Source organism: Botryllus schlosseri, chromosome 12, assembly GCF_051294905.1.
Source record: "Botryllus schlosseri isolate E-star chromosome 12, Bs_hap1, whole genome shotgun sequence".
In the NCBI taxonomy this organism is placed as follows: domain Eukaryota; kingdom Metazoa; phylum Chordata; class Ascidiacea; order Stolidobranchia; family Styelidae; genus Botryllus; species Botryllus schlosseri.
In genome coordinates, this window is record NC_137247.1 from 18,688,342 (window position 1) to 18,742,600 (window position 54,259).

A 54,259-nucleotide genomic window follows, 5' to 3' on the forward strand; every position below is an offset into this window, starting at 1 on the left:
ACGGCAAAGTTTACTGAAAATAGATCAACCCCAACCGATCTTACTTTGGAGCAGGTCTCAATTGGGAGTCGAGTGGAAAAATGATATGCTGTATCTTTTGTGACTTTGTAAATATAGTGTCCTCTTTGTCGTATCTGAAAATACGGTTTTGGTAACCCCATTGTATATTAAGTTTTCATTTTTTTTCCGTCATATCTTGGCCCCGGTTAACTTTAAAACAATTCGACAATATAAATATAGCCGAAAAAATAAAATTTTCCAAAAATTGAAAAAATGGGCAAAGCTATACCAGGGGTTCTCAACTTCCCTTGTATAACGGGCCGCATTTTAACAGCAAAAAACGCTGCGGGTCGCAGAACATTATTACCATGAATTTGTGGGCTATTATTAAATTTAGGCTACAGTAGCATATTTATGAGTCGTATACGGGCATTTAGTACCTTTTTATGCATTCTAAGGCAATAATGGACAGCGTTCGTATATTTGCGGCTGCTGTTTTTCGGGAGAATATGTTTCTCCCAGCGGCACAAGTAAAAGAGCGTGCAATGCATTCGTTGCCAATTCGGCATATGCACCTTTAAACTGACCCATCCACAATATAACCTAACTGTATGTCTCAATGCGTGAGCGAGAAAATTTAAAATTACGGTAACTTTTTCGTGACAGAGGCCATTATCACTCTGAGCTCTCAGTGGTGTGGGAAGGGGTCATTTCTGAGCAAACCAATCAACCATTCTCCTTTCCTTCCATGGATGGAGCCTTGCACCAATAGTTACAGAAGTCAGCTTGGTCAAGTTGATGATTTACGCTGGTCCCCTCCCCACGTTTGCCCTGCCAGTATTTCCTCTGCAAATATGTCCACTGTGATAAAATGCACCCAGATAATTAGCTATGCAATGTCTGTGGATTCGGTGGATTTGTCCAATGCTAGGTGGCTAAAGTGAGTCTATACGCGGCAAAGTGTTTCAGAACATGTGGTTAAAGAGCGACTGACATTGCTGTTACTCTTCTGGTCACGGTTGAATCAGACAACTGTAAATTCGTAATTTGTCAGGTGATGTTGTCCTTGCTGCTAAGATTCGGAAATAGTGAATAGTCGCACGGCATGTTAAAGTTTCATTGAAATGACCCCTTCTCTTGCATATTTCTTGGGTTTCGCGATACACACCAAGCCATTTCGAATGATGCGTCTGTAACATCGTCGGCAGTTTTAACAACGCCGCTGAATATGGATTTCAGGCTTTACACCTAGGTGGTAACGTTTTCTAAGATCAGGTGATATAAATAACTATACAGAAGAAACTGTCGTGGTATCATTTTAAGCTTCTACGCTTCGTTACAACAACTGTTCCTCGACAAACATGACACATCGGTTCTCCATTATATCTGAGAAAGCAAACCCAGTTTTCGCTGTATAATTTCCCGTTCCTTGTTCTTGTTTCTGTTCAATTGAACAGAAGCCATTCGCGATGAGTGAAACACTCTTTAAAAATGTACTACACTACAGCGGGAATCTCTTGGAACAATTAAGAGTCCATAGCTGAATACCGATTCAAAACAATAACAATCAACTAGCTCGAGCATATATCAAGAAACTAAAACACAACAAAGAATGAGTAGTCAATTACAATTACAAATACAGTTAATATGCAACAATACAGTGCCAGTAGTAATTGCATTCATATTGAAAGACGTCGCGGGCCGCAAAATAACCGTCTGAGAACCCCTGAGCTATATTTTGATTCCACCGCGACGATATGCGGATTTTTCGGATTCTTGGGCGAGATTCCTCTGATTGGGACGGATTGCGGGGGAGATAGTGTAGTGTAGTGTAGTTACGATAAGCGCCCACCAATCTGACGGACCGGGTCGATTCCCGCCGGACGTTTGTCTGGGCTCCTCTTCCCGCTGCCGTTCTTACGAGGACAAAAAAGCCCAGTAAAAGACCCGACAAAAGAAAGCACTCACAAGGAATGGAAAGAACTAGTAGAAAGGGCCGCGGCTTAAAAATGATCAATATCGAAAAGAACTGTGACATCGAGCACTCTAGGCCGAGGTGGATGTTAGAGTAAAGGATAGCTACTGGTGCGTGTCGTTCGACATCCTCCTATCTGTTCATGACATCGCATTGTACATTGTGTGTGACTTGTTCAGATGGAAAATATAACCCAATGATGTTGTTGCTCAGATACTTGAGTGGTGGATCACTGGTGTGATGAGATGAGTGGTATTTTGCATAGCCTTTATAAAGGCTATGGCATATTGACCATTTTCTAGCTAGCTAGCGTCACCATGCGGTAATTGGGGATGTTGTTTTCGATATTTTGCTCCCTTTCGAATGCAGCATTGCATGATACAAATCCTGACGTCGATTGGTACCGTATTGCAGATTTGTGATTGTCGATTACCTACCTGCATCTGCGTCAGCCTTCTGAAGAAAACCGTGACTAGAACACATCTCGTTGCAGATGCTTTGTTCAACCACTGCGCATCGAGTTGCTTGCATAAAATCTCTGCAATCTGTATGCTGCGGCTTGAAAATCCCTCAGCGCCACGATTCTACCTCAGGAAAAAACGACTGGGATTTTCGAGAGAGAGCTATTGCAGCCTACAAGAATCGTCTGAATCTTATCTCGGAACGTTTCAACCAGGCGAACGAAAAGTATGAACAATTTGTTGGACTGTCGGACGTGCAGGAAGCACAGAAGAAAGTGAAGAAGGTAGGCCTAGGCCTCTACGTAATATCACTGTATTTCTCTATATTGCTCAAAATCTTGATGTCGAATCGTAAATACGGATGTACCTAGAGAGTTCTGAGATCTGAAAATGAAGGGGCTTCTAAAGGTCCATAATTTTTCCGCACAAATCCTGATACGGTAATTGCTTGAGTGGTTTTGTTTAGTTGAGGCTTCATTGCAAGGGTTCCCAATCTTTTTTACCTCGTGACCCCCTTTGAATAATCAATGACCCCATTTTTAAACCTTCATCTTTCCTGGTTTCATCGACTGATTAGAACTGTTGAACATAAAACGCATCAGTGGCTTGCACTATGCACACTCCCTTGTCATCTAGATACGGTATGTAATGTGTAGGCTATATAATTTTGTTAGTAGGCCTAGTATCAGCATCACAAGACTGTTTTGATATGATGAAATTGTTAATAAACTGATACTCGTATTAAATATCTATTTTATTTTATTTTATTGACTAGACTTGATGATAAAATTGTTCATGCCCCCTCCCCTAGAGCCACAGAGGATCGAAAATGTCCACAGAGGACGCCCAAATGTCCTCCTTTTTGGCAATTCGTCCTCGTTTATAGCTTTGACAGCCATTGTATAAGCACAACGAAAAACTCCCTAAATGATGCGAAATCTGGAATCTTGACATTCCAGTTTAAGACAAGTTGTAAAATGATGTACAATGGTATTTTTGTAAAGATATTAAAATTACCATTTTTCTCGTCCGATATTATAAATTTTGTGACTTGTAAAAAGTGTCATCTTTTTGGGTTTTTAAAATATGGTAGCCTAACCTTACTATGCATGCTCCCCTTGCTTGAACTGTTAAAGTGGACGACCTTTTAGGGTGGAGCCCAATTCTTCTCCTCAACTAAGTACTGCTTAAATGCGAATCTCCACTCAACTAAAAATCGATTGGTACTCAGCGTTGAGTGCGCGCCAATTCTCTCTACTCAGTTAAGTATCGATTTCCAGACGTCGTTTTCCGAGATAGCGTTGCCAGATTTTTTTTCGCCTTCGACCGGACACGCGTGAACGATTTTGTCATGACAACACGACGCCATCTTCCTTATTTCGTCACTGACCTACAAAGTAGACGCAGTTCTCACTGATTTATCTAAATGCAATGAACAGCCTCAGTTGATCCACACTCTTTGAAGATGACCCAATAGAACTATATAAATCCTTGAAGATACCCGGAACGTTCCTGTGCCCCACAGAAGTATATTTGCAAGACAGACAAACCCATTCGAAATTTATAAAGATAAGTTTCACAGCAGGCGAACACGTAAGTGCGGGCCTGAAAGAACAAAAGAATGCATCTATATCGTGAAAATAAATTGAAAAATTAACAGATTTTCAGGATTTCTTTCCAATTGAAGCTCCTCTTTGAACCATTCACTTTGTCCCTCTACCATTCAACTTCCCGATATAGCCAGACCCACCCGACATTTTCTCCCTTAAATATTCAGTATTTCTTATTTCCAATAGCTTATTGCTGCTATCGTCTAAATTGGCTTGAAGGTATAGCGACTCCATCCCAAACCTGATATTACCAGGAACTCTATCTGCTGACTTTCATGCTGGGGGTCTGTTTAAGATGCTTCATCTATTTAATTGTGGGAAGAGCATGCGTAATAATAACAATCATCGTTAAGTTATATTTTTCATCTGAACAAGTCACACAAAATGTAGAATGCGATAAGACACAATGCGATGTAATGAACAGATTGGAGGATATCGAACGACACGCAGTTGCGATCTTTTTTTATACTGACATCCACCTCGGCCTAGAGTGCCCGATGTCACTAGTTCTTTTCGATGTTGATCTTTTTGAAGAAACTGCCCTTTCAAGTTCTTTCCATTCCTTGTGAGTGCTTTCTCTTTGTCGGGTCTTTTTCTGGGCTTTTTTTTTTGTAGCCGTAAGAACGGCGACGGCGGGGGTCCGGGGGATGCTGGCGCATTGAGACTGCAGAAGTTACCATTCCGGTATACCGAGATGCCGTACGACAAGAAGTCGAAAGGGTACAGAAGATAATTACAAGTACAATTATAAGCACAACATCCGTCCAAGCGCCACTGATTTCATTCGCTCAGCAGAACCTCATATCACGAAATAGTGAACCTATATTAGTTATATACGACAGTACCGGTACTACGGTATTTGGCGGGTATTTGGCCCCAGCCTGCAGTTGGCTGCTCGACCGTGAAAATTGACACTTAAGTCTGATGGTGCGCTGACTTAGATTTGAGTGCCGATCTGGACGCATTTGAGTGTGAGTATACTTTTTGGCGTGAGTTGAGTAATGAAATCGTTGCTGAGTAGAGAATCGCTGCTCAGCAGAGAAATTGGACTCCACCCTTATTCTCAATGCAGTATTTGAAAACATATGACTATGACAATTGAAGACTATACATCAAGAACTCTGCACCCTTTCATCTAAAATTGTATTCATTTTCTGTGGTCGCTAACACACATCTTGCAATTTCAAAAGAAGCCAATTCTGCTCAACTGGTAAAAGTATGCGCCCCTCGACCAAATATGCCTTTGGAAACGCTTACTTTTGCACTTTAAGAACAGCATTTTTTTACTTGTATTTGAAGTACCGTGGTTTCGACTTTTCTTGGAAATTTCTACTTGAGTAGCTACGTTGACTACTTTTACTGCCTCTGTATGTAGACTACTATGCTAATTCTTGGCGATATCTTTCATTTCCATCCGTTTCTACTTTTTCAGGCGGAAGCAGTTTTTCTCGATGCCAGAAGTCGAGAGCGTGCAATCTTGCGAGACATGACCTGCACGCGGGAAAAACTGAAGCATGTGAGGGAAAGACTTAGTCACGTGGATTACTCCAATCCCATGTATCTTCAATTGGCCACGGAGCAACACGAGCTTGTGACGCAAGAAGATAAGTACGAAACCAACACAAATTTGTGACTTTAGGAAAAGTTTGAAAAGGAGTGGAATTTGCTTGGGGGAAGTTGTGTCAACAAATTTGTGGGTGTGATCTGTAGCAGAGCACTCGGATAGATTTCATCTAATGACTTTCAAATCTAATTGCAAACATTGTTCAGTTGCCTAGTAAGCAGTTTTTGGATAGGATGATTTGAATCGTTTTTGATTTGCTGGGTAGTTTGTCACATAATATCAATGTCACAGAATATGGTTGTGAGCCCAACACTGGCTGTGTGTCATAGGGTAAAGGGTGTTTTTATGACGGATTTGGTAGGTTGCAGTAAGGGATGTCGATTGGGGGTACTGGTCCTCTCATTTTTCTTTGTTCAAGTCTCTTGTTTGCGTACTTTTTCAACTGTATGTTTTGTGAATTGGCTATAGCATATCTTGGCAACTGCTGCTCGAAGAAAAATACTGGAAATTGAATTGATTACACCCATGGTGGTGAGCAATGTTCCCTCTAAGCTGCACACATGCGCAATTGCGCTTTGCTGACACGGTCTCTGCGCACGGAAAATCCAAGTTGCGCATACAAAATCCGAAGTGATGACCTGTTTTTTTATTCGTTACGCACTGTTGTCTAAGGCACTGTGCAGTGAGTTGGTGACTGCGCGCAGACTCGTCAGAAATTAGAGGGAACATTGGTGGTGAGTTCCACTCAGTCGTACGCAACTTTCCGAGCATGTAGTCTAAACCTAACTGTCAGTCGCCACTGTGTAATGAGCATAATTCGATTCAAAATTTCACATCCAATTCACTCCCCTAATCCGCTTAAAATGGAAGTAGAAAACTGACTCCCACACGGCCAAATAAATGTGTAAATTCTGGAGCTACTCCGTTAATTAGCCAGGATGGCAGTGTAAGGGTTGTAACCAAGTCACAAGTGTATTTGACTTTGACACTTTCGACTTATGTCCAGTCGAGTCATTTTCCAATCATCACCAAGAAAAGTCTGAGTCCATGTCAAGAAGCAACTGGTCGAGTCCGAGTCATAGTGTTAAGACTCGAGTCCTAGTTTTTACTGTTGAGTATCGCGTATCTAAGCCCGGTTCAACTCACTTGGGTGATATCGAAGGCCTCGGATTCATAATGCAGATAATACAGATTCTGGCCCTACTTTTCCATTATATCCCTGATATCGAATAAGTCATAAAGCATGTGTTGAGTCGATGCACAAATTGACTTGAGTCGAGTCATTTTCCATTTTTAAGAAAGTCGTGTCGACAAAAAAAAATAGTGACCCGAGTCATTACACTACAACCCTGGCCTGTGCAACAAAGATTCAATGCATCTATACTGGTGCGAAATTTGAAACAGTTGCACGGTACGTTACTGGACGGACAATTTTTTTCTCTGTCGCAGGCAAAAGAGAGAGCTGGAGGAAGCCGAAGAAAATGAGAGAGACTCCTTTTCGAGCTTATCGTACGCGATGCGCGAAAGTTACGAGCAAGAGCGTGCCAGAGTAGAGAGAACGAAAAATTGGTCGATCATCGGCACAATGGTCGGCACCATCATCGGTAAAAATAATTTTCTTTCGAAGCCGTTTTCAGTCTAGACAGAAAGAGAGAGAGTTTACTTGGTTCAACTTTGAATACAGAAAACTTACATAGAACAATCATGCAGTCGGGCATAGTGATGTGAGTACTTGAATCCAAATCAAGGCTCGATTGGATCATTTTGATGATTTAAGTCAAGTAGTGAGACCCGCTGATTTTGATTACCGGAATTATTCACTCCTTATTATTTTGTCGTCGCGATACATTCTTGCCACTGCCTTGAAACCTCGTTACGAGGTAGCATATGAGAGCATACTTTATAGTAGAACACAAATTCGTTTGTCAGGATTGCAGTGTGTTGTAAATGGCATAATTCGCGCGGTTGGGGTGTGCACTGTACACTTTGTCGGTTGTTGTTTCTGCAATCTCAAGAGGGCTTGCCGACTGCTGGCGACATGAAAATTCGCGATACATTACCATTTTAATTTTCATTGTGCATATCTTTCAGGTATGGTCGGATCAATTTACATGAATCGCGTTCGTACCAAAGACTTGATACAGACTGTGAAAGAAACTTCAGAAAAGACGGATGTCTCGTCGAAGATTGAGACGGTGGGCATTTGTTGTCAATTTCGTGTTGTTCTGATTTGAGAGAGCGTAATTTTGGCAGTTTTTAGACGATGCAAAACATATCTTTTTGTGTATGGTCTCGTGGGCATATTTTATAGGTAATGTAGTCGCAATCAGTTGTCAGTTGTTCAATTTATTTTTCAGTTATATGCCTGCCTAGGGTTACCATATGTCCTCCTTTAGGAGGATTTGTCCTCCTTTTTAAGGAAATTGAAAATGTCCTCCAAGGATGCCTAAATGTCTGCCTTTTTGGCAATTCGCCCTTCCTTACAGATAGCATAATGGACAGGGTCAACTGAAAATCGGCATAAATGACGTTAAATGGTAATTAGGACGTTCGAGCAGGTCATTCAGGGTTCAAGTGAAAATGATGACCTTTTCTTTTATTTTTAGTCAACACCAGAAAATTTACGAAAAAAGTGGGTAATTCGAGAGTCGAAACAAAGTGATGAGCTTTTTTTTTTAGTCAACTCAACAAGATTTCCAGTAATTATAACAAAATCTGCTGTTTTCAATTTTGGTCAACTAACTTTTATGATTTGGTGAAAGTGTCTTCCTTTCCCGATTCCCAAATATGGTACCGGTATCCCTAGTTATACCACACTGAACACTTACACTGCCATAAGCCGGGTGCCTATCCCCAGCTGTTTCTAGATGACTGTTAGACTGCAAGATATATTTCATATCTCCGTACGTTCCCATGAAATAAAATTGTTTGTCACAATCACAACTAGGTCGAGTGTTGGGATTACTCGGTATGCTTTTTCGTATGACTTAGTTGACGCAAGTCACTCTCAAGGGTTCGAGAGTGCTTAAAGTGCGACCCAAAAATCAATTTCTCTTGAACTCTCGCGACCCAAGCAATTTGTGAGCATGTAATTCCGTGATGTAAGCTAGTAAGATAAGCGACTGCTATGTTGTCACACCCAATGGTGCTTACCTTGTCACATAAACCCAACAAGTATGACCAATCAAACACTGTTGAACTTTGACTGGACTATTGAACACGATGGTAACGCAGCGTTGATAGTTAAACTATCCGACATTTATCTGGGTACTCCAGCCAACAACTGACATCTTTCTTCAACATTGATTTTGTATATTTTCTAGATGGCGACCGCTACAGAAGAGAAGCAAAGCGCCATTGCGTCTGCCATAAACACATTGTCAGAACACATATCCGACATGAGCAACGCGTTGCAAGTTCAAAACATGGAGGTACTATCCGGCTTCGTCAACGATCCGTATAAAAGCAGCCTGCCTTTGCAAGGATCACCTAAACAACAAGCCGCAAATAGTGACAACAATCACAACCACGCAATGCTACAAGCCTTAAACGAAGAGATAGATCAATATAACAATGCTCTGCTGTCTCTTAGTAACGCAGTTGCCTCTTTGGCAAACACTGGAACTGTCTCTAGTAAGAAAGACCATAACGGCCTCGATGAATGTCTTGATAAGGTACTGGAAAACGTGTCCGAGACCAATTCAAAACTAGACGATATAATCGCGTCCGCTAATAAGATTAACGTGAAAGGAATTTTGAACAGACTTCAATCGATAGAGGAACGTTTAGAACCGTCAGCCCCGGGCGCGATATCGACTCCTACTGCGGACATAACTGAATTAGACGATTTAACAGATACAACGCCTAGGTGGCGGACTGGGTTAAAAGACTTTGCGATATGGGGATCCGTGTTGTATTGCGTTTATTTGATAATCTCGGTATGAATATATCATGCAATCTGCGACTACCTTATTTGCCGAGTTTGGGTGGTATCATGTAGTGCAGGGTGGCAAGGTGTATCTTAGTGCTATTACTCGCATGTTAGCACAGGTGGTCAGTAACAAAGTACTACTACGTTACCTTTTTTGGAGTACTCAAGTAGGTTTTCTTACTTAATTTGATATACTTAGACTGAATCCATCTCATCTTTTCTAGACTGTTTTCGAGACACAACTACATAGGATTTTGCAAGGTATAAACTGGTTTTGGGATAGTTTTTCATCACTATTAGGAGAGAAATTGTCGTGGCAACTTAGCAATATAGCCCCCACATCATGGAAACCAGGGAGCCGGTTCCTTTCACCTCCATTTTCCACTATACAGCAGTTTTCCTCTAGCATTTCAGGAAAACAAGACATTAGATTAAAATTAGAGCATAGAAACATGTCACAAATTCAGATTACCGGCATTTTCTTTTAATTAGTCTATGTAGACAACTAGAATAATCTAGTTGTCCAAGTCTGGTTGTGGCAGGAAGGGAATCCAATGTTGACTTTAGCTGATAACCACCGCACTGGAAAAGCAAAATGAAAAATATACTGCTTGGATAAATTTTGTGGTAGAATGACTTAGTCCTTCATGATATCATCAGTCGGTATACTGGTAGTCAATACATTCCCTTGAGAAAACAAATTGCTCACATACTCAGTTCTGACCCTTAACGGTAAATTCTATCGGAACAAAGATATTGTGTGATTGTATTTAAGACGGTAGTACTGCAGTTGGTGACTGTGTACAGTGGCATGATTCGGTGTGAAAATGAATGCATTGTATATTAGAAATGATTCATGATACGACGCAGGAATTGTTGGTTTGCGGATAATCAAAGTTTTCGTCGCTTTCCATCTTGGGAATGCCGTCCAAAACCTGAAGTTGCGGCAGCTTGGAGAACACACTGAAAATAACAGTAATGGTGATGAGAATAATTCAAAATGTGGTAAGTAAATATGACCCATTGAAATGGTTTTTGAGCTGGCTTCAGCTGAACAAAGAGAATATTAATTAAGCATTTCACAGTGGGTACTAAGCACTCAAGCAGGTTTGTAATGACTCGAGTCGTGATTTTTTGGAGACTTGACTTGTACTCGAGTCATTTCACATGGCTCGGACCAAGTAAAAGACTCGGACGACGAAGCCCGACATTTCGTTGCAGTTTCGAAGAATTTTCACTGTATCATATTATTGATATTTCGTCTATTAGTGTTGGTACTTGGAAATGCGATCAGAAACTGTTAAAAGGCAGGGAAATTAGTATATCACTAAGCAGATTTGCAAAGAGTGGGTTTAACAAGACATTAACTCAACAGTCAAGACAATGACTTGGACTCGGACTCAAGTCGTAACACTCGGACTTGACACGTTGGTGAATTGAAAATGACTCGACTTGATTCGAGTCAAAACTATAAAAGTGAAATAGACTTGTGAATCGGAACCTAGTGACTTGGTTACAACCCTGGCACTAAGTATGGGCGATACTGTTATTTTTGAAATATGCACATCAGGTAAACTTCTGAAATAAATAAAAAAATGGGCGATTTGATAAGTCAGTACCAGTATGCTAACAGCAAGCGGTAATATTCATACTCACTGAGCTCTGTAGTCAAAGGTGTACGAAACAGGATTTCTGACTAGATCGAGAGTCTTGAGTCTTTTAAACCGTTCCAGTCCATCTACGCTGCTTATGTCATTTTCTGTCATGTTGAGATGTTCAAGTTTGGACGCTTTTGGTAGGTCCTGCGGATTGATATATAGAATGAATCTTTGAGGCTGTTACCTTTTATTGTTGAAGTGTGGAAATACGGACGCGGACATGCGACCCATTTAGACTATAGCCTAATGCCGGAAAAACTAATCTGAAATGATCATTGCTGCAGTGAACAAATTACATAATAACACCCCACAGCTGTAGAGGTCACCAATTGGTTTTGAGTCGAAAGGGTGAGAGAGATCAGATTTATTGTTGCCTGCACCATCGAGATGCTTTGACGATGGAGGTGCGATACCATCTATAAGCAAGGTCATCTAGTCTGCACCAATAATGTTTTCTCCTCCATGCTATCCCTGGATGCTGACCGTCTAACAAGATAGTCGCGGATACTAGGTTTTGAGTCTTTGGTCTGACCTGGCCGGGGATTGGTGCAGAATTGGGTTTTCCTGGAAGATTTTTCATTGAAAATTTTGATCAGATATGGATTTGAACAGCTTTTTGGAGGTACAGAACTTCAATACACGGTTGAATAGTATATTCATATTGCAATGAACCCGAATATTTCCGGCTGACATTCAATCAATCAGGTTTATAAATATTTTCATCGTTTCAAAACATCACAAGACTGCGATACAATGAAAAAATAGGAAGGTGTCAAAACAACTTGGAGTAGCCATTAAGATCAGACACCCACCTCGTCAGGGGTAGCAACTAGTAGAGAATTAAAAGGAACATCGTATATCAACAATCATATCACAAAATATAACGTCACCAGCATGAAATGTCGAATGCGATAGCGTTCAGTGTACTATTTTTAGATGATACACAAACTCTTTTTGTTGACACAGCCTTGGCTGGTGTATTTTGATAAAAGTCGCTCCAAGGCACACCAGTGAAAGTGTGAACGACCCTTACCCCCTTGTCATCTCCATAATTTCTCACACATGTGGAATTATCTAACAAGTGTTTGCCAATTGCAGAATTTATGGCCTTTGACTGTTCCGCATTAATTTTGAGCAGATGGATTCATATTGTTTTTGAGGCTGGACTTGGATTACCACGGCGATTATAGAAACTTTTTAATATTTGACTTTTGACTAAATTTCAGTCATTATTGGGTTTGGACTTGGATTCAGACATGATTCGAAGTATTTGAACTTGTATCTCATATTCGGAAAAGGATTTGCATTAAAATTCCGATTATTTCTGTTCCATGAGAGATTAAGTCATATCTTTTTAATATTGCAACATGTAATAAAGCCATTTTAGCTACTGACAGCACCGTAACACACCATACGGTAGGGTAACCATACGTCATCCTTTAGGGGGATTTGTCCACCTTTTTCAGGAAATCGAAAATGTCCTTCGAGGACGCCGAAATATCCTCATTTTTGGTAATTCGTCCTCCTTTATAGCTTTGACAGCCAATGGAAAGGAAAGGCACAACTATAAAACCCAAAAAATGATTCGAAATCTGGAATCTGGACGGTCGAGCAGTCTGTTGGGTGTCAAACTGGAAAAATGATCTCGTTGTTCCTTAGACACGACAATAATCTTCAGTGAAAATTTTCAAATTGCTCATTTCTAGACCGAAATTTCAACTTTTGTGATTTGAAAAAAGTGTGCTCTTTTCTGGTTCTCAAAATATGGTAACCCATACGGTATGTACAGTTGATCATGATCACTCATGCAAAACAGCTCAAGTTCTCATGTATATCAGAATTCAACAAAAACTCATCAAAAACTTACGTTGAACGTAGAGACATGGTTGGAGGTCATATTTAGATTCCGACAGACGGGAAGCGAAACGCTGCTAATGTCGCGAAGCTCATTGCACCCGATATGTAGTTCTTCGCAGGACTTCAATACTTTGAGTACTTTCATGAAGTCGTGACGTTGATAATCGTCGCCGAGGTTTTGGTACGATAGGTTGACGAGCTGGTGGAAGAATATAATATAATAATTTATAGAGCGTCAAATATAACAATACATCATTACTACTCAAGAGGCGATAAAATATAAAAGTAAACGATATGTAGCCTATACGAGACGGAGTGCATAGTTTTAGGGCAGGGGCGGGCAACTTCTCCAGTCGGCGGGCAGGATATGGGAAAATGAAGTACTTCGCGGGCCAGATTACTGACTCGACAAATTAATCGCGTATTTAAGGAATGAATCGTATTTAATGTAAACTTTAAGTTAAAAGCATAGAGACCAGAAACAGTATTAAATGAATTTATCAACGTGATGTACTTCAATAGCTGTGCAGCTTTGTCTTGTTGATGATAATGGTCAAAAATGTACATAGACCCGCGGGCCACATTATCATGTAAGACCCGAAAGAGTCTGCTCGCCGCTCAAGATCCCGTCTCGGGCCGGATCCGGCCCGTATGTTGCCCGCCCCTGTTGTAGGGCAAAATCAATACTACTGAAGTTGACGTTTTACAGCTTCCACAGTGGTGATAATTCCGATTGATAAAACAGTTCTTCGTCATTGGGGACACACAGTTTCAGTAGACCTACTTGAAAAATCAAAATTTTACGGATCAACCTGAATCATTGCAATCAATAACCGAATCGGAGTACGAGCATCATTGTACCCATTCCTAGTCGTTCCCGATTATATCTACAGCTGTGCTTCCAAACTTTTTGTATGCTTGTATTATTTCGACCATTTTTACTGAGATCACATACATTTCATTGTATTGACGAAAGTGCTGAAAGCCACTATTTTAACTTGATCACAAGTTAATAGTAACGAGATCAGTTTGGCACAAATTGTATGATGTGAAGGCAAGATGTGGTATGCTGATTTGGTATGGAATTTTTTGAAAACTGGACAAGCACCAACGCCCGATACAGCAAATCGCGCCAGGCGTGGGAATTTTTTTCAGGGATTTGTTGTATTTGTTCGTAAAAGTTCGTGCAGTTGTTATATAATGAGCTTTGCGACTATTGCGAGCTTTTGGGTGTACATGGATCTCTCCTGGATTGACTCGCGGTTGCAGAAAGGTGACCATCGCTGCATGTCTGAAAAATTTCAACCACGGGCCATAGCCGAGTATACGAAGCGGGCAATTGAACATACAGATTGTTTGTGCCATTAGGACATTACTACATGGACGATTCTCAGTAAATGGGACCATGAAACCCAACGTGTAACTTGGATACAAAGCAAGTTAGAAATCTTGATCTAAATTTATTTTTTCAATTCATAAATTTGTCGGTTTGATGAAGTTACTCGCTTACCACTAGAGATGCTCCCGCGTACCACAATTTGGGAACCACTGATATACTGAGACACATATCGGCAAGATATCAGGCTCTATAGTTACCGTTGCTTCTTTCCAGTTTTCGTGACTGTCTCGGTAGTTTTTTCTTTTCCACCATTTCCCTGATTTATGTTTCTTCTCAGAAGCACTTTCTACATCACTGTCACTGCTCGAGGATGAATCGCTGTCAGAACTCCTGTCGCTTTGGCTTGGACCTTTACACCATGTTAAAGCACAGATTACTGAGGGCATAACCAGGGTTGTAATGACTCAAGTCCCAATTTTTGGTTCACCCGACTTGACTCGAGTGATTTTCTTAAAGATGGAAAATGACTCGACTCGAGTAAATTTGTGTATTGACTCGACTTGTATTCAAATCATTGCGCATGACTTGACACATTGTACATGACAGATTTAAGTCTCGTATATCACGACCGATAATTCAAAGATGGGCAACTAGAAGAGAATTAACAATAGACGAGAACAGACGATTACCCCTGACGAGTGTCAGTCGAAATTATTCGGGTTCCTTTCAATAGGAATATACTATTCAACTGATTCAAAACGTATGACATTAAAAAGATTCCAATCAATTTCGAAGTAGTAAATTGCATTGCCTATCCCCAGGCGTAACGTAATTTTATACCTTTCCGAACTCTGGGATTCTTCAGCTCCTTTGCGTGGATTTCGTTGTCTTTTAATTCGTGCCAAACATCGTACTTGCAGTGTGCACTTGGAAGCTAAAAAGAATGAAGAGTCAGTAAGATATCAAGTAGGCCTACTACCTGTTGTAATTATACTGTTATTTAAGAGGGTTAGTTGGTAGGGGATTTGATATCGATAGTAGACCTACTCTTTGCTAACATCAATATAAGTAATACTTCCAAGTTTGGCGTATATGAACTTTGTCACATTCCTTTGAATCATTGCAGGAGCATAATCTATATTCAAATTGTAACTGTAACAAAAAGTTACAAAAATGATAATGACCTATTTTCTAAATTATGACACATACATTTGAAGACTGTGTTCTGTATTTGTTGTAATGCTAATTTTTATTATTCGATTCACTCCGCAGTCTGTACTGGATTAACATAGCAAAAAATCGGTTCAAGCACTGCCATGCACGAACATGTCTGCTGAGGAGATACAAGTATATGATCACTGACAACAATTGAATTATGAGAATGTGGTTGAAGTAGAAGCGATACATTTAGATGCATAAAACTAATATACATTGCTCTTGGACATAATCAGGAAGAATTTACCTCCGAATGGTTTATGAATGGCGCTGATCCTTTCCTGGTTTGCGAGACTATAATTGCTGGTACTGTCGCCACACCTCTGCAGTAATAAGCACATTGACACACTAATTGAAGCAGTACTTTAATAAAAGTCACTTACCCACCAGAAGCCATTTCGATTTTCTTCGTGAGTAACTTAATCAAATTCAACTCTAGTCATCGAACGACCGAAGACAATGGTGATTCCTTGTTGTTTGTCAACACAGAAACGAGGATTGGCGTCTATTGTCGCTACTGCCAACCAAATCATGCATGACGTCTTTTATTGACGTCATGCATGTCATTGAGTCCTTGCCTAATGCCATTCACATAGTAACATGCAACGAATGATTTTACCAACCTATAAATATTAAGTATTTTTACCTAATAATCTTCAAATGAAAATCCTGTGTTGCAAGATGAATAGTTCGCTTAGCAGTCACCAGTGTTGGGATGACATCGAGTCAATTTTTTCGTAGGACTTGACTTCATCATCATCATCATCATCATCATCATCATCATCATCATCATCATCGGTTTATTAGCAGTTTTATCAGTTCAATACACCACAAAAATGCGATACAATGAATACACAGGAAGATGTCGAAGCGACTTGGATTTGTCTATCGAATCAGACACCCACCTTGGCCTAGGCGATGTAAAGTGGAGGCATGCACACTGAATAAAAGTAAAGAAGGCAGTATGGAAAAAGAAAGCGACAAGAATAGGGCGGCATGTCATGGGAAGCGAGATCGATAGGTCAGTCGTGGTCCGGTAATCTTGAGGATGGACTGTATATTCAGTTAATTGCTTGTATTTGTTACTTGACTTGACTCGACGTAGGTTAGTATCTATACTTTATTTTTGTTAAGCGACGCTTGCAGTTCTTCTGAAATTCACCCTCCCTTGACCGAGTGTTATTGGTCGAAACTTTTTAAAATTCAACAATTTTCTTTTCTAGAGCTTTCAGAATTCGAAATTACAATGAAATGTTGATATTGGCCGTCTGATTCTGGAGTCATATGACTTGGTTCGAGTCATGCGCAATGACTCGAGTCCAAGTCGAGTCAATACAAAGATTGACTCGAGTCGAGTCAGGGTTGTAATGACTCGAGTCATGACTCGACTCGAGTCACGATTTAGCGAGTTAAGTCGAGCCTTCAGAAAATCGTGACTCGAGTCGGACTCGAATCGAGTCATGACATCATCATCATCATTGGTTTATTAGCAATTTTATCAGTTCAATACACCACAAAAATGCGATACAATGAATAGACAGGAAGATGTCGAAGCGACTTGGATTTGTCTATCGAATCAGACACCAGAGATGAGCGGATTTGAAATTTCTATGTCCTATTCCAATCCAAATCCTAACCTTCAAATCCAAATCCTAATCCTAATCCATAACTTTTTCATATTCAAGTCCATATCCAATCCTAATCCGATTCCAACTGGAAATTCAGAAAAAATACTGATTTATGCAATGGAGGGATTCGAAAATTTTCTTTCACAACCAACGATTCACTTGATTCAAGATAACTTAGTAACCATAAGTACATTATTAACTGATCTGAATAAAGTTTGTCGCGATTCGCCGCACGACATTTCAATCTCACAGAAAATAGGTAAATCCAATCCAAATCCTAATCCGTTGTGAAAAAAATGTCTAATCCAAATCCAATCCAAATCCGACAAAATTTCACAAATCCTGTTTTTTCAAAACCTAATCCTAATCCATGCTCATCTCTGTCAGACACCCACCTTGGCCTAGACCAGTGGTTCCCAACGTGGGCGATATCGCCCCCCAGGGGGCGATTTGGCGATCTAGGGGGGCGAAAATGACGAAGGGGGCGACAGGGGGGCGAAAATGGACAAAGGGGGCGACGGGGGGCGAAAATAGCGAAGGGGGCGATAGGGGGGCGATGACGCGTAAAACGGCTGACCTTTTTTTTTTTTTTTTTTTTTAGTCTTCCACCTAGCAATGCGGAGCGAAAAAACGTTATTTTCAGCTCTGAGCGGAGAAAGATGACCTTTTTTTTTTTTTTTTTAGTCAACCCGCCGGTGATTACAGTCTGTATGCCCAATTATCGGTGCACAAAATTTGGGGGGCGATGATCGGTGTTGACCTTGAAAAGGGGGCGATGGGTCGAAAAAGGTTGGGAACCACTGGCCTAGACGATGTAAAATGGAGGCATGCACACTGAATGAAAGTAAAGAAGACAGTATAGAAAAAGAAAGCGACAAGAATAGGGCGGCATGTCATGGGAAGCGAGATCGATAGGTCTGTCGTGGTCCGGTAATCTTGAGGATGGACTGTAATGACTCGAGTTATTACAACCCTGCTATATCATTGGCAAAATCTAATTGTAGTTTCGAAAAGTAGAAGTTCTTTATTACTCGCCCGCTCTCTATAGACGTCGTTTATGAGGTGACGAAATTCGAAATTAAGGGTAACTAGCTTGTAGGAGGACTGCGATTATTCGTTCTTCATGTTGGAGTTACGACGAGTTCATTCAACCACCTCTCTATAGCGTAAGCGTAACGTGCACTGTGGATATGAAGCATGCACTGCCGGTCATTCCTAGGATAGCAACTAAATTTCAACAACTCCAAATCGTCCCTGTGGATTCAAAGTAGCTTATGTCCTGCCCACTGTACAGATTTTGAAGAAATCTACTTGATGCAAATTAAGTTTTCCTTCTATTTCGTCCACATTATGACCACGATTAACTTTGAAGAAGTGTGATAACCATGAACAATGAACATTGAACATGGCCAAATAGTACAAAAGTCTGCTTCTATTTTGACTTGAATGTGGACACTGGACAATGGACATGCTGGTCTGGCGTGACTGAATCGGTAATCATGCTGGCAGATATATTGATTTAACTATCGAATGTGAGATACGATAAACTTTGATAATTGATATGTTTCGAAGATCCAACATGCAACAAGGATCTTTCATTGCACTCATTGCACTGAAATGAGATTCTCTCAAATATCTGTTCGTTTGTAGTCTCAAATCAGCCACAACCCGACGTGTTCTTCCCTGCGTCATTTTGTTTGGAACATTTGATACAAGGTACTGCTGGGTTTCGCTGCGAGCAGTTTTTGTACCAGAAATTAGAGCTGTCTCGCTCATCGCAAAATCGCTCAGTGCTAGAAATGGAGCAGGACGTGAACGGAAGACGGAGTTACAGCAATGGACAACCGAGCGAAATGTCCATGGAAGCGTACGTTTCAACTGTTGGCTCGAACGTGAATCCTTCGTACGACAGCGTCCGTGATATCCAAGGTGAATACGATGATGATGATGATCGCGCGGAGCGAAAGGGATGGTGGGGCGGTTTGAAGAAAGGTGTACGCGGGCTTTGGGGGACCAGGCACACGGAAGATACAAGCAATGACAGGGAGCTTTATATCCGCACCACGCTACGCGAGTTGATCATATATTTCTTCTTTCTGGTCACTCTGTGCATTCTAACGTTCGGAATGACAAGCTCCACTCATTTCTATTACACCAAAGTCATGCAGGAGCTATTTCTCGACACCCAGTTCAACGATGTCACCAATAATTTTCGCGGAATAACCACCATGCAAGATTTTTGGCGATTCACGGAAGGCCCGCTCATGAATGGATTGTATTGGGAGAAGTGGTATAACAATCAGAATGTTTCGGAGGAAGATTTGGGTTATATTTACTACGAGAACAAGCTCCTCGGTGTACCGAGAATGCGGCAATTAAAAATAATTAACGGATCCTGTCAAGTGCACCCTGATTTTCAAAACGAAATTACTGCATGCTACGATTCATACAATACCGATAAAGAGGACAAAGCCCCGTTTGGTAGAATGAACGGGACAGCTTGGATATATCAGACCACTGAAGAGTTAGATGGGTCGTCTCACTGGGGCTTGCTTGACGTCACTTATTCTGGAGCTGGGTACGTTCAAGATCTTTTGGCGTCGAAAGCTGGGTCAGCCGCTATTATCGAAGATTTGAAGGCAAACTTATGGTTGGACCGCGGAACACGCGTCGTCTTCATTGATTTCACGGTGTACAACGCGAATATCAATCTCTTTTGCGTGATACGTCTTGTGGTCGAGTTTCCAGCGACTGGTGGAGCTTTGCCATCATGGCAGTTTCGTACGGTGAAGCTGATTCGGTACGTTTCCAATTACGATTACTTCTTGCTAGCCTGTGAAATATTGTATGTCGCTTTCATTGTGTATTACATCATCGAGGAAGTCTTGGAGATAAGACGACACAAATGCAAGTATTTCAAGAGTTTTTGGAATTGTCTGGATATTATCGTGATACTGCTGTCGTTAGTCGCGTTTGCTTTTAACGTGTACCGCACAATCAAAGTCGACGAGCTTTTGAACGGCCTGCTCAATAATCCGCTGGTGTACCCTGATTTTGAGTACCTCGGTTTTTGGCAAATGCAGTACAACAACATGGTCGCTGTCGTTGTGTTTTTTGCTTGGATTAAAATTTTCAAGTACATCAGTTTCAACCGCACCATGACCCAGCTACAGTCGACTTTGTCTCGATGCTCGAAAGACATCGCGGGATTTGCCGTTATGTTCTTTATCATTTTTTTCGCATACGCGCAACTCGGATACCTCGTGTTTGGCACGCAAGTGAAAGACTTCAGCACTTTCGAAGAGAGTATTTACACCCAATTTCGTATTGTACTCGGAGATTTTGACTTCCATGAGCTTGAGTCTGCGAACCGTGTGCTCGGACCTATCTTTTTCCTGACTTATGTCTTCTTTGTGTTCTTCGTCTTGTTGAACATGTTCCTGGCTATCATAAACGACACATATTCTGAAGTGAAAGCTGAAATTTCGATGCAAAAAAGCGAATTCGAGATCACTGACTACATCAAACGCGGCTACAACAAAGTCCTTGAAAAACTATCGCTGAAGAAAGACCGCATACGCGACATACAAGACGCTATACAGTCCGCGGATTTAAACCACGACCGACAACTAGACTGGGAAGAATGGAGATTGGATCTGAAAATGCGTGGTATCCCAGACGCCGAAATCGAGGCCGTATTCGCGAAATACGATCAAGACGGAGACATGGTGCTTAACGAGGAGGAACAAAAACGACTTCACGCTGATTTGGAAAAAGAGAGAGCTCATTTGACCAACGAGTTAGACGCGATCGAACGAGAGAAAACAGCAGCCGGGACATCTCCTGGGCACCGTCCTTCGTCGGCCAGATCGAAAGTGTCCCACGTAAGCTGTGTCGAATCCGGGGCAGACAGTGACGATGATGATGATTATGAAGATGGGCATCGTGTCGATTCGAAAAACCTCGTGTCCCAAAACGACTTTCAGATACTGTCCCGTCGTGTGGACCGAATGGAGCACAGCATCGGGTCTATCGTGTCGAAAATTGACGCGGTCATTGTGAAATTGGAAGCTATGGAGCGTGCGAAACTAAAAAGGAGAGAAAACATGGGGAAACTACTTGACAACATTAATGATGACAGGCCCGATAAGAGTTCCGGAATGGAAAGATATGTGAAAGAAGAATTGGATCAGATTATCTCGGAGGGCGCGTCCACTAGCGAAGACCGTCATTCGGCCCCGCGGCCTGCGTCTGGGCGGTCCACGGTGTCCGCCGGACGTAGCTTGCATCTCGGCCTTGGGTCGAACGATTCTAGCCGGGCTTGAGTGTCGTGGCGGTACGTATTGGAGATGTAGGGATCATGGTTTTTTAGGATCTAAAAAATGGTTGGCCCAGATTCGATAGTGTCTACTACCCTGTCTATTTGAAATTGTGGTGCAATCCAAACACCACCCCGGTCCAAATTCTAGTGAAATAAATTGCTGTTCACTCTCATCCTCTGGAAACTTGGGCTCCTGTCACGATCTGGACCTAGTCCTTTCTCACAAAAACTGGCTTGATTTCTGAAATCCTGATCCCGTACATAGCTAGTGCGTATAAGGCGTTTCAGTTGTACATACTTTGTGTTCTTCTCGATGTCTGTATATTTCAGTATTTTTGACGGCAGCTCACGCAGCTGATTGTTTGGAGTGCAGTTTTTTAGATTTAGTCCGAAAGTGCAAGGCTGAGTTTCTTTGCGTAGTAGATTTTTGATTTCCCCGAATGTCAACCCGAGGTATTTTTAGCTGCTATGGTCTCGATAATTGTTGGGAGCAAGTTGTGAAATCGAAGTCAACAGATGAAAACGCCCTTTGTCAACTTTTCCGAACATCTATCGTTTTAACCTCGCATTTGCTACTCGTTTTGACGGTTATTCGCCGGTATTTTTGTAAGCATAATCGCATCTACCTAACAATTGTGCTCCTGAGCTATGTTCCTTTCTATCTGTTATGAGTTCCATGCCTCTTAAGGCTTAATTCTCGTTGGGAAAACTTCGAGACATTTTTTCGTGATGATATTGTGGTACTTGGACACTGTGAATTTTACCATGGTAACAGGGAGGTGTAAAGTTTCATATACCCCAAAAACTGGGAAATAAATACGGGTGCTCGTTCCAAACGCCTTGTGCGTCGATTTCTCTTTTCAAAGATCCGTTCATATCATCGCCTGTACTGTATTGACATTGCTTGTGATTTTACCTTTTTCTGTTACTTCTATTACTAATAACTCAGTATTTTTTCAACGATGAAATATTTCTCTGATTTTATCCCGTAGTCTAACACAGATATTTGACAATCGAAAATTAGTAAACTCTCGCTGTTTGATATCGGTCCTGTGAAATGAGTGTCGGTATATGAATGTCTGGTTGAAGAATCTTACTTGTCATGTTGATTTCTGAATGGAACTACGATAAATTAATCTCCATTTGCTAAAGGATGTTGGCGTACTACATTTGCACTTTTGAACATTCCTGTCATATTATTGCGATAATGCGGTGAAATGTTGGATTTCGATACTGGTACACTCGTATATTCACAATTATTGCATTTCTCACGCACTCACGCACCAGTTTTTTCAGACTGCCTTCTGACATGTGTCACACTCTAACATTGCACAGTTCTTGTCATACTAGCCTGCTGTATTTTTGATGTTGTCGATGTTGTAACGTGTTTATTTTTGTACGTTGTAGAGATCGTAGTAGCGATAGTGTGTCGATCTGAACTGGTAACTGAATGATTCCTATTTGAGAATGCTGACCAAGTTTGAATCAAAGTCTGCGAGGGTCAAAGGTGAGATAAACTTTGTTTGTTGTATCGTCAATATCTGTTCTAGTTGATATTTCTGCAAATTGAGGCCAGACAAGCTTTCCAATTTGGCTTCTTTTCTCATGAATAGCAAATTTTCCCCTCTCACATGCTGTGGTGTATGACACAATATCATTTACTTTGTTATATTGTAAATTTTATGTTTTTTTATTACTGCTTTCATCCCTTTAGTGTAGTCCAGTGTTACCTTGTTTATTAGTTTGTCAGCCTCCCTGTGCCTATTGTTATGCTAGCACTTGATGTAGTGGCTCCAATTGTTCTGTAAATTATTCTATTTATCTCTTAGGCCTTTCGTTTCACCCAAAGAGACCATGGGTTCTGGCGTCGCTGCACAGCGGGGTGATTCAGCTGTGGGATTATCGTATGTGCACGCTGCTTGATAAATTTGAAGAGCATGATGGTGAGTTTACGAAGACATTTGTTAAAGTACTTGGAATTTATATAAATATTAAAATACCACCAAGTAAGTGAACAAAGTGAAGCATACTTCTCTTTTATCGCCCCTATTGTCAGGGAATTTGAACATCTCTGAGGTTTGGGTGATGCTTCACAGATGTCAGGACACTTTGTATTCGTTTTATTAATGCAATTTGAATCTTGTGATAGATGAACACAAAATAAAGGACAGCACTCCTCAATCTGAGTTATTAGTTTGCATTTTACGGTGTGAATGTATTTTTTTAATGGACGAAGGTTATAAATTTGCGATTTCTCAAAGTATTTTAAAATGATTGAAAGAATTGTTGTAGTCTAGCTTCTTAAGTGCCCAGGGCCAGGGTCGACTAGAGCCAATCATGATCCCTTGTCAACACCATCCACGAGCGTGCGTTATATTTTCAGGTCCCGTTCGTGGAGTATGTTTCCATAACCAACAGCCATTGTTTGTCTCTGGCGGTGATGATTATAAGATCAAGGTAAGTACCTTTCACGTCATTGGAAGAGTACTTGACGTTCGTGCTGACAGAGTTTCTTTATTGAAATACAATTCATGAAATTGATAACATTAAATTTTCATGGGACGATTTTGTTTCCGTACTTATACAGGATAAATATAGATCTGTTCAATAATTTATACGTCAATTTAATTAAGTTAATATAACGAAGCATATTTTTGTTCTCAGGTGTGGAATTACAAATTGAAAAGATGCCTGTTCACTCTTCTCGGTCATCTCGATTATATTCGAACCACAGTGTTCCATCACGATTACCCGTGGATTTTGAGTGCTTCGGATGATCAGGTATTTTTCCTTCCCTGATTGGGGGTGCCGTTGTTGTGGAAGGAATTACATTGCCTAATTTCAAATGCTCGCAGTCACAGTTGTGTACGGTTTTCCTAAGATTTCAATCATATGTAGGCTAACCAAGCACTCGTAATTGGAGCGTTCTTTCTATCTTTTCAAGTCGCAAGTCTTACAACCCGTTGACTATCACAGACGATCCGCGTTTGGAACTGGCAATCTCGAACTTGTGTTGCTGTGCTTACGGGGCACAATCACTACGTCATGTCTGCCAATTTTCATCCGAAAGAGGATCTTGTGGTGTCTGCGTCGTTGGATCAAACGATACGTGTCTGGGACATCTCAGGTACTGTAGGGTTGGATTGGGTAATGATTGTTTGGACAGTGTATGCTGGACAGTGCGTGTTTTAACCGTGTGTGTGTAATAATTCTATGTGAAATTTTGTCACCCTGCCGATATAAGTGGATCATCTTGAATTAGCTATTATGTTTAGTTTTGACTTACCGTAATTTTCCGAATATAGTGCGCCCCCATGTGTAATACGCACCCTTAAAATGGCATGTAAATTCAGAGGAAAAGCCTGTACCCATGTATAGTACGCACCCTGCATTCGCAGTACATGAATAGTTGTGTTTTAGTATACGATGTCATTCTGTTTTGCGATGTCACTGTTGAACAATCATGACATAGCGATCGCTAATCATAATACAATTAACGGCATTGTCCCTAAACGATAGTAGATAGCAGCCAAAGCCTGCGAGGCCGGCGACGCAATAGTTTAGGCTACCGACACGACATCGTGCGCACGAGGCCTATTACGGATGCGATTGCTCAATGCTCAGGCCAACGGTTATGTGGTGCGTACCAGGTCTGTTGGGGATGCGACTGATTACGCAAGTGATTATATCTTGCGCACATCCATGTACTCTTGTGTATGCGATATGGGATAGTTATGGCCTCTCGTTGACGCGATGAATTAGCAAAGATTGTCGCGCGCGCTTGTAGCAATCAACAATCTAATTTCGCTCGCGTAAAACGGCAAACTAACTCAGCAGGAGATCGCGTGCAGACGACTGTCGTTAATTGGCGACACACTTTTCGGTAATTGGCAGCACCTTACATTATATATTACGATCTACTGGACATGACGGCTAGAAGTGATGCGCGATTGGAAACAAACGTGAAGAAATTGGAAACAAACGTGAAAAAAAGTGTGATTTCAAGTTTTTTATCGAGGGAGATTTTTTTCAAGGCTTGTTGTACCCGTGTATAATACGCACCCCCCTATTTCAGGGCAAAAAATCGTGAAAATTTTGTGCATTATACATGGAAAATTACGGTAATAGATTACCGGCTTGTCGGAAGTAGGTTAGCCTTTTGCGTTTAATAATCATCGCCTGGAGTGTTTCTGTGTTGTATGGCACTACGCATTTGTTTGTGTGTGTCTGAAGCAGTCGTGTTGTGATTGAACTCCCATTAGATCCATCAAGTTCGTCTTGTCAATGCCTGAAGATATGATGACCGCTCCCAGTGAGATTCCCAAACTGGTTTTGAACATAATTATGGCCTTGCTCTATTGACAGAGCGAAGAACTAGAGTCTTCACAGCCAACTGCTTTAGTTATAAGTTATTCTTCCCTGAAAATTTGGGAGTAATATTGATTAGTCTGTTGCCAAGACTGTGAATTGATGCAATGATAACAATATCTTCTGTTTGAGCATATACAAGTTTTATTTGTAGTTGAATTGGAATGATAGCTTCTATTCTTCCTACATGCTCTTGATAGCTAGGTACCTAGATGGCGTGCGTTCTCGCTATCAATCCAGTACTAGGCTCTCTGACGACTTGTTATATCCGTCATATTTTGCCTGCTTCTGCTGTGCACCCTTGAAGAATTATGACAATGTCATTGAAGAATCTTAACTATTATTTACATCACCATTTACATTACGATACCATTTAGCATTTACCGACGATGATGAGGGTCAGCCGGGCATATTCGAATTTATTTTAATATGAATATTATTATATAATTGTATGTTGAAGTTATGTACCTCCAAGAATATCATCCAATAATGATATCGTTATAACCGCATTGAAATTGTATGTGGCCGTCCGATTAAGCGACCGTGATTTTTTAAGAATTACGCAGTTCAAAGCCCGTGTCTTGGACCACAGGAGATACTAAGCTGGGAATGGCTAAGAAATTGATGGAAGGCACCAAGGCCGCCGTTAAATTTGTGTTGGAGGTCTCGATTTGTAGTTGGTTTAATATTGGTGGTGGTTTTGAGAATTTTTCTTCACTGAGTTACGGCCTGCCGTTTCCTTTCGCGAATCCCTTTGCTTTTGCGTGAGACCAGCTGCTAATTTCGGTGCCTGCAATTTTGGTTTAGGCTTGCGTAAAAAGAATTTGTCGCCGGGCTCAGATGATCATAGAGGCCCGGGTGGCGGACCGGGTTCTATTGAACTGTTTGGGACTTCGGATGTCGTCGTAAAACATGTCTTGGAGGTGATTAATTTTTTTTGGTTGCTGTACTGTATGTGTATGAATAAATAGCGTGAATCTCTGTGATCTATGCATGGAACTGTGTTATTACTTTGAAATTTGCGTTGCTGTTCGCTAGCCAGACTGTTGTGGAATTTTGAATGTTATCTTCTCTTCATGAATATCATCGCGATATTATTATCGCTGATGCATAAATTTACCGTGAAGAGAAACTTGCCCTTAAGGGTTGATCATTTGATCGTATCTCTGTTATTTTAGGGTTCGCGAGTCGTTAAGAAATATTTTCCATTATCTAATTGTAGCATAGATGTTCATTAGGGTTGTTCAGATTTGAAAAATTGTCAGGAAACTTCGATGCTTGTGACCCAAATGATGGTTTAGTACATAAAAACACTTTTATGAGCGATTTTGGTCATCTTCCTCGTGATCTTCTATCCCCGAAAAGCCCCCAAAGATGCACGGGGCAATTCTCCTTACTGCTTGATCTGTAGTGTTGACCATGTCACCGGTTTATAGCTTTTGTGACGTTATCATTCGAAAACGACCACGTAGAGACGAGATATTGCAATAAAATAGATATGTTTTCAAAATTTTATGGAAATGCAGTCCTGTAAAGGCTACATGCATCTCCGTTTTGCTCAGCAAAACCTGTCCGTCATGCTCATGAGAATCATGTATTGGTTACACCATTGACATCGGCTTTGTTTTGGATCGTACATTGAAGAAACGCCGCTGGGTTGCAATTCGTGACCAAATACTGATATTCCCAGCTAGTTTTCAGCCATAAGGTATTATTCAAAGGTATGTAATGTCATTAATACTTTTGTCAACTTCAAATGATCTGTAAAATACCGAGTTATCTTATTTTATGGTAGACTGTAATTTAGTTGAAGAAGAATGCCTGAAACAATGCATCAACACAATGTTCAGCGCTTTCCTTATAGGTATTCTTGTCATATTTCATACGTTGGCAACCTCTTCAACAGTTTGAAGGACATAGTCCTGCGTTGTGGTAGTTTCGGGGCAATTTTCTTTCAGATATGGCGGATGTAGTAGAAACTCATCTAGAGTCGGTAGCTTGGAGTGACTAATACACTCAGATATATATCCGACCGAATAGCGACCAGAATATCAGACCAAATAGTGGGCAGACCTGAATCTTGTTCATGGTTGGTCCGCAAAACCCATATCCGCTTTGTTTCAGACATTCTTCTGCAACTAAATTGCAGTCTACCATAAAATAAGATAACTCGGTATTTTACAGATGACTTGAAGTTAAGAAAAGTATTACTGACATTGCATACCTTTGAGTAATACCTTATGGCTTAAAACTAGCTGGGAATATCAGTATTTGTTCACGAATTGCAACCCAACGGCGCTTCTTCAATGTGCGATCCAAATGCAGCCGATGTCAATGGTGCAACCAATACATGATTCCCATGAGCATGATAAACATGTAAAATCAATGTGCATGTGGCCTTTATAGGACTGCATTCAAGTACAATTTTGAAAACATGGCTATTTATTGCAATATATTATCTCTACACGGCCGTTTTCAACTGATAACGTCACAAAAGCTATAAACCGGTGACGTGGTCAACATTACATATCCAGTAGTAAGGAGAATTGCCCCGTGGATCTTTGGGGGGTTTTCGGGGATAGAAGATCATGATGAAGATGACCAAAATTGCTCATAAAAGTGTTTTTATGTACTAAACCATCATTTTGGTCACAAGCATCGAAGTTTCCTGACAATTTTTCAAATCTGAACAACCCTAATGTTCATGCAGCTTGTATAAAGTACGATTTTTTGGACAATGGATTCACTCATAGTCAAGAGGTGTAATATCAAAACCATTGAAGTTGCACTTGTATATATAGTGGAATTACTCTTAAGAAACTTTCCATTAAATTCTGGACCAGTAAAAGTTGATCTAACGGAATGGGACTTATTGGAAATCACTTACGAAATCGGTTAGAGACGGCTTGATGTGGGGATAGTGATGTGATTTTATATTCTGGTCTCACACATTTCTATTGTTCCCGTATATCAAACATGGTGTAAGGTATCGAATTTGTTTCGAACCTAAACATGTTTTGACACCTTCTCTGATTCATTTCGTAAATCAATGCCTGTGTCTTTGAGGAGTGTAAATCATATCGTTTGTCTCTTATACTGGGGATATGTGTCAGTTGTGTGTGCGGCACACTGCATGGGGTACTGGTGTTCCATTCTTTTCGAGGACTATATAATTTGTGCATAAATAATTTGTGATTTCTTAATTTGAGGGGGTTGTTTTCATTTTGTGATTTTTGGCAGACATGGAAACTTGTGATAATTTTGAGAGGGGATTTTGTTCTACAATTTTATGTTGTTATCGTGGCTGTGATTTCCTGTAACATGGTTCAGGCCCATGAATTACTGTGCTGACAAGTGAAGTCTCTCTATTGAAATATCAGTCCTGGTGGAAGACTTATTTTGAAACCTGATGGAATGAAAATACAACCCATTTTCTTTTCGCCAAGACAATTCCAATAGTCTAGTTGAATCGTGTAATCCACACTACTTGATTATGAGTAGGCTTTCTTAGCAGTTCCATGTCTGTTATGCCAATGTGCGATGATTTGCAAGTTTACTGGATGATTATAATGCCTGCGTAAATATTAAAAAGTGACGTATGCACGCCCATTGCCCATACGTTCTCATGGAATTTGATTTTAACGCAGGGTCACGACCGTGGCGTGAACTGGGCATGCTTCCATCCGACCATGCCACTGGTAGTGTCCGCCGCTGATGACAGACTTGTGAAAATGTGGAGAATGAACGAATCTAAGGCGTGGGAGGTGAGCTTTTTCGGCATAAACTGATGAGACTGTTTGGATATAAAATTGTTGTTTCCCAGGTCGATTCGTGTCGTGGTCACTACAACAACGTGTCGTGCTGTGCCTTCCATCCCAAGCAGGAACTTATACTGAGTGCTTCCGAAGATAAATCGATCCGCGTTTGGGACATGAGTAAACGTACCGGTGTGCAATCCATCAGACGAGATCACGACAGGTGTGAAAAAATCGCTTTGCAGTTGAATAGATTTGTTTTTCTCTTTTCGCAGGGTTGTAACCAAGTCACAAAGTTCCGACTCACAAGTTAATCTCACTTTTATAGTCTTGACTCGAGTCATTTTCAATTCACCACCGAGTCAAGTCCGAGTCCAAGTCAGCTAGTAGAGGGTCGAGTCCGAGTCACAGTGTTTTGACTTGACTCTGAATCCGAGTCATCATGTTCACTGTTTAGTTTTCGGTTCAGTACGGTTCAACCCACCCATTTCAACTCTGCTCGAATGATATAGAATGGCTCGCATTCATATTATAATAATTTTCCTCAGTCTTAATAGTTTCTGGCCCTATTTTCCAAGTATTGGGATCGATAGACGAAATTACCATTATTGCGGTAACTTTACTACTCTTCAAAGTTACAATGAAATGTCGGTATTGGCTGTTCTAGTCTCGAGAGATATGACTCGGTTTGAGTCGTCCACAATGACTCGAGTACAAATCGAGTCCACACAAAAATTAACTCGAGTCGAGTCATTTTACACATTTGAAACAATGACTTAAATTATATGTATACATTTCTTTTTTCTGCTTCATGATATGATCTGGGTTTTGTGAATGGATGCAAGGATGTGAATCGTTCCATTGAAATCGAGGGAATGAATTCTATGCTCTACGTAAATTTCTGATTAAAATTCAATTAAATCTTGCCAGGTTCTGGATTTTGACCTGCCACCCGACCCTGAACTTGTTCGCTGCCGGGCACGATGGCGGTATGGTCATCTTCAAACTGGACCGGGAAAGACCGGCCTATGCCGTTAACCAGAACATGCTGTACTACGTCAAAGACAAGTACCTCCGCGGGCTTGATTTCAACACCAGTAAAGATACGCCGATTATGCAACTCAGAGGGTGAGTTTTTACCTCTCGGTTTTTGCTGTTTCCTTGTTTTTGAAGCCAAATTCCTATCGTTTTCTTTGAATTTCTGTTGTAACTTTGATTGTGTTAGTGGGCAACAGTATACTGACAAACAAGGTTGTGTAATAACGTCGTAGATGGTGATTGGTTGAGCACTACCATAAAGATTTAAAGTGGACTAATTTATAATTCTTGAGTCGCCAAGAATTTTTAGCAAAACTATGTAAACCATTGCGTTGAGATTGCCTGTTCTACTGCTGGATTCACACGATGGCAATTTTGAGGGCAGCGATTCCTTTTAGCATAAGATCTGTAACTTGGGCTACAAACCTGAAGATATCATCTTCCATTTTTTGGTTTTCACACCCCGGAATGTCGTTTTTGTTCAGCCAATTATTATTGTCATGGTAGGTCTGTGGTGAGACTTTTTCCATGAGAAATTTTTATACATTGAGTACGTAATTAGTTATGAAGTGCTTTTTGCTATTTCGTTCTTGTTTCTGCTGTCGACGATACAAGCGTATGTGCCCCGATCTCGATAAGTTTTCCCTGCTAAAGCTGTCTTTATGTAGGTAAAACTTAATTTTTAATATTTTGTTCAGCGGCAACAAGTCCGCCCCTTACATGCTGTCTTACAACCCGGCGGAACACTCGGTGCTGGTGACCACGCGCCACTCCAACATTGAAAACTCCGTTTACGACCTCTATCAAATTCCCAAGAACTCGGACTCTTCCAGCGTTGATGGTGAGTTGATTGGGGAGATTTTGCACTAAAAATGAAAATTTCGAAATTTTTAGCATTAAAAAACTTAATTTTGATCTAAATTTTGCCCTGATGTATGTAAATCAGGCGTTTTCGCACAGAATGTTAGAATTGTACTACTTTTCTGATTGGCCTGATAAAACTTTATTTGAACGAAATCTGGTCCTATGAAGAATTCCAGTAGATACATTATGGTACAAATAATTGAAATGTTGTAGTACAGCGAAAGATACTTTGCGACATTCTTGTGTAAAAATGGTCTGTCCCTACTAAGTAGCTTGCCAAAAATGAAGAAAGAATGTTCCACAGCAGCAAACCATTTTTGTTTGGCTGTATCATTCCATATCTGACCTAAAACCAGAGTAGAGCCATAGTAGAAGTAACGCCATAAATTTCTCAATTACAAGCTGCGGCGATTTGCAAGACATGCCAAAACTTCTTCAAATTCAACCATTTTTTTTCCGCCTAGCTCCCGAGGGCAAGCGTTCGTCGGCGATAACGGCGGTGTGGGTGGCACGTAACCGTTTCGCCGTGCTGGACCGGTCCCACACGATCGTGATCAAAAACATGAAGAACGACATTATGAAGAAGATCCAGGTCGCGGGCACTGACGAAATATTCTACGCCGGCATCGGTTCGCTCCTGCTGCGCACAGCGGATGGGGTCACGCTCTTCGATGTGCAACAGAAAAGGTATAGGGGACGTTTGGTCTTCGGGGTCCTCGAGGAAAGCCTGATATCAGATGAACATAATATTCACCTGTTCAATTTACGTAGTGGTATAATCCACAGCTACAGCACCAATGGGTCGTGGCTTTGAGTCCGACCGAGGTCGACTCCAGAATTCCTACTTAAGTGTTGGAGGTTTATCTAGGCTCCTCGCCATCTCATCTGCATAACCGGTGTCTTAAAAAGCCGAGACACGGGCCGTGCTACAAGTCGGCAGTTACGGTATCAAAAATAAGGAATATCGGCCTGGTGTGTATAACCATTGTAGCCGACAAATGCCATGAATACTGTAAACAACAGGGTTTATGGCATAGGTTCCCAACCTTTTTATGTTCGCGACTCCTAATTTTGATTTGAAAATCTTCCACGGCCCCACGTCAACATGTACATCAACAGTTTTATCACCTAATAACTATATTGCCACAGCGTGAGCATTCGAAAAAATCGATCGTATTTGCGTCCTAAATGTCCTTGACTAGATCGTGCAATATTAAAACGATAACCTCCCGCTTTTTCTAAAAATACACGTCCGTTCGCATGTTGATTGAACGGTAGTAGGCTTACCATACGTCCTCTTTTAAGAGGATTTGTCCTCTTTTTTGACTTTTTTGAAAGTGTCCTCGGAGGACGCCCTTTTGTCCTCTTTTTTGAAAATTTAGGTCAGATTTAGAGGTAATTGCGAGTGATATGCCGCAAACTAGCGCAGAAGTGAAGCTCCGGCGGGTATTTCGGAGGGAAAAGTGGTGATTTCAGCTCTGAGCGAGAAGTGAAGACCTTTTTTTTTTTTTTTTTTTTTTTTAGTCAACCGATCATGAAGTGGGAAAAATTCACCGGTTTTTGAGAATTCTTCTCCAGTTTTGCATGTCTGAAATTTCTGAAAAAGTGTCCTCTTTTTTCATTTCCGAAATATGGTAAGCCTAACGGTAGTCTCCTGTGACGCACCAGATGGCGTCGTTCTTTTTGATAGTTGATCTTGTCCGGAATATTTCCATGGCGACCAAATAGTTTTTCTAGAATGTAATTAATTTTTCATGACTCGGTACTTTGTTTTGTTTCCAGGTCCTTGGCCGTGGCAAAAACGCCAAAAGTGAAACGAGTGGTGTGGTCCAACGACATGTCTCACGTGGCGCTGCTGTCCAAGCACAACATCGTGATATGCAACCGCAAGCTGGAGTCTTCGACCACAGTGCACGAGAACACGCGGGTCAAGTCGGCCGCTTGGGACGAAAACGGAGTGCTGATTTACACCACGTCCAACCACATCAAATACGCGCTGCTCAACGGGTAGGGATGCTTTTAGACTCGCGGGCGGTGGGATGGTCATTGTCGCTGGTCGAGTGGAAGTTGAAGTAATGCCTCGAATATCTCCTTTATTTTGACTAGAATAGGATTACAATGTTGTATATTTTTTACCTTGATGTTTTGCGGAATATACACGGACTCGTGATATACATTATAAATACACACGATCTGTGCATCGATTTCTAGGGTTACCATATTTTGAGATCCGAAAGAGGACACTTTTCAAAAGTTGTGAAAGCTCTAGTACCGGAAACAATACTGATGACTTTAAAAAAATTTTCGACCATTAGTAAAGAGGACAAATTTCCCCAAAAAGGACATTTCGTCGCTGGAAAACCAAATGATCTTATGTCCATTTTCGGAAATTTTTACTTTGACCATATAATTTAGACATAACCAGTTTTATTTTTAATTTACCTTGAAGATTTAAGCTCCTATGTCCACTTCGCTAGAAATTCATGCTACTCAGTAACTTGGAACCCGGTTGAAACTGAAGAGCTATGTCCAACTAGTGATAGAAGCTGAGAAAATTAAAAAATGCGAAACTCGGACACAAGACAGTTTCAGCTGGTTTTCCAGCGACGATTTAGCCATCCTCCATTGACGCCTTCATTTCCTTGAAAAAAGACTGCAAATACTATTGAAAGAGGACATATGGTAACCCTTTTATGTCGTCACGCCTTAACGACGATTTCGTTCGGTAAAGAGCTTAGACCTTATCCGAAAATAAAACGGAAAGTAGCCAGTTTTTTTTTCGGCAGAAGCAGGAGTAATCTGAAAATAAAACTAATTAAGAAATTAGTATGAATCGCCAAACTTGTGTTAGTAAGTACTTTTTCTTCCATGCCTTTCTACCGTCCGCCACACGTGTCATTTCTGTGCTTTCCTGCAGGGATCACGGTATCATCCGCACGCTGGAACTGCCGATTTATGTGACTCGCGTACGGGGTACGAGCGTGTTCTGTTTGGACCGCGAGATGAAGCCCAGAGTGGTCGGAATCGACCCGACCGAGTACAGGTTCAAGCAAGCTTTGGTGAGTGTGTAGTAGGGTTGTTAAAACTAATTTTTTAGATTCCTGGGATACATAAACTAAACTTAGGCTTCTATCAGTTGGAATTGAGCAAAAATTAGTAAGCATCGTTATTTCAGATCGCTTATAATCAGTTTCATGAAGCCCGTCTAAGTGTTTGTGCTAAGACAGACACGTCCTCGTCTGTTTCAGATCAACAGAAAATACGACGAAGTTTTGAATATGGTGCGTAACGCCAAGCTTGTCGGGCAATCGATCATCGCTTACCTGCAACAAAAAGGCTATCCGGAAGTGGCTCTGCATTTTGTGAAGGACGAAAAGACCCGCTTCTCTCTCGCGTTGGAATGCGGAGATATCGAGGTAATTGGAAGGGACTTGAAACGATACTTGAAAGTTGTGTCGGAAGTGTTCTACCCACCCGTCTGGGAAGAAGCACAAATTGTCATTGCTAATCGCTATTGGCGTCTTTGCGCTTGACAATTTTGCACAAAAGGATTGATAGCACAGGTCAACACATATTTTTAGGCAGACTATAAATTACTAACCTATGGATAGATACGCAACTCCCGTCGTTACGCTCCGGCAAGCAGTTACACTTATTGCTGAGCAATCTAAAAGCAGCATAATTGGTGGTGTTACGACTTGCGATCCAAGGGCTGAAATTTAATGAAACTGGTCTTAATCGAGGGCTACTGTCGGGTTGATTCCGAAAAGACAAATTGAAATCTTGTCAGGGAAATAGAACCACCTCAAAACAGCCCTCAAAGTCTGAAAATCGGCATTGTTTAAACGATGGCACCGCTGTAAAACAATGAGCATAACAATGGCCAAATTCGTCGAACGATTGTTCGGAACAATGCCGATTTTCAGACTTGGCTGCCTGTTTTTAGTCTTTTTGGGTATAAGTATCTTCTGAACTAGAGTCAATCTGGCAAAGCGAATGTGATATTTCTAATCAGCAGCTTTGTTTGTTACTTTGTGTTATTCATGGTGTTTGTCAACTACAATGGTCATTTACACCAGGCCGATTGTCTTTATTTTAATTCCGTATCTACCGACTTGTAGCACGGCTCACTTCTAGGCTTCTAGGAGTCGTTTCGGGGGTTTTCAAGGTCACTCATCTGGGCTTTTTTCAAGACACGGCTTACGCAGATCAGATGGCGAGGTGGAGCCTAGATATACCTCCAACACTTAGGTACTAGGTAGGAATTCTGTAGTATTGGAGGTTTATCTAGGCTCCTCCTCGCCATTTTATCCGCGTTGGCCATGTGTTGAAGAAAAGATTAGCAACCTTGAAAACCCCAGAAACGACTCCTAGATGTTCTGGCAACAATTTATTTTTTCATTTTGTTTACCAGTGTAATTTGATGAAATTTTTCGCACTTTGTGCAATTTACATCCAGGCATTGGTAAAATAATTCTTATCCGTAGTTCAAAAATGGAATTTTTTCAGAAGTCTCGTTGATACCGTTTCCAATTCTGATATGGTGGAAACGCCTTCATGTCGAAAAGTTTGTAAACCCCCAGCTCACATTACTGTAAATGCTTTTGTGTGCTCCTTCTTAAACGTACCTCTTTTAATCACACTCAGTAATGCATCTGTATATCTTTAGCTCATGTCACTCCTTTCCCTCTTCCAGGTTGCATTGACGGCCGCCAAAGCGTTGGACGACAAGCAATGCTGGGAGGCTCTCGGCGAGGTGGCCCTGCTGCAGGGCAATCATCAAGTCGTCGAGATGGCGTATCAGCGAACGAAAAACTTTGACAAGCTCTCCTTCCTCTACCTGCTCACTGGCAATTTGGACAAGCTGCGGAAAATGATGAAAATCGGTAAGCGTGAATGAGCGTGGTGGTGAGACGGTGTCAAAACTGATTCCCGTCGGAAATATTACTCAAGTGGTTAGGAGTGAATACTACAGTACCCAACTAGAAGCATTACAATTGATAGTCGGCAGTTGCGTCCTTGAATTGTACCCAGCCCGGACAGGAACAGAAGCTCGAGTGCACATATAATGCTGTAAAGAACCACTGACATATAAATGTAGGGGAAGCCTACGAACCTCGTTTAGTTGTAGCAAATTTGGCCTGTATGGTTGATTTTCACATGCACTCGATAATACTTGTAATTAGCCTTCTCCTAGTACAGTAGGCTCACTGGGTACTAGGGTTGTTCAAAAATTACTTTTTTCTCGGATTCCAGGGATTCACTGGTTGAGCTGTTAGGTTTGGCTCGATTCCAACTGGTTCATGGTATTTAAAAAAAATCCTAATTTTACAGTCAAATTTTACTGTCGACTCCATGAAATTGTTAAGTTGTCTAACAGGACAATTATAGCGCTTGAAAATTTTGGATTCGCACAAATCGCCTGGACGGTGGGTAATCTGATTAATATTGATGAAAACCTCGAATGACTTTGCTTTTACGTGTTGGAACTGCGCCAAATTTGTTTTGAGTCGTTTTTGTAGACAACTCAACAATTTCATGTGGTCGACAATCAAAATTTTTTAAAAATTTAACTTTTTTTAATATTCAACTCAAAATTTTCGAACTACTGTGCGTTCACATCCACCAGTTGGAAACGAGGAAAATTTGTGTGGCGTTTTTTTCAGGCAACGTGAACAATTTATTTAGCAAATCCCGAAAAAAAGTTATTTTTGAACAACCCTACAAAAGCTACCCTGACACTCACTAACACGGTTTTACAAGTATCTCTTTGTCCTAAGATTTAATCATCTTGATCGCCGATGATATATGTAATCTCTTGTCCACCACATTCAGCTGAAATCAGGAAAGACACGTCTGGACAGTACCAGGCCGCCCTCTACCTTGGCGACGTTTCGGAACGGGTCAAGGTCCTGCGCGGTTGTGGACAGTTGCCGCTGGCGTACCTGACCGCCGCCACCCACGGTATGACCGAGGAGGCAGAGAGCCTGAAAGAACAGCTGGGTGACGAGCAGAAGCTTCCGGAGGTGTCCGAGGACGCAAGTCTACTGCAGCCCCCGCCCCCCATTTCGCAATTTGAGGAGAACTGGCCCCTTCTGACAGTGTCTAAGGGTGAGTCTTGTGTTGGGATTTGAGTCCGCTGTCTGTGTGACGTGGTCATTTAGGTAATTTAAAAAAACCTTTTTTTTCCAAATCTTGCTTGCTAGGCGATTAAATCGTCGAGTTGCCTAAAAGAACAATTCACACCAAATTTTAATCTATTCCAACTGGTAATCGCGAAGCGAATTTTGATTTTAATGGAAAATATTTAAAAAATTTTCAAATTCTACTGGCTATCCCATGAAATTGATAGGCTGTCTACAAAAACGATGCAAAACAAATTTGACTCAATTCCAACCGATAGAAGCGAAGTTATTTAGGTTTTTTGTTGATCATTCTGGGGTTGCCCGCTGTCAATGCCATTTTTTCAATTCCAAAACTTTCAACTGCAATCACTCCTCTTTCTCTTATTCCTTCTCTTTTCTCTGTCACTCTCTTTTGAGCCAAGGCTGCTCGACCATTTTTAGCAAAGGTCCAGTCGCAAAAGTTTGCCTCGGCAATTTACTATATAGAAAAATCGGTATTGGCGAAAGCATTAATTGAAATGTATTTATTGTTCTGTTAGCCACGGCTAGTACAAGATAATGGATTTTGTTTTGTTTTGTTTGCTTTAAAACTATGTAAATACTGAGACAGACAAGGGCCGGATTAAATACTGAATAGATCTGGACGGTGTTCCCACGAATTAAGTAGCCCTGCTAGTAGAAGTGTGTTGAAACGGCTGAAAATGTTGACCTCGCCGTTGGACTCATATTCGTTTCTTTTGCCGCGCAGGGTTCTTCGAAGGGTCGATGGCCCGGGGCAAGGCCGGGGCGCTCGCCGCAGACGACATGGACGCCGAGGAAGAAGGTGGCTGGGGCGATGACGCCGAGATTATCATCGACGAGGTACGGTGCCATGTTTGTTTTACTGTTGCTGTACCATTGGTTGTGTGACTAGGACTCGGTCATATCCAGTCCTCGAGTGATTCAATTTTGAATTAGTGAAGTATTCAAGTATTGTTGACTCATTTTGATGTCACAGCAGTATGAATGATGTTGTAAGTTCAAATATGTACCTTTTGATCAATTGAAATTTACAGCCTTCCAAAGTGAAAAATAGCATCGAAACTGTAATAATTCTTGTTGATGAATCAACTCTTAGTGGCAAGGAGCACGCAATTTCATTACTAGACGGTTATTTCACACTATTTCACATTATTGTGCCCAACAATCCATCACTATCATTTGCGTCAGGACGGAGCTATTATCGAAGACTACGGCGATGACGTGATGGAGGACGCAGACGACGGCGAGGGAGGAGGATGGGATGTGGATGACGATGATTTGGAACTGCCGGCCGATCTGGACCTGCCGGACATGCCCGCTTCCGAAGGCGAGGGATATTTTGTGCCTCCCACCAAAGGTTGGTTTTTAGCGCTCCTCTAGGCGAAGGGACTGTTAGCAGTACAGAACCTTAGTACTAGAGTGATTAATTTTTTTTTATTTCAAAAAAGCCAAAACTTTGTCAAAATTGTAGCGTTGGTCTGAAAATTATCAATTTGTTCACAAAGTCAAAATTTATTGGCAAACTGCATTTCATTATTGGTGTCATAGCGGTTACACTGAAAAGTAACCCCCCCCCCCCCCGTCACTTCTGATACGATAAAAGCATGTGGTATTGGTGCTATATTTTAATATCATCGAGCACAATAAAATCTGCAGTCAACAGCAGAGAGAGAATTGACTGATCGCTGTATTATCAGCGTACTCAATCCCATCAGAACAGTTACGCCTGCTACACTAATGAATTTGAGAAGAATGATCATTAAAGATCCTTTTAAACATAACGCGCCGTTTTTGACAAAAAGGACCCTCATTTTTTGGATGGACCGCTTTCGGTATCGGTATTCCTGTCCCGCCTTCTCAGCCGCTAAACATCTGCTGTTTGCAATTCAGGCACGCCGCAGACGCAAGTGTGGTGTAACAACTCGCAATTGCCAGTCGATCACATCGTCGCAGGATCGTTTGAGACAGCGTTCAGGGTGAGAATCAAATTTAAATATGTACTGTTTATGCGAGTGCAAAGCAAAATCCAGTTTTGCACCACATAAAGATTATTTGGTATTTTTTCAACCATGCCCATATTATTGCCCTTAGTGAAAATGTCGAGGGTTGATCACAACTTTCCAGAAGTATCATTTCCACTAATTTGTGTAGCTTGCTTGGCACTACTTTTTTTTCGATGCTGTGATGCGACCTATCGACGTTTCAAGGCTTCAAGGAAAAAATTATCGAAACCATAATTCTTGTTGATAACTAAAACTCTTAGTGGAAAGGGGAGTGTAACTTTAGTAGCCAAGTCACAAGTCCCCCAGTCACAATTCAATCTCAGTTTCATAGTATTGACTCGAGTCATTTTCAAGTCCGAGTCCAAGTCACTGAGCAGAGGGACGAGTCCGAGTCATAGTGTTACCTTCACTGTTCTGTTCGAGTCATATTCTGCGCACTTTTTTCTAATATGCTCGGGAGATACAGAATGACTCGCATTCATAATTCGTAATAATTGTAATTTTCCTCGTTCTTAACGGTATTTGGTGCATATTTTCCAAGTCTCAGGACTGATAGACGAAATACCAGTAATGGGTAACTTTACTATTCTTTGAAGTTACAATGAAAGGTCCGTCTGGACCATACGAGCCTCAAGTTGTATGACTTGGCCATGTGACTTGGCCATGACTCGAATCACCGGAAAATCGTGACTCAAGTAGAGTCATGACTCGAGTCAATACAACCCTGACTGAAGTACAGTTTTTGTTTCATTGTGTATTACACTGGGTTTAGCTACTGGAAAGGACAAAAATTGTAGAGTATTAACATTGAACGACACAGAATTCTTTGTGTACCATTTAAAAGATGGCATGCGTACCATAGTTTGAGAACCATTAGTATAACTTAGTATAAGCTCCTTGTAACATGCAAATCACACTCGTGTAATATCCCGCATTTCAAATCGCAGCTGCTGCACGACCAAGTTGGCATCGTCAACTTCGAACCCTACAAGATCCTGTTCACGAGAACGTATGCCCGATCGCGGTCCGCCTACGTCGGGATCCCGTCGGTACCCTGCGCTTACGGCTACCCGCACAGAAACTGGCGAGAGGCCGGCGCCAAAGCCGGTCTGCCGCTGGTCGGCACCAAACTGGACGATCTGGTGAACTGGCTGCAGGAGGCGTACAAGCTGACGACGGCCGGGAAGTTTGAGGACGCCATCAAGAAGTTTCGATACATTCTGCTGTCTGTGCCGCTGCTGGTGGTCGATAACAAGCAGGAAATTAGCGAGGTGTGATGTGTGATTTTTCCGCGGCGTCAAAGGCGTTACGGTATCTAGTTTCTTGACAGCGAGTTTTGTTTGAAAAGATACAAATCGTATCCGATTTTTATAAATTCTTTTCATCTCAATGTGTAGATTCTAAATGACAACTTTCAAGGTGGATATGTAGATGAACCCTCACCTAAAAACAGTAGCATTGATACCAACATCAGATTGTTTCAAATTCCACTTATCACCACCAAGGCTATATCTTTAGACCAAATTACCAATTTGGACCTCAACAATATCAAACAGCCACCAGCATTCAGGAACTTGTCCGACCTCGAACTGAAAAATCTGAGAACGTCGCTTTTCAGGATCAGTCATCCTTGCCACGACCGGGCAGGATGACTAAAGCATCTGCTCGTGTGTCTTGATTTTAACGTCAAGATGACCCGATCACACAAAAACTTGAGTCGCGAAAGCAGATGAAATCGTTCAACACCAAACATGGTTTCGATGTCTCTACAGACTAATACTGTTTTTTACTGAAACAGCTTATGTTTTCGATGTGGAATTGTAGGGTCATGGTACCTGAGTTTATTTTGCAATATTTGTGAATTCTTGCAGATTCGGAAGTAACCATCAAGCCTCCTCCTTTTAACTGCTGAAAGACGAATAAATCTACTTTTTAACTCAGATTTCAGACCTAACCTTTTCTTCTTCGAAACGCTGACTAATTTGACGACATCTGTGTATCATACTCATCGATACACGTCGATTAGGCAATTTCAAGTGTTGAAATTGATTGTGATATGAGTAGTTATCCTCCTTTATTTTTTGTACGAAGGCTCAGCGTCTGATCTCGATTTGCCGGGAATACATCGTCGGCCTGTCGATGGAACAGAGCCGGAAAGAAATCCCAAAAGAATCTCTGGATGACCAGAAGCGGAACTGCGAAATGGCCGCCTACCTGACGCACTGTCAGTGGGAGCCGTTGCATTTGATTTTGGCTTTGAGAACGGCGCAAACGCTGGCTTTCAAGCTCAAGAATTACAAGGTGGGTGGCATCACTCTATTCTGTGTTATTGGTCAGTCAGTAACTCGTAATCTTTCGTTCGTGCAAAAAAACCTTAGCCATTCATATATGGGGTAATTGTAGTCGTCAGATCTGTGATTACGCCATGATTTTACGTTGCTTTTATTCAATTCGCAGACGGCTGCCGGCTTTGCTAGAAGATTACTGGAACTCGGACCAAAACCGCAGATAGCCGCCCAGACCAGGAAGATTATCGCCGCGTGCGATAAGAACCCTCGCGACGCCCACGAGCTAAAATATGACGCTCACAACCCGTTTGATATATGCGCCGCTACTTACGTGCCAATTTACAGGTGTGAAAATAGCAGTTATTTTATTGCCTTTTTTTGCCTTCTAGAATACATATGAACTGGCCGTTAGCGTTGTGGTTCCTAGTTGCACTTCTACTTGACAGATTTATGTCTTGCACTCTGCATTTTATAAAGTGGAAAGTACGTTATGGATAAGCTTGCGTCAATTTCACTTTTGGCAAAATTGTCCCTGTATCATGCTCACTGAATATATTTCCGAAATTTCACCTATTGTAGTGTCTTTTTCATGTTGCGTTAGTCGTGAAGACGTGTTCTGCAATTTCGAAAATAGCCGCCTTTCTACTTTTGCGCCTCTGGTCCTAACTGATTTTGGTGTTGAAATGTCCAATCTTATTAATCAGTTCTCATCTGATATCTCAAACTAACTTTTTAAATTGCATATTTGACTAATGAGCTCTAACAAACTATAGATAACTAACCTGCGGATAGATACGCAACACCCGTAGTCACGCTTGCTTGCCCAGAGGAAATTACTGCTCAGCAATCTGAAAGCAAGATAATTGCTAATCCCATAGCTGACGACTAGGGCTGGGCACAATGATCCGAGTACTCGAATCTGAATCGAGTATTAATTTTAATGATTCGAGTCGAGTAGTGAAAGACGATTTTTCGAGTACTGAAATTATACGCTTCTCGCCACTGAAAGTTAATTTATCAACAAGAATTATAGTTTCGATGCTAATATTCGCTGTTGAAGCCTTGAAACCTTGATTGGCAGTATCGTAGCATCCGAAACATATAGTACAAAGCTATGAACGTTGATGGAAATAGCACATTTCCGAAGTCATGATCATTCCACAACATTGTCACCAAGTGCAATGAAATCGGTATGGTCGAAAAAATACCAAAGCATCTTTAATCTGATGGATAACAGGCACTATATTCTTTGTGATCGCGTGAAAGGTACATATTTGAACTTTGACATATAATATTATGGTATGACGTCATATTGAGTGATACTCGATTACTCGACTCGACTCGAAGCATATTACGTGATTCAAAATCGAATCACTCAGGTACTCGATTTTGCCCAGCCCTACTGACGACCCGAGTGCTCAAATTAAGTCAAGTTGATCATATTTGAAAGCACGTTCTGAAAATATACATTAAAATTTCATCAAAGCAATGGAACCACGCCGAAATAGCCTTCAAAGTTTGAAAATCGGCATTGTTCTAAACAATCGCAGCGACGCAGCACAATGACCATAACAATGGCCCTTGCGTGCTTGCGATTGTTCAGAACAATGCCGATTTTCAGTCTTTGAGGTGTATTTCGAGGGGTTTCCGTTGCCCTGATCAGATTTCAATGTATATTTTCGAAATCAGTGCGACAGTAGCTTTCTAATGCAATCACTTTATTTAATTTGAGCGCTCGTGTCGTCACCTATGATGGGATTAGCAATTATGTTGCGTTCAGATTGCTGAGCAGCAATTTTCTCTAGGCAAGCAAGCGTGACGACGGGTGTTGCGTATCTATCCATAGGTTAGTTATCTATAAACAAACTGATCAAACCCGTGATCAAACCCGCGTGTCCTGGATCAGGCGGGGGATTCCTTTTGGCAACAATTGTCTCTTTTTTTGACAGAGGAAAGCCGGTAGAAAAATGTCCGCTCAGCGGCGCATGCTATCAACCAAACTACAAAGGCAAAGTGTGCGGGGTCTCGCAGTGCACCGAAATAGGAAAGGATTGCATGGGCCTGCGGGTCAGCTCGATTCAATTTCGTTAGGCCGTCGACGTAGCGACGTCTGTTTTCTGCTGCTGGAGTACTCGGGTCTCGTTTTAGAGGGATCGGATGAATTGTGGGGTCGTCGGCGACCATTCTGTGTGAAAGACTTTGATACGATCCTATTTTAGTTTCATCTATTATGTGCAAGAATAAAAATATATAGAACTGAGTGCGTTGTTTGCAGGGTTGTATACTTTTGACTGCGGAATCTCTATAATTCATGATTAAATCGGTCGATAATATCGGGAATTGCATATATATTGTTATAAACTTTTTTATCCTCTCTCTGCCCACGTACTCAGATTTACCGTTAGAGCTGAGTGAGGTATTTTCTTTGGAAATGTAGGGCCCGTAAATAACAATTAAACATTTCCGGGTGTGCCCGTTGGTATAATAACTTCGCTTCATCATGTTATTTCGTGTCCTCCAGTCTGCTGTGTCAAAAGATATTGAAATCGAGCCTACTAAACTATAAAAGTCGCACATGATTTCATACAGGGCCTTAAACTTAATATGTGTTCGTGCGGGTACCCCATATCAAATTTATTGATTGGGCCGTAGTTCGCCCATCCATGTGGTAGATGGTCGAGTCACTGCCAATGAGTGAATCAAATTCGAGTCCAAGTCATTATGTTCACTGTGCAGCTTCGAGTTCAATCTGGTTCAACCCACTTTTTTCAACTCTGCTCCAGAGATATAGATATAGAATGGCTCGCATTCATAATATAGTAATGTTCCTCAGTCTCTGGCCCTACTTCAGTTCAGTTTCTTATTAAAATTTTATAATGTCAAAACGCCACGAGACTGCGACACAATGAAAAAAAGGGAGTTGTCAAAACGACTTATAGTAGTCTTTGAGATCAGACGGCCACCTGACCTAGCTGATGTGAAGAGGGGGCGTGCACGCTGAATAAAAAGTAGAAGAAGTTATTGCAAAAGGTCAAGATACAAAATGGGTGGCAAGTGATGGTAGGCGCAATCTAGCTGTCAGTCCGTGGTTCGGTATAGTATAGGGCTAACTAGTATTCATTCAGTAGAAATTCCTGGTGTGCATGCCTCCTCTTTACATCGCCTAGGCCAAGGTGGGTGTCAGATTCCATAGACTACTCCTTGTCGCTTCGACATCTTCCTGTCTTTTCATTGTATCGCATTTTTTGTGGTGTATTGAACTGATAAAATTGCTAATAAACCGATGATGATGATGATGATGGTATATCGACTTGAATGTGGACAATGGCCATGCTCGACGACTGACGGATAGCCGGTGTGCAGTGGGTTGCCCGACATATGAGCATGCGACACAATGAAAAACGACAGTTAAGCATGCGACGCTATAGCATGAGGACACATTACCATGGTAACACATGAGCATAGGGACACATGAGCATGGGGACACATGCGCATGGGGACATGTCAGCAGGGTGAAACATGAGCAAGGGGACATATGGACATGGAAACAGATTAGCATGCGACACTTGAGCATGGTTACACATTAGCATTGAGACTAAGCGACATGGTTACATATGGGCATGGTAACACGTGAGCATGGTCAGTGGTCACACATAACCATTGGGACACTTCAGCATGTTGACACTTGTACAATGTACATGGTGATATATGAGCATTGTTACATATCAGCATGATGACAAACGAGCATGAGGACACTTGCGCATGCGACATTTGGGCATGCGACACTTGCGCATGCGACATTTGAGCATGCGACTCTTGAGCATGCGACACTTGCGCATGCGACATTTGAGCATGCGACATTTGAGCATGCGTCACTTGTGCATGCGACATTTGAGCATGCGACACTTGAGCATGCGACACTTGAGCTACTTGCGCATGCGTCACTTGAACATGCGACACTTGAGCATGCGACACTTGAGCATGCAATACTTGAGCATGCGACACTTGAGCATTTTTTATATATTAGTGTGTAGTTAACTAGCGTCAAAATCATGGATTTATACCAGTCCGAACATAATATATCTCCCCTCCTCCAACCCTAATATCCCCACTCCCAACTTTAATACCCATCACCCCCACCCTAATCTTGGGAAACCTTAACCCCAACCCTAACCCTAACCACCATAATATCCATCACCCCCAACCCTGGTCTTGGGATACCTTATCCCTAACGCAAACCCTGACCATAATCTGGGGATACCTTACCTTAACCCTAACCCTAATCCTAACCAACCCTAATATCCCCCTCCCAACCCTAATACCCATAATCCCCGACCCTAATCGTGGGATACCTTAACCCCAACCCTAATATCCATCACCCTCAACCCTAATCTTGAGATACCGTAACCCCAACAATTTAGGGCTGTTCAAAAATAACTTTTTTTCCCCGATTCAAGCCGGTCACCTCTCAAATCGTCAGGTTGCAGTAGAAAACCTTGCTTACCAAATTTCACTCGATTCCAATAAGTAAAGGCCTCCGCAGATCCAATTGAAATTTTCAATTTATAATGGAAAATTAAAAAAAAAAAATCCAAATTTTTCTGCCAACCCCATGAAATTGTTGAGCTGTCTTCAAAGACGTTGCAAAACAAATTTGAGTCAATTCCGACCAGTAGAAGCGGAGTCATGTGAGTTTTTCGATGATATTTCTCAGATTATCCTTGATCGGTGGATAATCCGCGATTTATCAACGAAAAACTCATATAACTCCGCTTCTACTGGTCGGAATTGACTCAAATTTGTTTTGCAACGTCTTTGAAGACAGCTCAACAATTTCACGGGGTTGGCAGAAAAATTTGGAATTTTTTTTTTTAATTTTCCATTATAAATTAAAAATTTCAATTGGATCTGCGGAGGCCTTTACTGGTTGGAATCGAGTGAAATTTGGTGAGCAAGGTTTTCTACTGCAACCTGACGATTTGAGAGGTGACCGGCTTGAATCGGGGAAAAAAGTTATTTTTGAACAGCCCTACCCAACATGGACCCTAACCCACTTCGAACCCTAATGTTCCCCGTACCCACCCACGGCACGTAAAACTTCCCTATCAAAAGAGACCCGCAAAATAAAATAATAAGTCCGTGTCAAAATGCGAATTTGGAATCGCTTTAGTCTCACAAAAGGATATATTCTTTTAGTTCGTCTGATGCGTGTAAACGATTCCAATATATGTGGAGCAATGACAACCTTTATCGCTTTACCGCGATTTTCGGAGCTTTTCACACAAATCTATATGGTCACATGCTCAAGTGTCGTATGCTCAAATGTCGCATACTCAAGTGTAACATGCTCAAGTGTCGCATGCTCAAGTGACGCATGCTCAAGTAACGCATGCTCAAGTGTCTGCATATCCACGTGTCGTATGCTCAAGTGTCTGCATGTAGACGGGTCGCATGCTCATGCTCAAGTGTCGCATGCGTAGGTGACCCCATGCTCATGTGCACCTTTGCTTTTGTGTCCCCATGCCCACGTGTCCATATGCGCATGTGTGCCCATGCTCTTGTGTACCCCTGCTCATGTGTCGTCAAGGCTCATGTATCGCATGCTCATGTGTCACCATGCTCATGTGGCACTTACTAAATTGTCACCATGTTGATGTGTCCCTATGCTCACGTGTATCCATGCTCGTGTGTCCCTATACTCATGTGTCCCTTTGCTAATATGTCCACATGTTAATATGTCTCCGTGCTCATGTGTCTACATGCCCACGAGTCGCCATGACCAAAAGTTTAAACAAGGGCCTTGTCTTAAACCAGTGGTTCTCAACCTTTTTTCCTCCTCCAGCGCCCCCTTTCAAAAATTATCGTGCTCCAGCGCCCCCCAACCTCATATTGTAAGGAATGTAATAATGACAATAATTAAGAGGGAGGGCCGTAACAGCACTTCGTCAAACCCCCTAAAAACGATTGACTTGCGCACCCATAGCGTGATAAACCAAACTTCCGAGGGTTTCGCCCCCAAGAACCCGTAGCGTGATTTCGATGGTCAGCAAAGTTTGTGTGGCCTGGTTGCCCTAGGTACCAAAATTTTCTATAATGCATGAATGAATAGGTGGTAAATACATATATAAGATAAACCAAACTTCCGGAACTTCGCCCCCAGACCCCCTTCGGCTATCCGATATTTGCTGATACTAGTCATATACATTGGGTGCCCACTTACTGAGCTAGCTATTCTCGCCTAGACGCGCCAAGCGCGAAAAATTTCAATAAGTAATGATTGAATCGGTCAATATGATCAGGAATTGCATGTATATTGATATCAATATTTATCCTCTCTCTGCTCACGTAAACAAATTCACCGGTAGAGCTGAGTGATGTGTGATTGAAAAGGTAAGACCCCTCAATAATGATGATACATCTTCGGGCGTATACCCGTTGGCAGTAACGAAACGGCACTTCGTCAGGCCCCCCGAAAAAACTTCGGTCTTGGGCTCCCATAGGGTGATAAACCGACCGCCCCCATCACGTTGTTCGTTTTGCCACGAAATCAGCTGTACTGTTTAGCGAGCCAGTGTGAACCGCGAAAACTTTCGATAATTCATGATAAAATCGGTCAGTAAGATCGGTAATTACATATATATATTGCTATCAATTTCTTGTCCTCTCTGCTCACGTTACCAGATTTACCGGTAGAGCTGAGTGAGGTGCAATGTTCCGTCTAAGCTGCTCACGTGCGCAGTGCTGACACGGTCTCTGCGCACAGAAAATCTACGTTGCGCACAACAAATCCGAAGTTTTGACCTTTTTTTAGTCGTTACGCACTGTTGTCCAAGGGTCTGCGCAGTGAGTTTATTGAGTGTGCGAAGACTCATCAAAACGTGGAGCGAACAATGTGAGGTGTCTTGGAAACTGTAGGGCCCGTAACTAAAAATTAAACAAATTCGGGCGGGCGAACCCGTTGGTATGACTTCGTTGCATGATGTTATTTCGTGACCTCCTGTGTCCTATAGCAAAAATATAGAATCGCCCAACAGGAATATCTAGTTTTAGATATCCCTGTCGACCAATCGTACTAAACAAAAAGACGCACACGATTTCAAATTGGTATTTCTTCACTGGCATATAATTTTTCTCTGCCAGATGGAATTCGTCTTCTGTGGTTCAGATTACCAAGACAGGAATATTCGGTGCCAGTCATTTAGGTGCCCATGGACAATTAAACCTATATGTCTTTTGTAGGCTATATATAAAGAAGTTTTCGGTGTTCATTTTCTCTGAATACTCATTAAGGATATGTCCTACCACCAGTCACCACATCATCTACTGCGAAGCCATTTTCTCCAGCGCCCCCCATACCGCCCCCCTGAGCCCAGCGCCCCCCATATCGCCCCCTGAGCGTTTCCGCCCCCTTCAAAATCGCCAGCGCCCCTTGGAGGGCGCTGGTGGCAAGGTTAAGAACCACTGTCTTAAACGATTTTGTTTTAAATTGATTTTGGTTTTAAATGCAACCCTAGGCCTAACCCGATGTTAGTAGTAGACCAGTGGTTCTCAACCGGGGGTCCGCGGACCCCTAGGGGTCCACGAAGCATTTTCAGGGGGTCCGCGAAGCCTCTATAGATTTTTATGACGATGAATGATTGATAACCTAATTTGTAATTTTTTTATAGTAGGGAAAACATAAGACAGTTTCGTTTCATAATTGCTGAACCTCAGGACTCAGATCATTAAAATGGGTGTCTGAGATAAAATATTGTACTGTACAAACTCATTTTAATTGCCAAATTGCGAATAGCCTACTGATAGAAAGATATTGCTGTTTAGAGACGTTTTGTTTGGGTCGTTTGAAATAGCAATTCCTGAATTTTTTTCTGAACCAGTCCCAATGAAGGGATTGAAACATCAATTTTCTACAATGATATACATAACCACTATTCCAGAATAACTTCAAGATGAGATGCTAGATATAAATGACTATAGACTGGGCGTTATTATATGTTAATTAAAAACTCTGTTCCTCAGTTTTGGGGCCATATATGTTGTGATCACACCAAAAGGTGTCGCTGGAAGCGTTACGCATTAATATTACATTCGCCAGTACCTATATTTGTGAAAATATTTTCGGCACTCGTTTATGCGAGAGCGAGATAGTGTAATGGTTATGCGTTCGGCTTCGCGATCGGTAGGTCGTGGGTTCGATCCCCGGCCGGGTCATACCAAAGACTCGAAAATTGGTATCCGCAACTATCCTGCCAGCAATCACGGATAGCATGGAGGAGAAAAAAACGGAGGCGCAGACTGGATGACCTCACGCCTTATCGCAACTCCGTCGTCAACGCATCTCGATGGTGCAGGCGAAAAAGAATATCATGCATCTCTATCTCTATATCAAACCGAACACGCGTATATTCAAGACAATAAGTACAGCTGCAAAATTCGCTTCGAAATAAAAGAAAGCCTATCCAATTTCTACATATAGTATGATGTTATTTTCACTTCACACAATTTTGTGGCTGTTTCTCACAAGCCAGTTAATATTTGCGCAAGATAGAGGACGGTTGCACGATAATTGAGCTAATTTTGATCGAAAACTTGTGGGGGTCCGCGGGGTCCCTGACAGTCCAAAAGGGGTCCGCGAAGAGAAAAAGGTTGAGAACCACTGTAGTAGACTATGACAACGGTACACCCAGCGACATGCTCGTACGCATTTTGACGACAGGGATTTGAAATTCATGCTGTCAGTATAGCTTAAAGATAAGTTAATTAGGCCGTATATTTACGATTGTTTTAGAGTAGTCTCGTAGCGAGAGCGCGCTGCATAAAAAATTACCAAGACATGAATTTTAACAAACCACATCGAATTGGTTAACTCTAGCTACGCCGATTTAAATCGACGAAACCGCGAACCCCATTGCGTCGCAGTTGCGCAGTGCAGAATGGCCATGAGCACTGAGCAGTGATCCTCCCACTGGAATATTTTGAAGAAACGCGGATTCCATAGATAACATATATAGTCTCTTAGTAGGAGATTACTGCGGAATATCGTCTGAAATTCGCCAATTACAGAAGTGGTTCTCAACCGGTGTGCCGCGGCCCACTAATCTGCCAATTGGACTGTTCAACGTACCACTGTGGTACTCGCGAGCACTCAGGGCATTCGAAATGACATAGGGTGCCGCGAACTATTCTTCCCTTTGAGAGGGTGCCGCGAGGTCGAAAAGGTTGGGAACCACTGAATTACAGTCATAATAGTGCGATGCAGAACTATGTGTGCAAGGTATCACCGCGCGAACTTGTCGGAAGGAATATCCGGATAACACTAGGCCTAAACATGTAACAGAGAAGACGTGTCGTGTGTAGCTTATCTAACCAAATCCAACTAAATGCAATTGAACTTTCATGCTATTGAAGCACAGCCAGAATGTCCAAGTATCATGAGGATTCCAAAACGTAGTAACTCAATTGACTTCCTGGCCCTTCGTGGTACAATAAACTTCAATGTAGAGGCGTTGTACCGTTACCGTGGCCGTTAACAGTATGTTGTTGTTGTTGTTGTTGTTGTTGTTTTTGTTGTTGTTGCTGTCAGGACCGTAACAGCACTTCATCAGCCACCCCCCAAAACGTTGGTCTTGCCCCCCCCCCCCCCATAGGGTGATAAACCAAACCCCCCTCGTTCCCGATACCTTTTTACCGCTACTTCTCAGCGAAATTTATTGTACTGTTTAGTCCGATTTTTTGCATAAACCTCCAATTTCTATAATTCCTGATTGGATCGGTCAATATGATCGGGGATTGCCGGTAGAGCTGAGTGAGGTGTCTTGGGAAATGTTGGGCCCGTAAATAATAATTAAACATATTCGGGCGGACCAGTTGGTATAATGAGTTCGTCCCGCAATGGTATTTCGTGGCCTGTCTGCTATGTCAAAAGATATTGAAATCGCCCAAACGTCTACTAAACCAGCGGTTCTCAAACTTTTTGGACATGGGTTCCCCTATGGCGATGGTCATGCGCCCCTGACACCCTGCACTTATCGTCATGTCAAAAAGAGCACATAATCGAACAGTAAGCATATGGTATTTCTTACGCCAAGTTTTAATCCGCACTCCAGTTGTTGAGTCTTTTACATATCTGACAAATCTCCCCCAAACTTGTTTGAAAAAAATAAAAAATAAAAAACATTGAAGAGGACATCAATTTATTTCAAGGTAGGCTGCACTGAGACGAATCCTAATGCCGGTAGTGACTACTGCCATGCTAAATTTGATCAGTGTTGGAATTGAATTAAATTGTGTTGATTTAGGGTAGCCTAATTGAGACCGAAACCGGGCAACCTATATTACATCCAAGTCCGTCTTAGGCAGTGCAGTTTGCCAGCTGTTAACAACAGCTACCCAGCGCACCGAGCTTTAGGCTACTGCCAAAGCTATGAAGTAATGAATGAATTACACGTAGGAATTGCTCTAAATCTTCAAAGAATATCAAAAATTTGCTCAAATGAAGTTGAAATCAGCCTATACTACGTTGAGCTCGACTGCTGGAGTTTGCATTTGGCAAGCTTTCTTGAATACGAAATAAGTTTCATCTTCAACAATCGATTTCTCAGAATGGTTGTGAAACACATGCTTAGTCACAATTTATACAGACTTTGTCAGTTTCTCGCGTCCCCTGGTTGAGAACCACTGTACTAAACTAAAAGACGCACACGATTTTTGATTGGCATTTCTGCACTGGCAAATAGTTTTTCTGGGCGGGATGGCATTTATCTTGCGGAGTTCAGATTTCCACGACAGGAACATTTGGCGCCAGCCATTTAGGCGCCTATGGACAATGAAACATATATGTATAATGTATATATATCGAAGTTTTCGGTCAGCATAAGGGCAACCTTTTCCCGTCAAGGATCTCTCGTTCTGGCACACTTCTCGGAGTCGCATGTTACATGGCCTCTAAAACTTCATATGTGTTGCTGCGTCATGGCGTGGTAATGGCCGACGGCGAAATGCTCATGCGTCTTTATTCTTGGGGGAAGGGTACCCAATAATCCAGAATTGTGACACCACTAAATTTATAAAAAGTTGCATAAATTTTCAAAAAATACTCACCAACTAATTTTGGGCCCCCTTCGAGCTCGCCACCCCAATTGGGGGGTTTGGGGTGCGGCAGTTACGGTCCTGGTTGTTGTTTTATATTCTTTGGGTTTAGGCTACATTGTTCATTTTACACCAGGCCGATATTCTTTATTCTGATTCCGTATTTACCGACTTATGGCAAGGCTAGGGCCGTGACAGCACTTCGTCAGACCCCCAAAACGTTGGTCTTGGCCTCCCCACAGGGTGATAAAGCGAATTTCTGGGGGGGGGAGCTTCGCCACCCAGACCCGCCTCAGGCTATACGCTGTTTACCGCTACTTGTCATTTACATTGGGTGTTCAGTGGGTCAGCTTTTCTCGCCTATAAACGCGCCAAGCGCGAAAAATTTCTATAATTCATTATTGAATCGGTTAATATGATCGGGAATTGCATTTAAATTGCTCTCAATTTTTATCCTGTCTCTGCTCACTTAATCAGATTTACCGGTACAGCTGAATGAGGTGTGTTTGAAAAGGCAGGACCCCGCAATAATAATTAAACATCTTCGGGTGTATGCCTATTCGCAGGAACGAAATATCACTGCGTCAGGCCCCCCGAAAAAACTTGGGTCTTGGGCTCCCATATAGATTGATAAACCGAGCCCCATCACGTTGTTGGCTTTTGCCACAAAATTAAAGTACTGTTCAGTAAGCCAGCGCAAGGCGCAAAATTTTTCGATAATTCACGATAAAAATGGTCAATAAGATCGGGAATTACATATATGTCAGACATGGGGTGATTACTTCATGAATGTAATCGATTGCGATTACGATTACATCTGAATGACGCGATTACGATTACGATTACGATTACAGCCAAATCAGGAAGTAGTCGATTACGATTACGATTACATTGGAAAAGTAATCACGATTACACACGATTACATTTATTTTGCATCTTAGAAGTTATATAGGAAGACAATATATGGATTGCGCTGTAAAGGCCTAATGAGATAACAATTTTCCTTTAAAAAAAGATGCGTCATTGGCTTGTTACGTCATGATCTACCGATTGCCCATTTTTATATAGGTCGATTTATCGCCCCCAACGATTTGCATTCTTGCCAGGTCCATAACCGCCGCCCCCAAAATTTCTCAATAGTGTGGAGAGC

At 41.7% G+C, this 54,259-nt stretch overlaps 3 protein-coding genes across 4 annotated transcripts; 2 read left to right on the forward strand and 1 right to left on the reverse strand.

The window, feature by feature from the left end:
* The first annotated feature begins 2,356 nt into the window (after positions 1 to 2,356).
* LOC145452743 (polycystin-2-like) lies at positions 2,357 to 22,967 on the forward strand. The gene is made up of 6 exons (XM_080330898.1): positions 2,357 to 2,720; positions 5,479 to 5,654; positions 7,060 to 7,214; positions 7,702 to 7,805; positions 8,934 to 9,551; positions 18,855 to 22,967. Exons 1-6 carry the CDS (start codon positions 2,469 to 2,471, stop codon positions 21,561 to 21,563), a joined length of 4,014 nt encoding a protein of 1,337 aa, XP_080187024.1. The 5' UTR covers positions 2,357 to 2,468; the 3' UTR covers positions 21,564 to 22,967.
* LOC145452537 (uncharacterized) lies at positions 10,291 to 16,147 on the reverse strand. Its single transcript, XM_080330705.1, has 7 exons — positions 15,994 to 16,147; positions 15,858 to 15,933; positions 15,236 to 15,329; positions 14,653 to 14,804; positions 13,067 to 13,255; positions 11,198 to 11,343; positions 10,291 to 10,504 (listed from the first exon to the last, which is right to left on the reverse strand). The coding sequence occupies exons 1-7, from the start codon at positions 16,005 to 16,007 to the stop codon at positions 10,396 to 10,398; spliced, it is 780 nt and encodes a 259-aa protein (XP_080186831.1). The 5' UTR covers positions 16,008 to 16,147; the 3' UTR covers positions 10,291 to 10,395.
* LOC145452536 (coatomer subunit alpha-like) lies at positions 22,927 to 44,281 on the forward strand. Of its 2 annotated transcripts, none has more exons than XM_080330704.1 (23): positions 22,927 to 23,066; positions 23,389 to 23,502; positions 23,943 to 24,016; positions 24,224 to 24,340; positions 24,536 to 24,686; positions 26,484 to 26,590; positions 29,575 to 29,691; positions 29,751 to 29,905; positions 30,613 to 30,810; positions 31,419 to 31,561; positions 32,049 to 32,271; positions 33,367 to 33,591; positions 34,502 to 34,643; positions 34,833 to 35,000; positions 36,281 to 36,470; positions 37,420 to 37,695; positions 38,458 to 38,570; positions 38,919 to 39,087; positions 39,621 to 39,706; positions 40,681 to 41,004; positions 41,825 to 42,034; positions 42,191 to 42,366; positions 43,971 to 44,281. In XM_080330704.1, the coding sequence occupies exons 1-23, from the start codon at positions 23,027 to 23,029 to the stop codon at positions 44,110 to 44,112; spliced, it is 3,660 nt and encodes a 1,219-aa protein (XP_080186830.1). In that variant the 5' UTR covers positions 22,927 to 23,026; the 3' UTR covers positions 44,113 to 44,281. The 2 variants fall into 2 exon arrangements, with proteins under 2 accessions (XP_080186830.1, XP_080186829.1); XM_080330703.1 differs by lacking the exon at positions 26,484 to 26,590 and adding an exon at positions 26,735 to 26,850.
* The last annotated feature ends 9,978 nt before the right edge of the window (positions 44,282 to 54,259 follow it).

Bases quoted from the DNA above. Each gene is read 5' to 3' on its own strand.
- LOC145452536 (XM_080330703.1), top strand. From the start codon at position 23,027: ATGCTGACCAAGTTTGAATCAAAGTCTGCGAGGGTCAAAG. The intron at 23,503-23,942 runs GTGAGTTTACGA...TTATATTTTCAG, and splicing joins TAAATTTGAAGAGCATGATG to GTCCCGTTCGTGGAGTATGT. The intron at 29,906-30,612 runs GTGTGAAAAAAT...AAATCTTGCCAG, and splicing joins ATCAGACGAGATCACGACAG to GTTCTGGATTTTGACCTGCC.
- LOC145452537 (XM_080330705.1), bottom strand. The intron at 13,256-14,652 runs GTAACTATAGAG...TTCTTCCACCAG, and splicing joins AAAACTGGAAAGAAGCAACG to CTCGTCAACCTATCGTACCA. The intron at 10,505-11,197 runs GTGAGTATGAAT...TGTTATTTTCAG, and splicing joins ACCTTTGACTACAGAGCTCA to TGTGTTCTCCAAGCTGCCGC.
- LOC145452743 (XM_080330898.1), top strand. From the start codon at position 2,469: ATGCTTTGTTCAACCACTGCGCATCGAGTTGCTTGCATAAAATCTCTG. The intron at 7,215-7,701 runs GTAAAAATAATT...CATATCTTTCAG, and splicing joins AATGGTCGGCACCATCATCG to GTATGGTCGGATCAATTTAC. The intron at 7,806-8,933 runs GTGGGCATTTGT...TATATTTTCTAG, and splicing joins TCTCGTCGAAGATTGAGACG to ATGGCGACCGCTACAGAAGA.